Raw genomic sequence first — 70,636 nt, forward strand, 5'->3', positions numbered from 1 at the left:
AAAAAAAAAGTCAGGCAAAAGAGCAATGTCCTGAGTTCAAGCCCCTGTACCAACACACACACACACACACACACACACACACACACACACACACACACAAAGTTAGTATCTATCACTCTTCTTCCTCACCTGCCCCAAAGGACAGCAGAAGCTCTCAGTTGTCCAGTTCTGTGGCCACCAGCCACACATGACTGTTTAATTTACATTTAATTGAAACTAAAGGAAGTGAATATTCTTCAACCATTAAAGAAAGAATGCAAGACTTATACCATATGGAGGAACCTTGAAAACGTAATGGTAAGAGACAGAATCCAGCTACAAAAGGTCATATTGTGCAGGTAAAGATGTCCGATCATATGAATTGTCAGAACTGGTAAAGCCATCAAGACAGAATATTTCTGGTGAACAGAGGAAGGGGAGAAGCAACTGCTCTTTTCAGAAGCAGTGAGGCTTGAACTCATGGCCTCACATTTGGTAGGCAAGCACTCTATCACTTGAGTCACATCCCAGTCCAGGAAGCAAGTATCTAATGTGAGCAGGGCTTCTTTGGGGAGGGGGAGTGACACAAAAATGTTTTGGAACAAAACAGAAGTGACAATTGCACAATATTGTGAACATGCTAAAGACCACTGGATCACTCACTTTGAAATCATTGTTTTATGTGAACTTCACCTCACTAAAACACAATCACATTTAAAACTCAGCTCTACCTGGGGCTAGAGGCTGCTGAATTGAAAAGCACCGTAGGGAATACTTCTACCACTGCTTGAGAGAGCCTACTGTACAATGCTGCCAGACAAACTTGACCTCCAGCTAATCAAATGATTAGGTGATAAAACCTCTTCACAGACATGATCTCACCCAGCCCTTCACCTGGATGCATTATATTTTCCTTGGAGAAATGGGAAAGTGGAATCTAGAGAGGAGCAGTGCAATCCCAAAGTTGCACAGTAAGTGGCCATTCAGAGACTTACCATGGAACTTGGGACATCAAGGCCCAGATTCCTTCCTGCCTTCTTCAGGAACAGGCTTGTGCCTAGAACATCATCCGCTGCACCTAGTGTCTGCTCCCCTACCACACTTGCCACTTGGTCTGTCTGCTCCCAAAGACCCTACCACCAAATAGAAGCAAGAAAGGGTGTGAAAGTGTGTGGTCTGAAAGTAGAGGGTGCTCAGTTCCTGTTTGCAAAAACTGTGGGGTAAAGAACTTATTGCCAAGTGATTTGGAATTCTAACAAAAATTCCAGGAAGCCAGAGGCTGGGTGATGAGGGAAAGAATGCACCTTTCCCTGACCCTGAGTGCCTTGCCACAGAGCCAGGTCAACAGGGCACCAGCCTCTTGTCTCCAGTAGACCCTGAGCTGTCTTCATAGCCCTCCAAGGTGTACTGGGGAGGGGCCCATGGCAAGCCTTTCTAGCTTTCCTGGCTTTGGCCCACTTTGGATTCATGGGGCAATGCAAAGAGCACAAAAATAAAAGGCATTGAGGGCTTTGGAGAATTGTTCAGATCCAGCTCCATCATTCACTGCATGAATGACCTCAGTTAGCCAACCTCTCTGAGCCTCAGTTTCCTCCTCTGTAAATCAGACTGTTCATGCATGTCTCCTGGGATGTTGTAAGGCTGGAACAAGACCATAGTTAACTCCCAAACACCACATGAAGATGCATTATCCCTGGCCAAATGGGACAGTTCACACCTATAATCCCAGGTACACAATCCAAAACCATCAGGCAAAAGCACAAAACTGTATCTGAAAAGACAAACTAAAGCAAAAAGGATTGGGGACATAGCTTAAGTGGTAAAGCACCTGACAGGCAAGCAGTAAGCCCTGGAAAAACTCTAAACCCCATCATGAAAAACAGATGTGTTATCAGGACCACAGTGTTGTCAGCTGCTGTCCCCATGAGGATCTCTCCTGAAGCAGGAATTATGGGAAGTACTTAACACTACCATGCCACCCTAGCCCAGCTCACTGAAGATCAAGTATGAGCAAGGGCCAGTGCCTCTTTGCTGCACACAGTATGTGCGATCAGATCAAGTCACATACCTCTGGGGTCATCCCCACTATGTGACCTTGTCACCTCTGCCTTCCCAGTTGTACCCAGAGGAGGGTGATGATGACCCCTACCCCACAGAGTCATCTACAGGAGACAAGGGATCACTTAGCCCAGGGCCTGACACACAGGGCCCAGTGACACCATCATCCATCAGAGCTCTAAGCTGGGTCCTAGATAGAAAAGAGGTGTGAGCCCAATGAACCAACTCCAGCAGAGGGGACAGGGATGCAGGCAGAGAAGGCCGTTCTAGGTTACATAAAGCTTTCAGAAGGGAAAGGTCTTCATTTCTGCAGGAAGGAGGCCAACCAGCAAGGCACTGAAGCTGTAATCAGCAGGAAGGAGACCAGATACAACCCCTCCAAATCAGCCTCTCCAAGACCCATATTTCTCATCCTGGTCTCTAGTCTGCTGCATCCAAATCCCTGAGAACTTGGAATATATATATATATATATATTTTCCACAGCAATTGCTTTACAATATAAAATCTGTGTCCAAGCCAAACTGCCTGAGAACAATTCACAGCTGCAGAATGCTAATCTCCAAACCTGACCCACCCACCATCTCTCTTAGAATTTATTTGGTTTGGTTGAGATAGAGTCTGGTTATATATGACCAGAAACTTGTAATCCTCCAGCTTCAGCCTCTCCAGTGCTGGGATCACAGGCACATACTACCATAGCTAGTTTGTTCTTTTAGCATTAAAACCAAACCACTAGATGTATGCACAGGTAAGGAGTAGCAACTGGCATAGTCCAATAAGTCTCTGGCCAATTTCAGCCACTGTCCCATTCATCAGAATCAATACTGACCATTGAGAAGAGAGGTATGACCAATCAGAACACCCAGACCAACCAAGTAGGGTATGCCCAGAGTTCTGACCAAACTGAACAACCAAGTAGGGCAGCCCCAGCTGCAGAGAGAACCCAAATGTCAGTGGAAGGAGGCCCTGGGCAGGTCACGCAGAACAGGCTCATAGTTGGGTAGGGCTCCAGCTCAGTGCTGGTCCTAGCCACACTTGACCCCTTTCATTCATTTCACCTGTGAGTTCTTACATGACACATCCTGCCCTTGAAAGCTCTACTTGAAAAATAACAAAGAAGCCAGGTGCTAGTGGCTCACGCCTGTAATCCTAGCTACTCAGGAGGCTGAGATCTGAGGATCGCAATTCAAAGACAGCCTGGACAGGATAGTCCATGAGACTCCTGTCTCCAATAAACCACCAGAAAATAGGAAGTGATGCTGTAGCTCAAGTGGTAGAGCACTCGCCTTGAGCTGAAGAGCTGAGGGACAGTGCCCAGGCCCAGAGTTCAAGCCCCATGACCAACAAAAAATAAATAACAATGATAGAAGCATTGAGTTCTCCATGTTTTCCCACAGAACAGTCTGTATTTGGGGCAGGCCATATTGAGTACTTGTTGCTCTACTGTCACTTTCCAAGGGAAGCACTTGAGAGTCAGCAATCCAAGCCACTACCACAGACCAGCAGGAATGGGAATCTGCTTGCTGATTCCCTTTGCAAAATCTCCCTTGAAAAAGTGGGATGAGCCCAAAACCAATCTAAACAGGACTCAGATTTCCCAGAAGTCAGTAAATGGGAAGTGGGGATCCCTATGAGACAGCCTTATGGGAGCTTCCATATTCTAAACTACCAGCTGAAGAAGTAGGTCCAGGTAGCCACTTCCAGGGTGGCTCGTTGTCAACAACAAGCACAGAAGAGCCATTCTGAGCCACGCAATGCCAGGACCACCTCAGTGGGCAAGCATCTACCATTTCCAGGCCAAGGACCCAACTCCCCCTCAGAAAAGGACAATTGCTCCATTGGCTGGGGTCAGAGAGAAGAGAATCGGTCTACCATGTCCTCACCCCTAGCTGTGGCCATGCCCTGCTACTCCCCACCAACACCCTCTATTAATGGGGCCATTGTCTACCCAGGGTTCCCCCAACAGCTGGCCCTGGGATTCCACTCCATTGTCCTGCCCTGAGGGGTCCTCACAGGGCTTCCTACTTCTTCTCCTGCACCCAGAACACCAAGTCCCAGGAGGCCTTCTGACCTGCTGTCCCTTTGTTGAGCCACACACTCCCCCTCCCCTGTCTCTGTTTTTTATATTATTCTGAGCTCTGTGGGCTGCCTGTGGACTCCTTTCCATGTGAGAAGGCGCTCAGTCCTGAGAGTGCGCCATTCAGCCTGAAGCTCAGAAATCTGTTGTTTTATTTACTGGCAAATGAGCCATTCTGTGTTGATTTGGGGAAACATGGGGAATAGTTTGTAAGCCTTTCGTACTGCCCCCACAGCTCCTGGGTGGTCAGGACGGCTTTCAGCTGCAAGAGTTTATAAGTCTGGGGTCCCAGGGGCTGCTCATGCCATCAAGGCCAGGGTTAAGAGAGTGTCAGCCTGCATGGTCCCCCTTTGGAATGGCATAAAAACCTTTCTACACTGACCCTACAGCAGCTTTGCCTACTTCCAGTTAATTTCCCCAACAACTCCCAAGGAAATTTTTGCAGATGAGGAAACTGAGGCATGAAGAGTCAATCTTACCAGAATTCTCATTACCTACAAGCATAAAGAAGCTGTTAACTATGTGCCCAAGTTTTTACCACTTTGCACCCGGGGAACTCAGAAAGTTGCCTGGTTGTGATTAAAGATCTGGTTTTGGTTCTCTGCTGGCCTCCCTTCCAGACTGCAAGCTCCCTGAGGACAGATACCCCGCCAGCGTGGGTCAAACCTCTGCGGCTTAATGCCATCAAGGGTCTGCTCCCTCAGACCCTTCCCCTTCAAGGCAAGCTGGGTCTGTTCGGGATAATAGGGTGGTACAGCACCCCGGGCACTTCTCATAAACCACAGAACAAGCTCTGAGTTTGAGTTCTTTTTCTCAGCTATGTGACCCTAGGCTAAAGTTACTTACCCTCTTGGAGACTCAGTTTCCTCTTCTAAGAGGGAATAATTATCCATCCTTCTCAGGGCTGCTGGGATAATGAAATGAGACAATGTATAGAAATTACCAGTGATAATTCCAGACACTGGGCTGGGAAGGAGGCTCAGTGGTAGAGTGCTTGCCTTGCATGCATGAGGCACTGAGTTCAATTCCTCAGCACCACATAAGCAGAAAAGCTGGCGGTGGCACTGTGGCTCAAGTGGTAGAGTGCTAGCCTTAAGCTGAAGAGCTGAGGGACAGCACCTAGGCCCAGAGTTCAGGCCCCATGACTGGCAAAAAAAAAGAAAAAAATTAGATAATTCTAGGCACCTAGGAGACTCCAAACAAGTGTTTGAGAGAGAAATGGAAAAGAGAAGCCCGGCCAAGCTTAGAGATCTGTCCAGCATTCTCTAGCTCTCAGAAGTAAGCAACTGGGCTGGGAAGGTGGCTCAGTGGTAGAGCGCTTGCCTTGCATGTATGAGGCCCTGGGTTCAATTCCTTAGCACCACATAAGCAGAAAAAAAAAAAGCTGGAAGTGGCGCTGTGGCTCAAGTGGTAGAACACTAGCCTTGAGCTGAAGAGCTGAGGGACAGCGCCCAGGCCCAGAGTTCAGGCCCACAACTGGACCTCCCCCCCCAAAAAAAGAAGCAAGCAACTGACCTACCCATCCAACTAACCTCACCCATTTCCCCAACCGTCACCCTGCTACCCTTCTGAACTTTCCTGGGCTGCCCAAGAATTCCAGTAGAGCCCCCCAAAAAGTTGTAAGCCTCAGCCTGAGCCTGGTCCCAAAGACTCCTTTCTTCAACCAGTTCCTCCCACCAAGTCTTCATCCATCCATCCATCCAGTCATTCATTCATGCAACATTTACAGAGCAACTGCTCTGTGATTGACAGTGTCCTACAGCAAGAGCACTGAGGTAAACAAGACAAGGTCTTGCCCTTATGGAGCTGTTCCAGTGGGAAGCTTAAAAATTAAGCAAATAAACACAATTACATAACAACAAAGTGAAGAAAGCTGCTAAGGGAGCTTTGGGCTTCTATCGTGTGAGGAGACCTGGTCTGCTCAGAGCCTGGGTAAGAACTCTAGCCCAAGACAGTGAGAGCCACTGAGGGTCTTGAGCTGAAGGGGAAAGCCATCAAGTTTGCAGTGTGAAATGCTCACTTCAGCTCCTGTGAAGTGGAAAAGAATGACAGAACAGCCTGGGAGGAGGGCATGAGAAGAGAGGAGGGAGAAAGGAAGCATGTGAGTGGACAGCGGAGAAATTCAGGAGTTGCTACAGCATTTTATGATGGTCTCCACAGACCACTGTCATGCCAACATTCGCTGATACTATCAATTGTATAAACAGCTCTTACTGTGTGCACTGTTGTAAAAAAAAATGTTTTTAATTACCTATAATCTCCTCAATAATCCTATAAGGAACTATCATTACTAATATCTCATTTTAGGGCTAGGGTTGTGGCTAAAGTAATAGGGCACTGTCCTAGCCTGCATGAGACCCTGAATTCAAATCTCAATATTGAAAAAAGCTTAAGGCCTCATTTAATAGATGAGGAACCTGAAGCACAGAAAGGGAAAATAACTGGCCCAAAGTCAATCCAGCTTCAGAGTTGATGATCTTCACCAAAGTATTTGACTACTCAGATATGCTTCTAGCCAGCATTGTCTGCCAGCCACAGCCCATGGACTCCCGGTGTGCTGGGAATCCAGGGGGAGGAAGAGTATTATGTGGTCCATGGACTCCCGGTGTGCTGGGAATCCAGGGAGAGGAAGAGTATTATGTGGTCCATGGACTCCAGGGAATCCAGGGACAGGAAGAGTATTATGTGGTCCATGGACTCCAGGGAATCCAGGGACAGGAAGAGTATTATGTGGCCCATGGACTCCAGGTGTGCTGGGAATCCAGGGAAAGGAAGAGTATTATGTGGTCCATGGACTCCAGGGAATCCAGGGACAGGAAGAGTATTATGTAGCCCATGGACTCCAGGTGTGCTGGGAATCCAGGGGGAGGAAGAGTATTATGTGGTCCATGGACTCCAGTGTGCTGGGAATCCAGGGAAAGGAAGAGTATTATGTGGTCCATGGACTCCAGTGTGCTGGGAATCCAGGGGGAGGAAGAGTATTATGTAGCCCATGGACTCCAGGTGTGCTGGGAATCCAGGGAAAGGAAGAGTATTATGTGGTCCATGGACTCCAGGGAATCCAGGGGGAGGAAGAATATTATGTGGTCCTCTCCATCCTCAGCCCTGTCTAGAGCTTGTTTGCATAGCCACCCTCCTCTCACTTGCCCCTCCAATGGGCACATTTAGAGCTGGATCAATCTTCACACCCAAGATAAGGCCAGCCTCTATTTTATTCCCTAAGCTGTGTGAACTCTTAGACAGCCCAAAGAGGCTACTGCATTCAGTCATGGTAGACAAAACTCAGGCTTGCCTCCCTGGCTACTTCACTCAGTGACCAGGCCCCTCTCTGGCTGGCTCCCACTGCCACCAAGGTGCTCAGCGATCCCAAGCAGACCTGCCTAAACTGCTCTTCAGAACACAGGCTGCTCAGCAGAGGCCCTGTACCGCTGGGAGTCCCTGGGACAGATGTTGACTTTGCAACTGAGGAAGCTAAAAGGCTGGAAAGTAAAACAGCGCTAGAGGTGTGGTAAGAACACTAGACTGGCACTGGGAGTTTAGGTTTCCTCTTATAGAAAATGGCACAGCAGGAGAGCAAATGGATGACAACAGGTTCCTGCCAACATTAATAGTTCCATTAATCACAGAGACACTGACCTGGGCTTGCTGCTGAGCTTCAACTGCAGTTATACAGACAGTGGCCCAGCAGGGGTGCACTGAGGTTAAAAAGGCAGATGACTCCAGCCAACTGAAATACTGACACGATTTGCCTTTCCTCTCCCTGGCTGGGTTGGGCTAGGAGAACCTCCTCACAGCCAGCGGGGGTGGAGAGGTGACAGAGGCCTCACTCTTTTCCTCAGACCCTCCTGAGGCCAAGGATAATATTAGCCTTCATCCTCATGGTCATCCTGAGCCCCTTTCCTTTCATGATTTCATTTGATCCTCAAGATGATCCCATGGAGGATTCAAGACAAAGTGGTTGTCCAGTGGTACAACCCGGATGAGGCCACTGAAACTTGCAGAGGGGGGAAGGAGGAAGGGAGGGAGGGAGGGACTTGCTAGTAAATTAAAAATGCATTACTCCGATCTTATAAACACAAGCACTCCTGCTACTCCAGAATGCCTTCCATGGAGTCTTGTGAGAAAGCATGAACAGTGCAGATCTCCCGAGTCCTGGCTCTGTTACAGTACTGGTCACACACAGAACACTTATGGGTCAGGTTCTAGTTAAGGGTTGATTAATTGGATTACTATTCCCAAGACTTCAGCATTTTAAAAGGAACAAAGGTATGCCATATAGACTGAAGTGCAGTTCAACCGACAGACACAATTGTGAATCTTTGTGCTCCTAACAATGTAGCTTCAAAGCAAATAAAGTAAAGCTGATTACAAAAAAACAATATACAAGCAGACTAGTTTTAGTCACTCTCTCAAAAATGGATGGTTTAAGCAGACCAGCAGTTTTCTGTCTGTCTGTCTCTGTGTGACTTGCTGTCTCTGTATCTCTGTCTCTCCCACTCATGCGCTCACTTGCTTACCTCTAGGGTTTAAACTCAGAGCCTTGCACTTGCTAAGCTGACATTCTACAGTTGAGCCACTCCTCTAGCCCCAGAAGTAACTTAGATCTAAGAAGCATCTTAGTAGGTATTTATATAGAACCTTGTTCAAACCACAAAAACACATTCTTTTGAACCTATGGTCTTGTCCATCAGCTGGGGAAACAAGCACTTGGACAGACTGCAGACACTCCAGGATGGACAGCTGTTCCCATCCAGCTGCCTGGGCCCTAGATCAAGAAGGGGTACCACATCAGAGAGCAGCCTTGCCTAGCCATGGGCTAGGGAAAGGCCTGGCCACAGAAAGAGGCTCTCCTGACAACCACCCCAGGGCACAGCCCTGGCTCAGTCACTGCAAAGGGCATCCCTCCTGGCTCTCATCACCAGTCATGTCAGGGAGCCTTGGAGGTCCCCAGGTAACAGCTGCCAGGTAAAGATCACCCATCTGCCTCTTCCAGAAGGCTTTCCAGCCTGGCCCCACTGCCCTTTAGAAGCCCCAGGGGTTGCCAGGTCCAGACTCGCTCTGCTCTTGGGCTATATACTGATCTTACATAACTAGCAGCAGGAACAATGCCCAGCTCTGTCCAGGCCAGGCATTGGGATGCCAAGAATGGCCCAGTCAACCAGCTGCCCAAGGAGCCAGCACCTTGCACAACCACCATTGCACAGGGCCACACCTCTCCTGGAGGGCAGAAGCCTGCCAAGTTGAGGGAACGGTCAGGGGAACTGAAGTACAGGGAGCAGCACTACTGCTTACAGCCCACACCAGAACCAGGGCCACTGCGTTTGAGGGGTCTTTCAGAACACATACCACATTTTTGTCCCAAAGTCACACTTCCATGAAACTGATATTTCCAGGTGCCCTTTATATGCTGACATCGAGCAGGGGATTTTCTCTCCATTCATCTTATTCACAGTGATCACTGAACAAACAGGGAGATCCAGGATGAGACTATTAAAGCACTTGCCTAAGGTCACACAGGGGCTGTGATCTGAACCTGGCTCTTCTGTCTGCAGGGTCTGGCTCTCTCACAGTTACTAATACTATGCCCCCTAGCTCTGTGGAGGTGGTTCTTCCCCTTCTGAGTGGTCATCTGCAGAACCAATTACTACTAGAGAAGGAGAGAGGAAGAAAGGGAAGGAAAGGTCCCCAGTTTGCCCTTCCAGATCTAGCCAGGTCTTCTGGACATCCAAGACATCCCTTCCCACCCTGAATCCCCTCAACTCCTTCATCCTGCCTTAGGTCAGACGAGGCAGACACCCTTCTTTTGTAGTTGTGTCTGCATTCACACTCACTCCATATCCTACACACATCAGGATGACCATACATATTGGTCGATTAAGAGTAGTTCCTACCTCTCTCCACTGCCACTGTAAAAAGAGACCCACAGGAAAGCAGGAGCCCTAAAAATACTGGAGGGAATAAAGGGAAGGACATCTTGCCTCCAGTAGAGCCAACCCTCAGCTCCCCAAGGCCTAAGGTGAGACTCCTCCCAGGGCACCCTCTCTACCAAAGGCAGGGAGGTCAGAGGTCAGGCAAGTCTCACAAGAAAGCGTGAGACCTCTATTCCTACCAAGACTCTATTCCTAGATCTTCTCATAAGAAAGCTGGAAGGCAGGGCCCAGACAGAAGGGAAAGACACCATGCATGACATTCCTGAAAATCACCTCCTCTCTGATGGCTACTTGGATGCCCTCTTCAGAGGCAATGATACTTCCTTCCTTTTCTCACTTTATTTCCTAAATAGAGTTGGAATTTATCTTATAGCAGAGTTATCAGTGCTTAGGTTCAAGTCTAGGCTCCTTCAAATACGTGACAAGGGCCAATTACTTCACCTCTCTGAGCCCCTCTACAGCCATTAGGCCTACAGGCTCAGAATCCAGACTTCTTAGTTGTTTCTGACTCTACAACCAGCCTACCTAGGTACAAATGTTAGCTCTGATTCTTGCTAGACCTCTCTCAGCCTCAGTATCTTTATCTGTAAAGTGGAGCCAATAAATGGTGCTTATCTACCCTCTACCATCACTGCCACAGCACACGTGATTCATTCATGTGCTTGGAACAGTCCAGGCACTAGCTATCATTAGGAACAGATGCTCAGAAAGAAGGTTGTGCTGGGTCACATGATCCCTGACTCTAAAGAGCTCACTAAGCAGAGGCTGCCATTGCTTCCACCCAGATGGCAATCCCTGAGTGTTGGCCACGTCTGCTCCCCAGCAGTTCCATGGTGCTGGCACCAGATGGGTGCTTGGGAATCTGCAAGGTGAAGCATCCCCTGCCTGAACCAGGATGGTATGGACAAGCCAGGGGCCTCCCACCAGAGAGAAGAGGAGGAACACAAAAAAAACCAAGGTGTCTGGGAAGAGAAAGCAGAGCAGAAGGGGGAAAGGTCCAGGCAGAGAGATAAGCGAGTGAAGTGAGTGAGAAAAGGAACAGGAGAGGCCGTGGTGCAGAAAGATAAGGGGAAAGGATGGAGAAGCCAGGGGTGAGGAAAATGCGAAGGGAGGTGAGGGACACCAGGGGACCGGCACAAGCCCTGGCCAGGGCTGGGGCGAAGGAGCTAGTGACCCGAAGGGGCGCACAGCCTGCAGCGGGCGGGAGCGCAGGAGGGGCTCCACCCTGCCTCGCCCGGGGGCGGGACCAGGCCGCTGCAGATTGGCTGGGGCGATGGGCGGCTGGGGCTAGAGCCCCAAGGTGGGAGGCGCCAGGCAAGCAGAGGCTGCCACCCATTAGGACGACCTCGGAGGCGCTGTCGGGAGAGTCCGGAGGGGGCTGCACGCCGAGACACCTGGGGCGCTGCGCACGGAATTTGGGGGGCTGCGGGGCGCGCGCCGGGGTAGATGGTAGCCATGAGGGCGGCCGCGCTGGCACTGCTGCTGGGGGCGCTGCACGGGGCACCGGTGCGCAGCCAGGAGTACGACTACTACGGCTGGCAGGCCGAGCCTCTGCACGGTCGCTCCTACTCCAAGCCGCCACAGTGCCTTGACATCCCCGCCGACCTGCCGCTCTGCCACACGGTGGGCTACAAGCGCATGCGGCTGCCCAACCTGCTGGAGCACGAGAGCCTGGCCGAGGTGAAGCAGCAGGCGAGCAGCTGGCTGCCCCTGCTGGCCAAGCGCTGCCACTCGGATACGCAGGTCTTCCTGTGCTCGCTCTTCGCGCCCGTCTGCCTGGACCGGCCCATCTACCCGTGCCGCTCGCTGTGCGAGGCTGTGCGCGCGGGATGCGCGCCGCTCATGGAGGCCTACGGCTTCCCCTGGCCCGAGATGCTGCACTGCCACAAGTTCCCCCTGGACAACGACCTCTGCATCGCTGTGCAGTTCGGGCACCTGCCCGCCACCGCGCCTCCAGGTAGCACCACTGCCACCGCCCGACCACCCTGGATGCTCTAAGCTAGCTGCCCAACTCCCTCCCCCCCACCACCAAGGCTACCTCTCCCTCCTTCCAACTCTGCCGGCCCCCCCACCAGGTGCCAGCCCTACACACACACACACACACACACACACACACACACACACACACACACACGCACACCATTGTCTCCTGCCACCTTCCCGCCTGCCCTTTCTCATCCCATTGGTTCTCTTCTCCATTCTCACCTCCACCCAGCAGGGCCCTGGGGCTAGCTGAGCACCCCCTTCCAGCAAATTCCAGCGATTTCCCATGCCCTGTAGCATCCTGGTAAATGTCTGGCTGACTTGTTTAACTTCTCTATTAGTTTTTTTTGGGGGGGGTCCGGTCATGAGGCTTGAACTCTGGGCCTGGGCGCTGTCCCTCAGCTCTTTAGCTCAAGGCTAGCGCTCTACCACTTGAGCCACAGTGCTACTTCCAGCTTTTTTCCTTTTTGCTTATATGGTGCTGAGGAATCGAACCCAGGGCCTCATGCATGCAAGGCAAGTGCTCTACCACTGAGCCACCTTCCCAGCCCCTCCATTAGTTTAAAAAAAAAAATCCCAGGTAGAGGAGGTCTTAAACCCTTACTTCCCACTGTACCCCCAGTGTCATGACCCCCCAATTTCTGCTGGTCTCAACTTCCCTTTCAATGTGCTGATGTGCACAGCTCTCCCAGGGTTCTCCCCAGCAGGATAGCACTCTCTCCCCCTCTCTCCATGGTCTGCCTGACTGACCCCATGAAGGCAGGGACTAAGGGAAGTCAGCTGAGGTCAGGCCCTGGATAGAAGGCAGCCTAGAGAAGCATTTGTGTGGCCCAGAAATACAACTTGGAATATTTCATATGCAATTGAAAAGTCTGCTATTCCCTTGGGGGGGAGGGAGGGGAAAGGTCTGGCAGTGCTAAGCATCTGCCTTTGAGTTCACCACAGTCCCCAAGCCTCCTGGGTCCTATGAATGTCCTCACTCTAGCACTAGACTAGGAGTCATAAATCCTAAGGCAGGTTCTCATACATTTTGTAAACTTGGGTAACCACTCTGGTCCCAGAAATAGTATCATCCACTTCATAAGCTGAGGATTGATGGGGATCAACTTTAGGAGACATTTGCAGCTGCCTGGATCATGGAGCAGTAACTGCCCACCTCAGCAGTATTGTCCCTGCACAACCTCATCTCTTGTGACTGACACTCAGTGAGCTGGCAGCAGTATCACTCCTGATGAGAAAGTAGAGGTGGGGAATGGTCAGTGGGGGAACCTGCACAACTAAGTGGCTCTTTGGAACCCAAGTCCTTCACCCCCTCTTCCACCCCACCTGCCTTCTCTCTTCAGTGACCAAGATCTGCGCCCAGTGTGAGATGGAGCACAGCGCGGATGGCCTCATGGAGCAGATGTGTTCCAGTGACTTCGGTGAGTGTGGGGCCCACAGAGTCGCTGCCCTCCACAGCCTCTTGGACACACACCCACACGTCCTCACAGGAGAGCTGACAGCCTTTACATCCTGTTAGAACCTGGTGAGAGCTATCACACACACACACACACACACACACACACACACACACACAGAGTAGTGTACTCACAGCGGAACTGCTGTGGCAGCTCTTCCCAACTCCATGTCAAGTGAGAGGATCAGTCATAGTAGATATCAGCAAATGTTACAGAATAGGGTCCTCCTCTCCAGAACTGGATATTAGACATTTCCAGTCCACCACTGCTCTATCCACGCACCACACACACACACACACACACACACACACACACACTCTCTCTCTCTCTCTCTCTCTCCTGGTTGGTTATACACAGCTAGGAAACCATCCCCAGAGATGTTCAGCTTTCCTCCAATGCAAGGCTCCTCTCCAAGTGTTTGCCCCTAATCCAATATTCCCCTCCCTGGAGAGCCCTATACCCACTCCAGTCCCATCTAGATGTCTCTGCCTTGCATTTGGTGTCACAAAAAGGCTTTGGCTTTAGAGTAGGCCAGATTTGTGTCAATCTAGGCTCCATAATTGGGGCAAGACATACCCTCTCCACTGCATCTTATTTACATACACACATGTACTTTTTTTCCCTTTGGCAGTACTGAGGTTTGAATTCAGGGCCTTGCACATACAAGGTAGATGCTCTACTATTTAAGTCATGCCCTGAGCCCTTTTTGCTTTAGGTATTTTTTCAAATAGTCATGTTTTTGCCCAAAACCTCAATCCTCCTAATCACATTATCTTTCTATGTACACTTCCCATATAGCTGGGATAGCAGGTACACATCACCATGCCCAGCCTTTTGTTCATCAAAATGGGGTCTTGCTGTATGTAGCTCACACTTGTAATCTCAGCTACTCTAAGGCTGAGATCTGAGGATCAAGGTTCAAAGCCAGCCCAGGCAAGAAAGTCCATAAGACTCATCACCAATTAACCACCAAAAAGCCATGAGGAGCTATGACTCAAATGGTAGAGCAGTGACCTTGAGCAAAAAAAGTTCAATAATAGTCCTTAGGCCCTGAATTCAAGCTCAGTACAGGCACACACACAAAAAATAATAATAATTGAAAAATTTTAAATGGGTTCTTGCTTTTTGCCTAGGTTGGCCTAGAACCATGATCTGCCCAATCTCTACATGCTAGTAGCTAGGATTATAGGGACAAGCCATTTTACCCAGCCTCCCTCCAGTACTTTGAAGATGAAATTCCATAATGTCCAGCTTCTGATAAGAACTTCAAAAGTATTCAAATCTAGCATGTAAGCCCACTCCTCCAATCCCACAACTCATCAGGTTCCCTGAGCCTGAATGCCCAGAATCTATCATCATCAGCCTAAGGATACCACCGTCCTCAGCAGCCCTGACCTGTCTCAGCCCACCCCCCGTCCTCCTTCCTACAGTGGTCAAGATGCGCATCAAGGAGATCAAAAGAGAGAATGGCGACCGGAAATTAATTGGAGCCCAGAAGAAGAAAAAGCTGCTGAAGCCAGGCCCCCTGAAGCGCAAGGACACCAAGAGGCTGGTCCTGCACATGAAAAACGGAGCAAGCTGTCCCTGCCCGCAGCTGGACAGCTTGACGGGTAGCTTCCTAGTCATGGGCCGCAAAGTAGATGGACAGCTGCTGCTCATGGCTGTCTATCGCTGGGATAAGAAGAATAAGGAGATGAAGTTTGCTGTCAAATTCATGTTCTCCTACCCCTGCTCCCTCTATTACCCCTTTTTCTATGGGGCTGCAGAATCCCACTGAAGGGCCCTCCTCTAGCCTCTCCAAGCTGTGCCTTGCCCTCTGTCCCTGCCCACCTAGCCTTGCCCCACACTCCCAGGCTCACCCAGCCCCCCCCACCCCCTGGTGGCAGGTGGCTTCAAGCTGTTGCTACATTGCACACGCTCCAAGGGATGCACACAAGCTTAGAGTTGGCTTCCTTGTCCAAGGAGCCCTGGATCCCTGGGGACCTAGGCATCCTCTCTCAGAAGGGCTTCTCTTCTGAGGAAAACCCCAGGGTCTTAGAAAGTGGGCAGAGGGAGGCAAGAGGCTCGGCAGTCTGAGGGGTATGTAGAGTGGACAGTGGTGTCAGCTCCCCTCAGCTGGTGGTGGGGCCTTGCCTTGTAGGGAAATGTCTCCTTGGAGAGGGTCTGTGTTAGGCTGAGTTGTATGGGGACCGTTTTCCTTTCTGGATCCTCATTACAGCCTTCCAAGGAATAGGAGATGGGGTTCCAATGCCTTCCAGCCATGCCGCTCTTTCCTCTCCAGCACAATTCTCTATCTCAGACCTCATGCCTCCTGGATTGGAAAGGAGGCCCAGCCCAGCCTCCACAGACTCCCTTCCCAGGGCTCATTCCTCAGCCTTGGCTCTCCCTCTGACCTTGACCATAACTTATTGCTCCTGTTGTGAGGCCATTGGTTCTAGACAACAGATACAGGCAGGATTTTGTTGCTATTTTTTTTAAGTTTTTAATTAAATCAAAGAAAACTACAGTTGGTTTGGATGAGTTGATTTCTTTAACTGCTAGTTCTGAAGAGGATGGCAGCTAGGGAGGTTTAGACACTTTCAGGAGACGCGGGCTCTACCCCACAACCTGTCCACACAGACTTCAGCAGAAAAGCCGTGCCTGTGTGGCTCCCCAAGGGCACATGACAAGGGTCTCACCCTTGCATCCCAACCAGTGAGGGATGACTGACCTCAAGGAACATTGCAGGACAGCCTGAAGCACGGGGCATGTCACTCTCCTGCACACTGGTTTTGACCTGTTGGTAACAGATGCTATACAGTAGGACTACTTGAAGCTCCCTTGGCCAACTATAGCCACATCACTTGGGAGTTGGTTAGGAATGCAGAATGCCAGAACCTGTCATATAGGACTGTGTTGCAACACAGAAAAATACTATCATCTACCAAGCTTTCACAAAACACAGCACCCACACCAATGCATCCACAGCACTGAAACAGGTCTTAGGTGCCACCTAGGTAATGTGCTGCTGGGTTAAGAAGTCTCATCTAGACCAGGTAACACTTGATGTGGGGAGAGGGCAAGAGGCTGGGGCCTTGAGCAGCTACTGAGATGGATGGCACAGAGAGGAGAAGCAGCTGCCACACAGGTGGCCAGCATTTGAAGGTGTAGTGCCAGGAAAGAGCTCCCTGTGGGGCTTTGGTAGAGTCTGCCCTCGATGTCAAGAGATGCAGGACAGATGCAGGGGCCAGAGCACCCCCTGAGGGCCTTTCCTGGCCAGTTGGGTGGAACTGGGATGCCAACTCCAGCCAAGGCCTATTGCTACTCCAAAACAAAGTAGCTAACCTGACACTGCTCTTCACTTTGGAGAAAATGGGGAGAAGAAAAGGGGAGAGAGCTGGGAATGTGGCCTAGTGATAGAGTGCTTGCCTAGCATGCATGAAGCCCCAGATTCGATTTGTTGGTACCACATACACAGAAAATGCTGGAAGTGGCGCTGTGGTGCAAATGGTAGAGTGCTAGCCTTGAGCTGAAGAGCTGAGGGACAGTGCCCAGGCCCAGAGTTCAGGCCCCATGACCTAAAAGAAAGAACAAAAGAAAGAACGAAAGAAAGAAAGAACGAAAGAAAGAACGAAAGAAAGAAAGAAAGAAAGGAAGGAAGGAAGGAAGGAAGGAAGGAAGGAAGGAAGGAAGGAAGGAAGGAAGGAAGGAAGGAAGGGGAAGAAAAAAGGGGAAAAAGAAAAGGGGAGAAAGCGGGGGTTCGGGGGGAGATGGGAAGGGATGGAAAGGGGAAACAAAGGAGGAGGCAACAATGCTTGATAAGAAATGTACTTATTACGTTGCCCGTGTAACTGTAACCCCTCTGTACAGTATTTTCACAATAAAAAGAAAGAAAAGGGGGAAATGGTATCTCTAGAAAGGCTGGAAACTGGGCAGTCTCCAAAGTCTCCCTAACAGGTGGACTGAACCTGCCCATAAACCACCCTGGCAGGCAGGTGGCCTAGCTCAGGCCACTGGGAGGCAGCAAGACCTATTTGTCTCTCCTTCCCCTAACAAAGCCGCTACCACCCATGCTGCCCAAACTCTGCCCAGATTGCCTTGCTCCTTGAATCTGCCCCTTGTCTCTCAGCCTCCTGCCCTGACCAAATATTTATGGACACTTCTATGGTCAACCAGGATTATTTTTCCATCAAGCATGCAGGCCTTGGCCGCTTTTGGCTGAAGTACAATGCTGACCTCTGTCAGGTGCTGGCAGGAGAAAGGCAGGGGAGGGAAAGTCTCCCTCAAATACCCTGTGAATTCATCAGGCAGCACCCACGTGAGGCCAGGGGCCTGCTCTACATCTGCTGCTCCTCAGTTCTGCTGCCAGGCCCCCAAGAATCTCCTCTGTGGGACAAAGAGGTAGCTCCTCCCAGAGGCCCTGCCAGACTGGAACTCCACCCTTCCCTCACTTCAGTACCTGCATGTGGTGCTGCCATGCTGTCCTCCCTACCAGCCACACAGAACCACAGTCACCAAGAGTACCTAGACGCTGGGCACCACTGAGGGACAGTCTGTGACCACACAGGAGAGAGAGGCCTCACCACACACAAGTCCAGACGCGGACAGGTGAGAAGCTGACATACCACAATCCTGTCTTCCTGCTCTGGGGAGGTAGTCTTGTGGTTACCGCTTCTTCCTCATTTCTCAGCCACATTGCAAGCCATGAGACAGCGAAGGGAAAGGAGCACAACCCTCATGTCAGCTGCTTCAAGCTTTGGATCAGGGAAACAGGCTGCCCACCTGGTAGATTTCCACTTCCAGCTCTCTGGCTAGAACTGAGTAATATGGCCACTCCTATTGCAAGGAGAAGTCAAGTTTTTCAGCAGGGCAGAAACCAGAGTTTAATATAAAACAAGAATTTGAGGTAGATGGCTGAAAATCCCAGGATTGGGGTGAGAGGAGGTGTAACCTGGCTCTGGTCTCTAATCCTGCAACTTAGTAGCTGTGTGACACTGAGACCACTGCCAGTTGTAAAATAGAGTGAAATGCTTACTTCCATTGTGGCCAAATGTGAAATGTCAATGCAATGGCCGTATCTAGAAATAATGCACAGCATGTAGATGTCCACTAGTATACATTTGTATTCTTATGAGCCAAAAATTGTGACTTAACAGTGCCTACAGACTAGGTATTCCATAGAATTGCTGAGTCCTTAATCAACTAAGAAACATGACTGACTGGCAGGAAAGCAGGAGAAAGGCAGGAACCTTTTATCTATGAGTTAGAATTATAGAATCCATCCCAAGGTGGTAGATAACTAACATTGGAATCGGTGTAGGATTATACCTGTAATCCCAGCTACTCAGAAAGGGCGTGCAGAAAGATCTCTAGTTTGAGGCTAACTAGAGAAAAAGTTTACAAGACTCTAGCTCAAAAACAAAATGGCTGGACTGGGAATGGGGCTTAGTGGTAAAGTGCTTGTCTAGCATGCATGAAGCCCTGGGTTCCATTCCTCAGTAGTACATAAACAGAAAAAACTAGAAGTGGCACTGTGCCTCAAGTGGTAGAGGGACAGTACCCAGGCCTTGAGTTCAAGCCCCAGGACTGGGGCAAAAAGAAAAGAGCTGGGACACAGCCCAAATGGTAGAGTGCTTGCCTAACAATTGCTATACCTTCAGTTCAAGTTCCCACACATGCACAGAGAGAGAGAGAGAGAGAGAGACAGACAGACAGACAGACAGACAGACAATAAAAGCTGATACTAAGAAGCCAGGTGCCATGGCTCACGCCTCGCTACTCAGGAGGCTGAGATCTGAGGATCGTGGTTCAAAGCCAGCCCAGGCAGGAAAGTCTGTGAGGAGCTGAGGGACAGCAGCAGCCAAGCCCAGAGTTCAAGCCCCACGACTGACCAAAAAAAAAAAAAAAAGCTGATACAAAGAAAATAATGCCAGGTACCTGTGGCTCACACCTATAATCTTAGCTACTCTGGAGGCTGAGATCTGAGGATCAAGGTTCCAAGCCAGCCTAGGCAGGAAAATCCTCCAATTAACCACCAAAAAGCCAGAAGTGGGGCTGTGGTTCAAGTGGTAGAGCACTATCCTTGAGCAAATAAAGCTCAGAGACAGCACCCTAACTATGAGTTCAAGCCCCAGGACTGGCAAAAAAAAAAAAAAAAAAAATAGAGATACTTGATACTAGTAATTGATAGACTATCAAGGCTATGAAGGGTAGTTCACACTGTTCAAAACATTTTCACATTCCAATTTAAAACTCCTGACAGCCCTCTGATAGTGGTTGATGAAGGTAACACAATGTGGTTAAGGTACTGTTAGGGGTAATAGTGAATCTGGTGATGCTAGAACTTGACCTCAAGCTCTGTAACCTCTATACTACTGTCAAAAGAGGTAAAAAAAATAAAAAAATAAAAAGGACAGGAAGTTCAAGTACCCATGCTCTGAGGAAGATTCCTGGGGGCTCTGTCCAATCACACTGCAAGAGCCCTGATATGCAGAAGAGCCATTGGCTCTCCAGATTCCCAAAGATGGCTGGCCCCACACACTGCTCTCCTCTCACCCCTGCCAGCATCCAGGCTCAGCCCTCCACAAAGGAAGCTCACATCCCACTACTGTTTAGTAGGCTGAAATCCTGGCTGCAGTTCACTCTTTGGGAAGGCCGATGTGGGGGGTGGCTGCTGCTGGAATGTGTGTGGCTGGGACACTGGGTCCCAGCCCAGACAGCAGGCTCTGCTGGGGCTGTAAAGAAGGAAGGCAGCCAAGGGAACCCGGAATCCCTAAGCCCCAACTGAGCCAAGAGAATGGAATGTGCTGCTCTGGGTGCTGCAGGCCAGAGGTGGGGTGGCTGGGCACTGGGGAAGGTGGGGGCGCCCACAAGGCGCTCTCTGTTTCACTAGGGCTGGAGAGTAGAAGCGTAGGGGCCTCCTGTTAGCTCAGTGGCTAGCTCCTAAGCAAGTGTGCACCAGGCAGAGTGCCTTTCTGGCCTCTAGGTACACATGGGCAACAATTCACATCCCAGCCCATGCCTCCCCAATTCTGCAGCCTGGGGCAGGTCACTTAACCTCCCCATGCCTCTATTTACTCCCTGTCAGAAGCAGGTAATACTGAATCTGTGGAGACAGTGGGGCACACTCAGTCAAGGGCTTGTGCTTGTGCCTCCCTTATCCCAAGGCTACCAACTGTGGGACAGAAGTGGGCCTGACTCCTGAGACAGTGCCTCCAAGGTACCAGATACAAAGCAATGAAGATAGAGCTTCATCTGTCTTCTGCTCCAAGGGCCACACATCCTGAAGACCCCAAAAGATCTGCAGAGCTCTTAGAAGGTGCTCAACATAAGCACACCATAAAACATCAATAGAACCAAGGCCAATAGGCTAGGGCTGGGGACCCAGGCCTGACTAGCACATGCAAAGGAGGTAGCAGAACCCAGCTGCCCAACTGCCCCGTACCCCCCCCCCCCCCCGTACCTGAAAATGGATAGCTGTCTTTTAAACCAGGCATTCAATTCCAGAGGCCAGTCTGTCTCCAAGGCCATCCCCAGCCAGCTCCTCTGGACGCTGTGGACCCCAGCTGCTGTAAGTACTCCATCCTGTCCCATCCCTCTGTGACTTTGTCTTCCCAGGAGACTGTAGTTTAATAAAGATGTCTCTTGCCTGCTCTCAAGGAGACAAGAAGGTGGCCTTGGCTTCACCATTCAAGGACACTGACCCAGGGTGGGGGGACACCGGCATTTCTTCTATCAGTGAGCCATGTTCCATGACCATCCTTCCTGGCCTCCATCTGTTAATAGTTCACCAGCAATAGACACTGTTTACACTCCCTGATACTCTCTCTGAAAATAATCTAAAATCATTCTCTGGCTTAAAAAAAAAAATCAGTGTCATAAGCCTTACAGGCTGTGAGGATCCAGTCTGTCCTGTGAGCACTTACCACATGCCAGGCGCATGCTCCATGCAGCACAGCACAGCAGCCTCGAGAGGCCGATGTTGCTCTTAAACCCATTTTATAAATGGGGGGGAAGAAGAAAGACCAGGGCAACTGGTTCCAGCCCGCATCCGGTAGAGTAACCTGCGACACTGAGCACAGTGCCCTTCATCCAGCAAACTCTGAGCCCACCCCAGCTGTCAGAACTGCTTGGACCTCTAACCTCACAGCCCGTCTCTTTTCTGCCAGCTCTCAGCCTCCAAGCACTGACCCTTCTTAGCTTTCTCACAGGGATTAGCTGGGCTCTTTCCATTCTAATGCATGCATTATTTCTCATTTACAAAGTTCTGATCCCCACCCCAACCCTAGCCCAGGGTCCTCAATCTTATCCTAAGATGGAGAGCCCAAGTCACCACATCCAGACTGTGCTGTGCCCCTCGTGTGTTTGAGGCAGCAGTTCTCATACCCCAGCCACTCAGGGTTCGTAGAGCCCCACCCCCAGCAGGGGTGCAGGCCAAGCAAGGCCAGCAAGCTCAGGCAGTGCAGAGTGGTCTGATCCTCCAGGCCAGGGAGAACATGAGACAAGAACAGGACAAAGCAGAAGCTTGAGGCCGTTTATTGACAATCCTCCACATACACAGATCCTTTCCACTGTTCTCCAATGTAAACAAGCACAGAGCACTTAACTCTCATCTCCCACCAGGACAAAGGGGATGCTAAGCCTGCCTGGCTCCCCACAGAATGGCACCTGGTTGCCAGGCCGCACTTCACCTCATGTGTGGCTTGGCAGGAAGCTGGACTGAGAGGGACCCTGTCTGCCAACCTTCCCTCCCTCTCCACTGTGGATGTGGGCCACTGTGGATGTGGGCCCCAGGCAGGCCATGATGCACAAGAGAGTTCCAGGCAGGAGAAGTCCTCTTCCTCCCCACCCCGCGCCTTGTGCTGCATGTTCCCAGGAACCATAAAATAAATAAATAAATACATTGAAAAGGCAGGGCAGCTGGGGGCAGGGGAGAGAGGGCAGAGCCAGCTAAAGGGCTTAGGCTGAGATAATGGACCCCACAGAACAACGGGAACAGAAAACTGGCCAAGAGGCCCTATCCCATAACTGAGCCTGCCCTCCAGCAAATGGCCTAGGAATCGAAGGCCCAGCTCAGCAAGATCCCACACTTTCCAAGACCTCAAAAGTCAAGGGTTTCAGGACCTCCGCTCGGCTCACCAGGCCTCACATTCCATGGGACAAGGGCTGGGAAAGGGATATGTGGTGCTAGGCCAGGGAAAGGGTGCCCCAGCCTCAGGGCAGGAGAACAGGAGTGATCCAAATACCCTACAGCCACTCCAGCAGGGCTGAGGACATCTCAGCATTAAGTAAGCTGAGATTTATAAGCTAAGGTCTCTGCCTTATGGGGCTTTGTGATACTGTTCTCACCTTACACTGAAGGTCTGGACCAGCCCCCTGAACACAACTCCTCTAGGGAATCTGGAAACTTCAGCCCTGCTAGAATGCTACTGGTCTTGTTAGGCCTGTCCACACTAATGGGAAACTAGTCACATGCTGGTACCTGGAGGAAGAACATTCAAACCACAGAGCTGGGGTGTAGTGCTGCAAGCACTTGTACAGGCTCCCTGAGGTGGAGGGACCAGCCCAATACCCCCAGGAAAGAACTTTCCCCAATTTCAGGTCTCATGGAATCCCCAAGCCTAGTCAGACTAGCCCTGACCATAGAAGCCTAGCTGAGAGCAGTCCTAGCTCTCTGCTGCCCTCTAGTGGACACTCCCTGGCTGTCCCTGAACCCATGTGGCCCTGGACAGGGCAGGGCAAACAGCCAGGGCTCCCTGGGATTTGAGCACAGCATTGCTCCAGCAAAGCTGGAGACAGCAGGAGACAGACAGGGAATCCTACCTAGCACTCAGGCCACACTCGCCCAGCACACGCCACAGGGGCCAGGGGTGGAGAGAGTGGGGATCTACTGGGGCCCCAGGACTGCTGCCTCTTGGAGCCTGGCCTCTTGTGTCACTTGCTCAAGGTCTGGTTGCATGAGGCACACACAAACACAGTCTCTCTCTGGGCTTCAGGGGCTGGAAAGGAAGAAGAACTTGGTGAGACACTTCTTTGTCCCCTTTCAAGTACTAGAACCTCCCCCGCAAAGCCCCAGACGGACCACCCACCGCCCAGCCCAAACCCTCCCTGACCCAGCTTGCTGCTAGCCTCAGACACACCTCCTTCCTGGGGATCTGGGAACTCGAGTGATGCCAACACTAGGCGTCTCCAGGTGTTCTGAGCATTAAAAAATCTTTTGGCACCAACTAAACACTTAAAAATGTCTTCACAATAAAATACCAGAGAAAATTTTCCTAAAACGTTTTAACAGAGGTTATCTCTGGGTGGTAAGATTACAGGATTATTTTTCCCTTCCTTCTTCTGTATACTTTCTAAATTTTATAGTTAATGAGTAAGGGGGGGGGGGGGGGAGGGAAGTTAGTCTAACACTAACATACCACAAGGTAGTAAGCAAAACATCACATTTTTCAAAAATGTGTGTCAGAGGTGCTGGTACTTCAGCACCTGTTATCCTAGCTATTTGGAGAATAAGATTAGGAGGATTGAGGTTACAGCTAGGGCAGAAAAGTCCATGAGATACATGGGGCCATGATAGGTTATACAGATCTCTAGGCATTCACATACAGTGAGAAAAAAGGAGGATGTTTCATTTACAACACATTTGTACAGTTTTCATAAAAGAAAATGGTTTTTATTCAGTTAGAAATGGTACCATGGTGGCTGTCTCTGCCAAAGGTAGAGGGGAGCCTGAGAGGGGTGCTACTGTTACGTGTTGTTTCCTATGGAAGCTGTCACAGGTGTTCATTCTGCTACCTTGTGTCACAATTCCCAGGTTCATTATATCTACTCTTCGCATGAATTAAATGTCTCCAGGTTTTGATTAAGTGGGATGGATGAGATGTTCCCACAGATGTTGGACAAGGATGTCTTCACTCCTTTCCGACAATGCGGCCTCCCCTTCAGGGGCAGAAAGCTAGTATCAGCTCCCTACCCTGACCCACCCCTGCACCACTCACCTGTGGCCCCCATGGAGGACTTGGGCACCTTGAAGGAGCAGCATCGAGAGCAAAAGCTGTTCCCGCAGTTACTGCAGCTCCGCTGCAGACAAGAACCAAAGTCAGTGCCAGATGGAGCTGCCATTCTCAGGCACCTGGAACTTCAAGCACTTCCCTTCACCAACAATCCTCCCCAAGGAGACAGATTGGGGAAGTGCCCCAGTGAGGCACAAGGGAGACTGGACTGACTGAACGCCGCACAGGAAGGCTGGTGAAAGCAAACGTCAGACACCAGGCCTCTGAGACCCAAGCAGTCAGACTTCTTCAATAATCCCCTCAACTCCCACAGAACCCATCACAAGCACACAGCTCCCAGAAAACCACCTGAAACTTACCCTCTTCTTCAACACTGAGAAGGTGGCAGAGCAGCCTGTACAGTTCCCTGAGAAACAGAGACAACAGCTCAGTTTTGAGCCAGCCCCAAGCACTCACCTCTCTGCTCCTGATTCTCATACATGGACACTCAGGACACCAGCCCACCCCAGCCCATTCCCTGGCTGGGAACATGGGAGCATGATGGCCCCTGCGAACCACTGTCTCTAGGCCAGTACAGCTCTGGTCTTTGCATCCTCCCAGAGGCAAGCAGCCCCACTCATAGGCACAAGAGAAATGAAAGAACAGCTTGAGAATCTGCTCCAGGAATCCAGCCAAGCTGGCAAGGATCTAACCTCCAAATTCCCGGCGAAGCCTGCCTGACATGACCCCTTTGAGTTCTCCTTACATACACTGCCTGTAGAGAGGGATAGAAGTGCCTCCTGAAAACACACATACCTGCTCTCTGCCACTAGGAAATTCAAAATGAGAAGCTTAGAACAGGGCACTTTCCAAAGAGGCAAAGAGAAGACTGCTCATGCACTGTGAGTAGCACCATCAATGACAAGATGACAAAGCTTCGGGCAGTAGGCCATGGCAGCTTAGGAAATGGCTTAGGGAGGCGAGAGAGGTATAAGGAAGAGATGAAGGATAGGGAAGAAGGTTTCTGGGCCATGGGGTCCAAGACCTGCTGTGATCTGCTCAGATCACAGGTTGGCCAGGAATAGAAAACAGGCCTCTCTTTTTCACACAATGACCCCAATCTGTATTAACATCTCCATGCAGTGCCTCCGTCTGTCTGGAAGAAGGAACTGGAGCTCTTGCTAAAGGAGTTTTCCTGGGATCAAGGAAAGGAAGACTACCTAGAGCCAGAAGGTACTAGAAGTACTCGAGTATTGAGGCTAGGTACTAGTAGTAAGAGTGCTTTTGACCAGCTTGTGGTTCAGGTAGAGGAAATAGAGAAGAGCTAAGCCCATGCATGCTGGTGGTACAGGAAACTGTCTGCTCCACTGAGAACTGAGGAAGGCAGCCTATCTCTGCCTCCCAGAGCAAGAGGACAGGGCAACAGGTCAAGGAAAGAAGCAAGACTGATACTAGGGCTTACGTCCAAGAGTTCCTCCAAACTGGATGGAAAGCCAGAACCAAGCACCCAACAGCAGCCAGTACCCTCACACAGGCCTGGGCTCCAGGAGGGCTCTAGGGGCTGACACCAGTTCAGACAGGCAATTGGGGAGAGCAGCCCTGCTCCTAACTCCTACGTGCTCTTTCTGCCAGGATTCTCAGCAAAGGCCTAGACTCTCCCATCCTGACTCCCCTGTGATGAGGCCACAAAGACAGCAAAAGAAGCTACGGGCCCCATGAGGCCTGCCTGGGCAACCATCATTTGGCCCCCAAGACAAAGTAGGGCCCTCCCCACTAGGAGTCTAGAGAGAAGCTCTGGAATGCAATAGCCTTGTTATGGTTCCACCAAGGTTCATGTTTTAAAAATCTTAACCACAGCCAGATGCCAGTGGCTCACGTCTGTAATCCTAACTACTCAGGAGGCTGAGATGTGAGGATCATGGTTCAAAGCCAGCCTGGGCAGGAAAGTCTGTGAGACTCTTATCTCCAATTAACCACCAGAAAACCAGAAGTGGAGCTGTGGCTCAAAGTGATTGAGCAAAAGAGCTCAGGGACAGCTCTCAGGCTGTGAGTTCAAGCCCCACTACTGACAAAAAAAAATCCTAACCCCCAAATGATGCGGAGCTCACAGAGGCTGAGGACATTCAGCAGGGTGCAGGCAATCTAGAATGAAAAGGGAAGATGCAAGGACCAGAGCCACACATGGCCTGGACACAGTGGCTCCCAGATGCCATCAGGCCAACTTCCTGAGAGCTAGTGTTCAAGAAGAGGAGAAGGACAAGAAACCCACACAAGTGTCTTCAGTAGTTCCACTAGACACATGCTAACATTCCAAGATCCCATGGACACTTGCTCTAGTCACAATTAGAATTCATAATTCCAACACTCTGACCCTGTGTATAGCCAACATCCCCTCCGCCCCAGCCTCCACATTCCTTCCTGGCCACCCTAACCCACTCCATACCGAAGTTGTTGGTAGGGTAACGCTTGCGGAGCCGCTCTGTGAGCCGGGACACCTTGCTGCGCAGTACCTCGTTCTTACTCAGGAACCCATTGTCTTGCAGGGACAGCTCATCCTCTGCTGGGCAGGGGGCACCCTCATCATCCTCCTGTGGGAACAGCTCCTTCCAGTCCCCCACCTCTTGACAAGGCCCAGGGGCCTTCAGGCAGAGGCACCTGGACACAGCCAACCCCATCAGCATAGCCAGATCCGCCACCCTCCCCCAGCCCAGCCCAGCCCTACTTACCAGTGCTCCTACTTACCAGAACCACCAAGTGGGTCTCCTGCCTCCCAAGGTGCAGAGAAGAGAGAAAACAGAGACAGAGATAGCAGAGCAAGGAGGACCAAAAGGGGGACCTCCAAGCTACTCCTGAGTTCTGAGCACCTCCTACACACAGAGCGAGGTTAACAGATGCTCTCCCCTGACTGAGTCAGCACTGAAGAAGCTTGAAATAAGCTGTGAACTACGCTTTTCACATGGGGCATTCTAACAGAAAGAACATAGCCTTTACAGTGTCTTCGGGACACTTGTCTAACCTACTTCGCAAACATAAATGTGAGCTGCATCAAGATGCAAAAGGTATTCCTTGAAAGGTACTGCTTGAAAATCATGCTCTGTATCTCCATCCTCCCCAGGTCCATACTTCTAATCATTACCAAGACTTGGAGAAAATCTTACAGCAGTCAAAATTGAAATGTCAGCAGAGACTGGGCTGATTAGAGAGTGAAGGATTGGTGAAAATTCCAGAGACCCCCACTGCTTATATCTCAATGTCCAGTTTATAAAGAGACATAAAGACAGGGAAAAAACAGAGGAGGAGGAATAATGCTCGATAGGAAATGTACTCATTACCTTACTCATGTAACTGTAACCCCTCTCTACACTATTTCTAAATAAAAAGTATTTTTAAAGAAGTTGAAAAACTAAAAAAAAAAGAGAGAGAGACATAAAGAGAAATTATTTCCTACTCTAAGAAAAACAATAATCTGGTCAAGAAGAGGTGAAATGCTCACATCTATAATCACAGATATTCAGAAAGTAGAGATCAGGAGGATCACAGTTTGAAGATAGCCTAGGCAAAAAAGTTAGCAAAAAGCCAGGCACCAGTGGCTCACGCCTATAATCTAGCTACTAAGGAGGCTGAGATCTGAGGATCACAGTTCAAAGCCCAGTTCAAAGCCAGCCCAGGCAGGAAAGTCCATGAAACTCTTATCTCCAATAAACCACCAGAAAACCGGAAGTGGCACTGTTTGCACAAGTGGTAGAGTGCTCACCTTGAGCTGAGGGACAGCGCCCAGGGCCAGTGTTCAAGCCCCACAACTGACAAAAAAAGAAGTTAGCAAAAAGGCAGGCAGAATGCCAGTTACAAGGGAGGCATAAGTAGGAAGATCATATGACAAAAAAGCATAGGATCCTATCTGAAAAAGTAACAAAATCAAAAAGGGCTGGGGGCATGGCTCAAGCAGTAGAACACCTGCCAAGCAAGCCAAGTCCCTAAGTTCAAATGCCAGCACTGCCTCCCCTACAAAAAAGCAAAGATGACAATAAATAGCAATGGCCACTAACTGTAATACAGGGTTTGTCTAAAGGAGACAGTGGCCTCAGGGCTACTCCTAGAGTTCTAAATAAAATCCCATCATTTTTAAACACCAGCTCAAAACACAATTTTAAAAGTTTTTAAGCCAAATAAGACACGTATGCAAAACACTAGTTCAAACCACTGTCCTAAAACCAAGACAACTGTTGAACTTCCCCTGACCTCAAATTTAACCATGCAAACACTTTCTCCAACCTCTGAAAAGAACAGTGAGGAATTCACTCTGCAGAACCCAGAGTAGCAGAGGCACAGAGAAGCCCTCCTCCAACCTGCCCTCCCGACACCAAGTCTACTATTGCCACCAGAGAGAAATTACAAGCCCCCAGTGGAGTTCTACAACACCTGAAAAGCCACCCCTGCCCTAGGAACCCAAAACAGATGACTAGATGGGCCACAGAGCAGGGATCAAGGGGTCAGTAGCCCCATTTCAACCTATAAGCTCTCGCTCAGATAGGTTTTGGCTTCTCATGTGAATATTGAAAAATAAAACCCTCAGCTCCAGGAACACCAGGTCATACAGCATGCTGGGGAAGGGCCACACACCTCTATTGCATCTTTGAACTCCTCATCTGGTTCAGCCTCCTCAGCTTCCTCCACACTGCCTGGTGTGAGGTCCTAGAAAGAGAGTCTCAGTCACATACAAGAAGGCTGATGGCTGTACAGTAGAGGGCCATCTTCCCTGAGCCAGCATTCAGGTTCCTACCCCAGAGGAAATGGCACCATTTCAAAAAGTAGTGAGTCATGGGAAAGAAAACAACCTCTAACCCTTCAGGGCAGGAAGATGGGCACAAGATCACAGCTGGTCCTCAGTGGCTGAGAGTATAGCTCTGAACCATAGGGCCTGGACTAAGACCCAGTGGCACCACTCACTAGCAATGATGCCTTAGGCAACCACTCTGTGGCTCAGCCTTTTCTTCTGCTACTCTCAGACACAACTTACCTTCCTTGCAGGAATATCTATAAGGCACTTAGAACAGAATCTGACACAGTAGGTACTCAATAAAGTGCAGGGCAGTTATTTTTATTATGCTTATTATTAAGCACACCAGAGATCAGGCCCAGGAAGGAGCAGGAATCACATCAGAGGCCAGTCCTGGAACTATGTACTATATAAGCAAGCTGCTAGAAGGAGGACCCCCATCTGCTCTCAGCAGCTCTTGTGATGACCAGGAGTACTCACCTCCGTGGGAGTGGGGGCAGGCGTGCTATCCAGAAGAGTACCTTTCCCCCCAACATCTGGCAGTAGTGGGCTCTCAAAGACTCGTTGTTGCTGCTTGGGGTTCATCCGCCGCCGCAGAGATGTCCTATACTCAGACACCACTACCCAGAGCAAGGAGAACAGGGTAGGAGGTAGATACAAGACAGAGTAAGTAGTACTCTGGGGGCGGCAACTTCCACCAAGTGCCCCACCCACTGCTACTGAAAGAGCTGCCTTCCTAACTGGGCAAGTCACCCAACCTAAGCCTCATGAGCAACACAGGCATCACCACTTAACCCAGACCACTAAAGATTCAGTGTGGAAGGTGTGCCCTAAGTTGCAGCTTCTGTGATTATTACCCCAGCAGAGGGTGGAAAACAAATGTAACAGTCATTCAAGTAACAAGACTGTCTCAGCACTTTAGAAGCCAGACAGCAGACTGTAATCACACAGAGATGTAGCAGCAACTCCAGGTGGCTGCTACCCAGGGGACAGGCAGAATTTTGGGAAAACACTGCTCCATCTCCCAGAAGCCACCAATCTCAGGAAGCAATGATTCATCTGCTTTAGAAAGAAAGAGGACTGCACATGGCAGCCTCCCTGGTGAGATGTCATCCTCAGGGATCTAGGGTCCTCCAGAGCACCCCAGTGTGGTGCTGCCCCCTTGTGGAAAGGACAGTAACAGGCAAAGAACTACAGAGATGAAGCAGAGGGCCTAAACAGCTGCTGGCCAGTCTGTGCCCCAAATGTCAGGCTCTCTAGGGCTTACCTCGGAAGAACTCCACATTCCCCAGAAACAGTGTACTGTTTAAAAGGGCAAGGACCCAGCAGAGAGGCAGCAGATACAGCATACAAATTGTGCCCAGAAGAGCCCCATAGAACCTGGAAGATCAAAAGAAATTCACAAAATCAGAAGGAAACAGGTTTAGACTAAGCACACTCACATAGGGATATAGGTGAGAAACAGATTTTTTTTTTTTTTTTTTTTTTTTTTTGGCTGTGGGGCTTGAACTCTGGGCTTGGGCACTGAGCCACAGTGACACTTCTGGATTTCTGGTGGTTAATCAGAGACTCATGGACTTTCGTGCCCGGACTGTCTTTGAACCATGATCCTCATATCTCAGCCTCCTGAGTAGCTAGGATTACAGGCATGAACCACCAGCACCTGGCTAAATTTTTTTTTTTTTATCAGTCATGGGCCTTGAACTCTGGGCTTGGGCACTGTCCCGAGTGCTCTACTGCTTGAGCCACAGCGTCATTTCTGGTTATCTAGTGGTTTATTGGAGATAAGAGTCTCACAGAGTTTCCTGCCCGGGCTGGCTTTGAACCACGATCCTCAGATCTCAGCCTCCTGAGTAGCCAGTATTATAGGTGTGAGCCACCGGCGCCCAGCTTTAAACTTTTTTTTTTATACTGCTTTTTTATACTTTTTTATATGCAAACTTTTTTTTTAACTATACATCAAACCAGTATAAAAATCATGATGAGAAAGGACTTCGAAGTATCAACAAGTCACTGGTTTCTGACAACTGACTGGTGAGACTATGCTGATGTCTGAGGCTAGGGCACATGAATGGATCAACTGTTATCACACTCAGGAACTAGACTCTGATGTCTACAGACAGCCTGGAATGTGAGTCTAGCTCTGCTATTTCTCTTTGCACACATCCTGCACTCTGAGTATTACTTAACTTCCTTCACCCATAAAAGGGGGATTACAACAGCATCTACCTCATAGGATTACTATGAAGACTAAGATACAGTATCTGACACAAAGTGAGGACTGAATAAATTAATTATAGTTATTATTCCTATGTAGAGCTTCAAACATATTCATTCCAGTGGAAGGGAGAAAATGAGGGAGAAGTCTCAAAACACTATGAAGCTATGCATCTATAAAGTATATACCTATGACCAACTATAGAAGAAAGCTGAACATGAGATGAACTGCTATATTCAAAGTGGTAGATTACATGGTGAGTGATTTGTGTATTATTAAAGTACTTTTGCTACACTTTTTTTAAAGCATCTAAACAATAGCAACAAATTAGAGCTCAACAGTACCCCTGCAGATCTATACACGTAGCATAGGACGCTCTTCCCCCGAGGTAGGAGGGAACCTACCTTTCAAGCCATTTCAAGATAGCTGCCATTGCTTGGCAGGGGAGGGCTTCAAGCTGCCAATTCCAACAGGGGAGCGGAGGTGGGGAAGGGGAGGGGCCACTCACCGAGACGATACCACAGGGTTTTCCCAGTGCAGCACACGGTAGGCAGCTTCACAGGTGCAGCACAGGCGAGTCAAGAAGGCCTCCAGCTGGATCAAGCTGCAGACACAGGGGCTCCTATGAGTGGGCAGGCTTTGCCCCGCCCACTCACTGGGCAGGATGAAAGTCTGTGGAGGCAGAGCCTGGGACCACAGGCAGAAATAGGTATTCCACCTTCTTGAATGCACTGCCTGAATCTCAAGAGTGGGGGGTAAGAGGGTCTTGCCAAGCTGGCCCAGGTATTGCTCCATCCCATTCTTGATCCTCTCCTATGGGAGAACCAGTTCAGAGCTTCTGTTCTTGCTAACTATGGATGTCAGCCAAGCTACCTAAGTGTCCCACTGCTGAAGTTCCCTCATATGTCAAGTGAGTAACCGAAGACCCACCCCACAGGTACACAGCACCGTGGGTACATGGCACCAGGAGGATAAATGGCAGATCAATGTCTGCTCACCTAAAATGTAAGGTCGACCACCTGGGGAGTTCTGTTAACAGAGATAAACCCCAGAAGCACGAGCACATCTGGCACCCAGATCCAGACTATCTATCTATCCAGGGTCCTTGGAAAAATGTCTGCTTCAGAGCTGAAGCAGGGGAGGTAAAAGATGAACGCAAACATCCTGTTGTACCATAACAGAAGCACTGGGAAATGATGGAGACACAAAAAGCAACTCTAAAGTGGTCCCACTAGCCAAATCTAGAACAATTTGAGATGAAAACAATTGAGATGAAAACAAATGAAGGCAATAGATTACAACCCACAGAATCAAATAAAAATCTAAGAGTTCATACTGATAATATGGGCTCATACTAATATAGACAGAATGGTAATCAGAAAATCATCTCTCCAACCATCACAGTAATAAAGTGATTAAGGAAAGACCATGAGTGGTTTTAAACAGTGGGTGTATGTTTGATGCGCCTCACAGTATCTCCCTTCAGATTACTAACAATGAAAGGAGAGGATGATGCACAGTGGGAAGCTGTACACAAATGGACAGAGTTAACATTTCCTGACATTATGGGCTACCAACATGAAAGTCCACATTCCTTGCCATAGTCCTGTCGAAGATGCATAATCTGAGTCTAACCAAGAGGAGCCAACTTATCCAAACTGAGGGGGCTCCTATAAAAGAAAAAGCTGGTAGTATTTAAGTACACAAAATCAAGAGGCACAAAGACTGAGGCTCTAAGTTACAGGAGACAAGCAGAAAAGCGGAATGTGAGGTCTGTGCAGCTCCATAATAGAACATTTGCCCCACATGCAAAGCTTTGGATTTGATCCCCATCAGCACACACACAAAAAAAACTTCAATGTAAGCCTGGTGCTGGTGGCTTACACCTGTAATCCTAGCTACTCAGGAGACTGAGATCTGAGGATCGAGGTTCAAAGCCACCAGGGCAGGAAAGTCTGTGAGACTCTTACCTCCAATTAACCACCAAATAGGCAGGAGTGAAGCTGTGGTGGTTCAAGTAGTGGAGCTCCAGCCTTGAGTGAAAAAGCTCAGGGACAATGTCTAGGCCCTGAATTCAAGTCCCAGAACCAGCACCACAAAAACAAAAACACAAAAAACAAAACCCCTCAACATAATGTAATATATGATGGGTAACAGAAATTGGTAGGAAGACGTTTACTAACGGAACTGGCAAATTATGTTTATAATCCATATAGCAGATGATTCATGCTAATGTTGTATTAAATTTCCTTTCTGGCTGGGCACCAGTGTAGCTCACGCCTATAATCCTAGCTACGCAGGATGCTGAGACCTAAGGACTGAAGTTCAAAGCCAGCCAGGGCAGGAAAGTCTGTGAGACTCTCCAATTAACCACCAAATAGGCAGAAGTGAAGTTATGGTTCAAGTGGTAGAGCTCCAGCCTTGAGTGAAAAATCTCAGGAACAATGTATAGGCCATGAATTTAAGCCCCAGAACCAGTACATACATATAACACACACACACACACACACACACACACACACACACACACAAAACCTCAATATAACGTATGATCTTAGATTGTATCCTGGATCAGGGGAAAATGATAGGAAGTTTACTAAAACAACTGGCAAATTATGGTTATGATTCATATAGTAGATGACTCATGGTAATGTTGCAGTATTGAATTTCCTTTCTAGTTACAGTGCTACAGATATGTAAGAGGAAGTCCTATTCTTACAAATACAGGTTGAAATATTTGGGATAAACATACATGATATTTACAACTTTCTTTCTTTCCCCCCCACCTCCGGTCATAGGGCCTAAACCCTGGGCATGGGCACTGTCCCTCAGCTCTTCAGCTCAAGGCTAACACTCTACCACTTGGGCCACCGTGCCACTTCCAGCTTTTTCTGCTTCTGTGGTGCTAGGAATAGAACCCAAGCACTCTACCACTGAGCCACCTTCCCAGCCTCTATTTTTGCAACTTACTTTCAAACAGTTTGGGGGTAAGGGGGGGAAATGCAGTGAGATCTCAGGAACCATTGCGGTAAAAGTTAACAATAGTCCCAGCTGAGTAAAGGACCTATGGGGCCTGTTTGTGTCATTTATGTACCTCTTCTCTAGGTTTAAAATTATTTCACAGTAAAAAAGAAACAAACACTGGAGCCAGTGGCGGTTCTTTGACTGTAATCGTAGCTACTCAAGAGGCTAAGATCTGAAGATCATGGTTCAAAGCCAGCCTATGAGATTCTTATCTCAAATTAAATCACAAAAAAGGCCAGAGTGGCACTATGGCTCAAGTGGCAGAATGCTAGCCTTGAGCAAAAGTTGCTTAGGGACAGTGCCAGGCCAGAAAGAAAGAAAGAAAGAGAGGGGGGGAGTGAGGGAGGGAGGGAGGGAGGGAGAGAGGGAGGGAGGGAGGGAGGGAGGGAAGGAAAGAAAGAAAGAAAGGAAGGAAGGAAGGAAGGAAGGAAGGAAGGAAGGAAAGAAAGAAAAAAGAGAAAGAAAGAAAGAAAGAGGGCTGAGAAGGTGGCTCAGTGGTAGAGTGCTTGCCTTGCATGAAAGAGACCCTGGGTTCAATTCCTCAGCACCACATAAGCAGGAAAAAAAAAAGCCGGAAGTGGTGCTATGGCTCAAATGCTAGCCTTGAGCTGAAGAGCTGAGGGACAGGGCCCAGGCCCAGAGTTCAGGCTCCAAGACCAGACCAAAGAAAGAGAGAGAGAGAGAAAGAGAGAGAGAGAAAGAGAGAGAGGAAGGAAGGAAGGAAGGAAAGAAGAAAGGAAGGAAGGAAGGAAGGAAGGAGGGAAGGAAGGAGGGAAGGAAGGAAGAAGCAACAACAACAGATACCTGGCCCCATTGCTGGGCAGGCCCAGCAATACATTTATTTCTAACTTGTGCCACTCTTGTGGTATATCAAAATCCTACACAGAAAAGTCCAGCTGCCACCTAAGTTGGAACAATTAATTTTGTTCAGCTTCCTTCAGCTGCTTCCTCAAAGTATCAGCTCTGTCATGTTTAGGAATTTCTCCATAGTACATCTAAACATAATACATACTAAACACATTCTGCAGACCTAACACTGGAGTAATCTTCACCCTCTGAGTAAGCCCTATCATCCTAGTTGACAGACGTGGGACCTGAGTCACAGAGGAGCAAAGCAACTTACCCAATGTTACAAAGTAAGTGGAAGAGCTGCGATTTGAACCCATGTAGTGACATGTGGAGGCACAGTGCTTAGTGAAGATGTTAGTGTTTCTAGGGGAAAGAGCAAGCTGTGAAGTTGGCTGAACCTGGAGGCTCATCCAGCTCACTTGCCAGCTGTAAGTGGGGATAATAGCAACCACCACCCAGAACTGTTCAGAAGATTAAATGGAGTAGCATCTGTGGTTTACCCAATATGAAGTCTGGCACATGCAAATGCACTATGCAGCAGCTGCTGTCATTTCTAGTCTCCCCATCTCCCAGGCCTCTCTTTGATACTCACAAGCTCTTCACCTCAGCCACGGCCTCGGGTCGAGAAAGACGAACTTTCTGCAGGTCCTCTTGTCTTACACTGTGATACTTCCTCCGCATCAGTTCAGATTCGGGCAGCTGTGCCCGGCAAACCTCCTGAAGGTAGCCCAGCAAGGCAGGCACAGAAATCAATAGGGCACCCACCGAGTACCAGGCACCTAAGAAATTAAGAACACTGCAAGTAATATAGTTTAGTAAGGCCCAGGAACTGCCCACCTACATGCTCACTCCTCACCTCCACCAGGGCCCTCCCTAGGAGGTCTTTCCTGTTCACCCTACAGGGAAGACAAGAGTACTTCATCCACCCACCAGGCTCCTGAAGCCAGTTTTGTTTTTCCTCATAGATTTTTATCACCACACTATAGACTATGGGTGTGTTCACTTTTGGCTAATGGAAGCTGTTAAGAGCTGGCACTTTGTCCATGTGATCACTGATGGGAGTTCCAGCTTCATCTCTAAAACATTAAAAAAATGCTGCCAGCATGTAGTAGGTAACTCCTGCCTGCACCCTGGCCATTAAGGCAGACTGGAAGCCTTTCCTTTGGCTCTTAGGTGCCTTCTGACACAGGCCTCAGAAATACTGAGGCTGAGATGAAATTCAAAAAGGGAATGTCTCCCGTATCACTTCGTATCCCAACAGGAAGCTAAGAGAGCAGCGGGCTACTAATAAATGTGTGTTAAATTTCTGTCACAAAAACTGACATACTTCAGAAATATATTCAAAGAAACCTATCATGCTGGCAAATTTTGATCAAAGAAGAGATTAAGAAAAAGATGAACCAGGCACCAGTGGCTCATGCCTGTAATCCTAGCTTCTCAGGAAGCTGAGATTTGAGGATCATGGTTTGAACCTAGCCCAGGCAGCAAAATCTATAAGACTCTTTTTTTTTTTTTTTTTTTAATGGTTGTGGGCTTGAATTCTGGGCCTGGGCACAGTTCCAGAGCTATTCAGCTCAAGGCTAGCACTCTACCACTTGAGCCTAGAGCCACTTCCAGTTTTCTGAGTGGTTTATTGGAGATCAGAGTCTCACACACTTACCTACCCCAGCTGGCTTTAAACCGTGATCCTCAGATATCAGCCTCCAGAGTAGCTAGGATTATAGGCATGAACCACCAACATCCAGCTCTATGAGACTCTTATCTCCAATTAATCAACAAAAAGCTGGAAGTGGCCGGGCGCTGGTGGCTCACGCCTGTAATCCTAGCTACTCAGGAGACTGAGATCTGAGGATCGAGGTTCAAAGCCAGCCCGGGCAGGAGAGACGTAAGACTCCTATCTCCAATAAACCACCAGAAAACCGAAAGTGGCGCTGTAGCTCAAGTGGTAGAGCACTCGCCTTGAGCTGAAGAGCTGAGGGACAGCGCCCAGGCCCAGAGTTCAAGCCCCACGACAGACAAAAAAAAAAAAAACTGGAAGTGGAGCTTGTGGCTCAAGTGGTAGAGCAAAAGAAGCTAAGGGATAATGCGTAGGCCCCAAGTTCAGGCTTCAGGCCCAGCATACACACACAAAAAAAGATGAAATCTTGCACAAACTGGGTTTATTTTTAACCAATTAAAACACTACCTCCACCAGAAACAAAGGAGTCACAAAAATAGAACACAAAGTAAGAAAAAACATAAAGACTAGCCCCTTAGAGCATTCTATCCCAGACCCTTCCCTCATTTCTCCTAGGGCTAATTCTATAACCAGCTGCGGTTCCAACCCAAGCAAGGGTTGAGTCACAGAAAATACTATCAATAGATCCAGGAGAGATCACCATCCGGGCCACTATGTTTACCCACCCGTCCACACCTTCCTCTAGGCTTTGTGCCTCTCCTCACTGCTGGTGGCTGCCCAGCCGGCCCCCCTAGACTCACTTGCAGAACCAGAGAAAAGAATGCATATGGCAAGAAGTCCCTCCTCAGCCCAACTTCCTACGACCCTTATCCCACGGGATGGCCCCAAGGACCCCCGAATCAGTTAGAAAAGCAAACAAAAAGGTCATCGGTCATCAGCCATCAGTCAAGAAGGGGAGAACAGTAACAGTAACAGCCGCTATGAAGCTATGTGGTATGCATTCTCATTCCTCACAAATAAATACCCTGTGAGGAAAGCACTAGTGATATCCCCCTTAGACAAAAGGACACTTAGGTCTCAACAGTGCGTTAAATAACTTGTCCAAAGTCAAACAACCTGGATCATCCCTCTGGAGCCTCTGTTCTGATACCAAGCAGAGGGAAACTCACTCAGAGAGAGGTCCCCTCACACACTGCCACATTTCAGTATTCCTCCACTTCATTCTCAAAAAGACACAAAACACTGACCCCTTGGAAGCCGTTCTTACCTTCATTCAAAGTGAGGAACAAGATGTTGAGGCCCAGGCAGGTCAGCAAGGAGCACACAGGTGTCTGCCACCTGAAACACAGAGATCCGGATCACCAGCCACTCCTCCAGCTGGGAGGGGAGCCCAGGCAGCACAGATAGGAAAGCCATACTGGAGACAAGGAGGCCTGGGCACAGAGGACCAAGGGAAAATGAAAAGAGGGCCTGTCTCTCAGCTAGATGACTAGGAGAGAAGCCAACCGGTCACATTAGCCCTGGGGTGACAAAACTTTCTGCCAGAAGAAAGAATTTATAAAACACCTATTAAGAAACCCATTTAATACTGCTTCACTAGTGTCTTTGTAAGCGTCTCTTCTCTTTGACAGGGGAAGCTGACAGATACTTTTCTTCAATATTTTCCTTTATTCTTTTTCACAATTCGGTAAGATTATATCAACACTACCCAATAATTCATTTAACACAGAAACCAATAAAGAACAAATAGTAGACCAGGCATACTGCTGGCAAGCAATGCAGAATATAAATGCATTTTCTTGTATTCTCATTGGAGAAATTCTTATTACTAAATGAGGTTAACTAGCTCATGTGAGGCTTTCAACCCAATAACCTCTATCTTGCTCCTGAAGTTCAACACACTCCACCAGTACCACTCTAACTGAGCCACAGAACACTTGGCGACTGCTACCAGAGTAAAAGCAAATTAAAATCTAAGTCTAAAGGCAGTCCTAGTTGAGAAAAAAACATCACACTACCTCTGAACATCATTTCTTTCCAAGGCCCCTCCCCTCTACCTCATTTCTTCCCACAATTTGGTGCTGGGAGACCCACAAAAAAATAAAGTAGGGCTGGAAATGTGGTAGAGTGCTTGCCTAGCATGCATGAAGCCCTGGGTTTGATTCCTCAGTATCACATACATAGAAAAAGCTGCAAGTGGCGCTGTGGCTTAAGTAGTAGAGTGCTAGCCTTGAGCAAAAGCAGCTCTGAGACTGTACCCAAGCCCTGAGTTCACAAGCCCCAGGACAGGCAATAAATAAATAAATACAGTAGCTGATCATAGAAGAGAGTCTTAAATTTTTTTTACTGCAGCTCCAGGCTTCAGATCTAATAGCCAAGGCACTAGCTAAGGTCCTTCTTCAAAGTCAAATCCTCTTTACTAAGAAAAGAACAATCAAAAGCACAAGCTAATCTGACAGCCACTTTCATGGACCAGTGCGCCTTCTGCCAGCATCCAAGAACACAGGCTAGAGGAAGGGGGCTTTGAAGAGCCCAGTTCTGACTCACTCCACCCATCTGATCTCTCAGTCCATGAAATAGAAATCTCTTGACTTGACTGAGGCTGCTGTCGGCACTACCAACCAGCAGAGGAAAAGAAGGGTATGATATATTTAACTTCTGTACTTTGCCTCAAAAGGACAAAGTATGTGTCAGAGAGCACAGCCCATCTCTCTGGAACCCTTCCCATACCCTGAGGAAAATGAAAGTTTGTTAGCTAGCTGGTGCTGCTGGGATTATAAAATAAGACAAGAGTCCCTCCTCCTACCTACCCCTTGCCCCAAAGGCAAGAGAAGAAACATGGCTCTAAACACTGACTACTTCATCTCTAGGGTTACTGTCATAAATTAAAGGACTAAAAGAAAAAAGTCAGGGTGTTGGTCAGTTAATAATAAATGGCCCAAAACTCAAAGGCAGTCCAGGCTTCATAACTCAACCTGTCTCCAGAAGGGAGGAAAAAATAAAAAGGCCCAGTATTTCCAGTCTGAGGCAAGAACCCAAACTCAGTGGTACCCTTTGAGCTAACTGAATTCCAGTCATTCTGCCTACTAGTCTTCTCAAGCATTTTAGGGTTGGATCAATTAAAACTAAAAGCTTTTTCCTATAAATAAAATATGAATGAACACAAAGACTTACATGCAGTTTCGTGGAATTCATTGACCCCTAAAGCCCTCCTAAATAAGCTCAAAGTTTAGGTTGTCCTACTCTTTAGGACAATACTCTTTAATATTGTGTAACACAATATCAACCTTTGCCAATAATAATAATAATAATAGCCTTTAATTTTTCTTCTAGAGTTTGAACCCAGAGCTTGCTCATTCATTCACTCAAGTTGTTTGCTCAGAGCTAGTGCTTGAGCCATGAGTCCAGCTAGTTAATTGGAGATCAAGTGACAAGGACTTTTCTGCCTGGGCTGGCTTGTTGAGCAACTAGATTACAAGGCCTGAGCCACCTCAGGCTAAAAATTTCATCTTCAACTTGTAGCCCAGCCTTTAAATCTAACTTCTTACTTAAATCTAAGTAAGAACTCTCAGTCTTCAGCCTGCCACTATCAAGAAACAAAACTAGGGCTGGGAAGCTGGCTCAGTGGTAGAGTGCTTGCCTTGCATGCCTGAGGCCCTGGGTTTGATTCCTCAGCACCACATAAGCAAAAAGAAAAAAGCCAGAAGTGGTGCTGTGGCTCAAGTGGTAGAGCACTAGCCTTGAGCTGAAGAGCTGAGGGACAGTGCCCAGGCCCAGAGTTCAGTCCCCAAGACTGGACCCAAAAAAAAAAAACTAGTTTAGACTCAAATAGACTTAAAGGACAAAACCACCCAGGCTGCATGGCACTAGATTAGAACTTGATTTGATCAAAACAATTCATGATATCTTGAGAAAACTGAGCTAATCTGATTATGAACTGGCTATACAGAAAGACATCAAGAAATTGTTTATTAATAATTATTTATTAATAATTGTTGGGCACAATTTGATGATGAAAGAAAAGGTCATTCATTATTCAGAGGCACCAAATGATGTATTTAGAGAGTAGGATGCCATATATCTGTATTTTCAAAGGCTTTTAATTTTTTTTTAAGAAATAAAGCAGGCTGAATGAAAAGAGAAAATTATGGAGGATGAAAGCTACAGAAAAATAGAAAAAAAAAACTGCGATTCATAACCCCAAATGACTAATGAAAATAGTACCATCTCATTCATAATTTTTGTTGGTCATGGGGCTTGAAATCTCTGCCTGAGTGCTGTGCTCAGCTCTCCAGCCCAAGGCTAGTGCTCTACCACTTGAGCTACAGCACCACTTCTGGCTTTTTTTCTGTTTACGTGGTACTAAGGAATCAAACCCAGGGGCTAATGCATGTGAAGCAAATACCCTCCACTAAGCCACCTTCCCAGCCCTCATAATTATTTTGCATTTGACTTTTGCTCAAAATTGTACTCTAACTTTAGTATTATACTAGTGTCGGAAAAGAAGGAGAAAAAATTAAGCCTGTTATGTGCTGTAGAAAGCCAATGTTCAAGCCTAACAGTCCAGAGACAGGAAGTTATCTTGTCACAAAGAAGAATCTTGATCAAAGACCAGGCGGTGTCCAGTTCTTGCCTCTCCTGGATTAGGGCTAGGACACAGGGCAGACCTGGATAAATCTAGATGTCAAATAGACCCACCAGAACAGGCCATAGCTAGGGTGAGAACAGACTGCACAACCACTGCTTAGATGACTAGCAACTATGGAGCAGGGAGCTAGATGGCCCAGCAGACGAGGAGTACTCCAGAAAGACTGTACCTGAGCAAATATCGAACACCATCACCTGCATCCTTCAGAGGTTCCAAGTAGATCTCCAGCCTCTTGTACGACAGGACCAAGTTGAAAAGATCAAAGGCTGCTGCAGTCTTGGTAGGGGGAGGTGGAGATTCTGGGAGAGCCTCAGTCATCACGCTGGGACTCACCTCTGGCCCACTCCCCTCTCGCTCTGATGTCTGCATCCTGTAACCATAATAATTCCTGATATTTGCACTGTACTTCCAGTCCCCTACACATTCCCCCTTGAATTACTGCATGTGGCACTAACAGTGAGGTGAACAGGGTTCCTACATCTGGAAAATTCATTTCACAGGGTTCTGCTGCAGTTCAACAGGGTAAAGTGAATTATTCAAATACACACCTCTAATCCTAGTTATTCAGGAGGCTGAGATCTGAGGACTGCAGTTCAAAACTAGCTGGAGTAGGAAAGTTCCTGAAACTGTATCTCCAATTAACCACCCAAAAGCTGGAAGTGGAGCTGTGGTTCAAGTGGTAGAGCAACAGCCTTTAGTGGAAAAGCTAAGGGACAGCACCCAGGCTCTGAGTTCAAGTTCTAGTACACACCTACGTGTGTGTGCACATGTGCACGCACCCATGCGCACACACACACACACACAAATCCTGTTTTTCAGGCTCCCATCTAATCAATGCTTGTTTCCATCAAGACTTTAAAGTCATAATGTGCAGGCACATTTAGTTGCTGGAAGGAGGCAGCCAACAATCTCAAGGGAAATGATGTCCTAGAATATTTCTCTCCAGATCTTTCATTCCTACTCCTCCTGCAGGTGTCACCTTAAACCTCACTCTCTTGCTCTGAGAAATCTCTGGCAACCTCCCCAGTCTGGACTGGGAGTTCCCAGTGCTTCAGAAGTTTTATGCACTCTTCCTAATGACCCTTATCATATCTCCAAAATACAACTCCTCGCTTTCTTCGGGTCTTTTAACTTTGGCGGGCTTCCATTCATTACTGTTAATGTACACCGTTTGTGCTTAGTAGTAACTGCTTGTTGAATAAGAAACTACATCTCTCGGGGACTACTACTGTCTCCTGCCCTGCTCAGCCTCTAACCCACTCCAGTTCCTTCAGCGCCCAGCAACTTCGTGGGCCCCTGAGGGCCACCACCACCTTCCTTCCCGAAGTCTCATTCCCACCTCCCTTAGAGCACCTTTATTAACGTAGTCCTGGGAACCTTTATTAAGTTCTTTTCTTGACTTCAAAGTCCTTCTCTGAGCGCTAAGTGGCTACTGGGGGGGAAGGGGAGGTGAACAGAACCTGAGCAAACGGCCACGTAAACCAGTCCTAGGCAAAGAACCTAAGGAGGGAGGCGATAAAGAGGTCACCGGGCACCCCAAGCCCCAGGGACCGACCCAGGGTGAAAGGACCCGGACATGCCAGAGCGAGAGGGTCGGGTCAGCACTGGCAAAGGCCTCCACGGCTAAGGAGGCCCAGAGAGGCTACCCCCAAGATCGGCCTCCACGGGGGACGGGGGCGTGGCGGCCCCACCTACCTGGACACTGGCTCGGAAAGAGGAGGGGCAGGGACGGCCAGAGGGCACCGGAAGGACCCCTGCACCCCAGAGCGTCTCCCCGGGCCCGCCCCGCCCCGCCCCGACGCGGCGCCTCCTCCCAGGGCTATCCGGAATCTGCAGGTCCCAGAGCCCCCTTCGCCTCCGCCTCCGCCTCCGCCGCTTCCGGGACGCCAGCCGTTCGGCGGCGACGTGCTCTGACGTCATCGCGTTCTCCTCGCCCCGCCTCCACTCCGGGTTAGTCTCCGCCCTCCCGCCCGGCCTAGGTGAGCGCTCTTGGTTGTCAGCGCGGTGCCCCTGCGCCTTTCTGCCCTCACGGGCGGTGTTCGCTCGCTTCCGGCCGACAGCGCCTGCGCGGGCCCGAGACCCTGCGTCGCTCCGCCCCGCCGGACCCCGAGCCCGGCTGGGTGGCTCAGGGATGTGATTACCCCAGCATTTAGGGATTACAGCCTGAGGAAGGAAGGAAGGAAGGAGGGAGGGAGGGAGGGGGAGGGAGGAGGGAAGGACGAGAAGAAGAGGAGGAGGGAGGGGAGGAGAGGAGGGGAGGAGGGAAGAACCAGAAGAAGCGGGGGAGGGAGGGGAGGGAGGGAGGGGGAGGTCAGGGAGAAGGAAAGCGAGGGAAGGAAGAAAGGAAGAAGAGGAACCGAGGCGCGTCTCTGCGCCCCTCCGCGCTCACGCACGCACGCACACTTGGGCTCTTACCTGACTGTCGCCCCCAGGGGCTGAGAGCCCTGGAAGGGCGGGAACTGTGCCCTGTGTGCCAGGTACCTAGCAGAGAATGTCTTCCATTGTTTCCTGGGTAGCTACACGGTTCTGGATCAGCCCGTCTGCAGCTTAATCCTCTTCACTCCGGGTGACCGGGTTAATCTCCTTTAAAACACACATCAGATGGCTTTTGCATTAGTGCTAGATAACACCTGTTTACTGAGCTCCCCAGCAGCCAGGCACCCGGCTGAGCTCGGTGACTAAGCTCTCGGTAGACATCATCTTATCCCGTCCACCTCCCACGGCCCGTTTGCTTACTTAGTTATCATTCCACTGGTGAGGAATTGAGACATGGCAAGAAATACCTTTGATGGCACATCAAATAAGCCAGCCACTGGGAGCTGGGATTTAAACTTCATGCATCATCTGACCTACCCAACCATACCCACCAGCGCCTCTAACCACTTTGGTCTGCTTGCACTGGTCTCCTCAGCCCTCCTGTTCCCCCTCAGGTGCCTCAACCCTGGCCAGCCAAACCCCTTACCCTCCAAGGCCCTGGCCCTCCTGCCTCTGGCTATTGCTTGGAATGCTCTTCCCCCATCCTTGTTTAGGTCCAAATCCAATCCACTCTCCTCAGAGGGAATCAGATGTCTTCCAGACTTCCCTGCTTGAGGCAACTGGATACCATCCCTTCCCTCTCAACAGCCAGAGTTTCATCAACATCTCTTCCAGTTAGTATCTCCTTTCAGAAAGACTGGCACCAGGGCTGGGAAGGTGGCTCAGTGGTAGAGCACTTGCTTTGCATGCCTGAGGCCCTGGGTTCGATTCTTCAGCACCACATAAGCAAAAAGAAAAAAGCCGGAAGTGGCGCTGTGGCTCTGGTGGTAGAGTGCTAGCCTTGAGCTGAAGAGCTGAGGGACAGTGCCCAGGCCCAGAGTTCGGGCCCCACAACCGGACCAAAAAAAAAAGAAAGAAAGAAAAGAAAGACCAGCAGGAGCTCCTTCAGCCAGCATGGGCTGGGCTGGAAATTCCAACTCTCCCCACTTCCTGCTCTATCCAAGGGGCCCTGTAATCCTAGCCCTCACTGACCTTTTACCTCTGGTCCTAGAGACAAGATCCATTGAAAAATTCTCCTTCACCCCCTCTCGCCCTCTCTAATCAAGGAGACTGGCGACTGTCCACCTCTCCTTCCTCACCCAACTCACCTTTTACCACACTGCAGCCCTGAGTTTCCTGACTGCTCACCTGTGAATCCATCCTTCCCCACACCTTAGCCTCCATGATATCACCATCTATTTGTCCTTCCACTTCAAGCTTTTCTTAGAACTTTTATCCTATTCTCCAAATGCTGTCTGTGTGCCACCCTCCTTCCTCTGCTCCCTGAGAATCTCATTTGCTCCCCTGGCTCCTGTTCACTAATTGTTTCCATATCTGTGTCTCCAGCAGCCAGGGCAGCAGCTGACACATAATAGGCATTCTGCAAAAGAAGACTGCAAGGTGTTAACCTTGGAGGATAGTATGTGGATCTCTGTGTTATTTCTCTTTGTTTTGTTTTTTTTTTTTGGGGGTCCAGTCGTGGGGCCTGAACTCTGGGCCTGGCGCTGTCCCTCAGCTCTTCAGCTCAAGGCTAGCGCTCTTACCACCTGAGCCACAGTGCCACTTCCGGCTTCTTTTCTTTTTGCTTATGTGGTGCTGAGGAATCGAACCCAGGGCCTCATGCATGCAAGGCAAACTCTACCATTGAGCCACCTTCCCATCCCTCTGTGTTATTTCTTATAAACTGTTACTTCAAAATAAATGCTTATAAGCTGGGCACTGGTGGTTCGCACCTGTAATCCTAGCTACTCAGGAATCTGAGATGTGAGGGTCACGGTTCAAAGCCAGCCCTGGCAGAAAAGTCCATGAGACTTATCTCCAATAAAACTACTCAGAAAAAGCCAGAACTGGCACTGTGGCTCAAGTGGTAGAGCACTAGTGTTGAACTGAGGAGCTGAGGGACGGCACCCAGGCCCAAAGTTCATGCCCCACGACTGCCAAAAAAGAAAGAAAGAAAAGAAATGGCCAGTCAAGGATATGTTAACTTGGTATTTTTCAGAGGTCAGTGCATCTATAAGCAAGTTTGTCTTGGCCCACATAATGAAAGCATAATACTTAATAGGCCTCATGCAGAGCATAGGTGGCTCACGCCTGTAATCCTAACGACACAGGAGGCTGAGATCTGAAGGAAAGTCCAGGAGACTCTCATCTCCAATTAATCCCATAAAAAGCCAGAAGTGGAGCTGTGGCTTAAGTGGCAGAGCGCCAGCCTTGTAGTCTTGAGCATAAAAGCTCAGCATCCAGACCTAGAATTCAAGCCCCAGGACCGACTGGCAAAACAAAAACAAAAACAGCCTGGCACCAGTGGCTCACAGCTGTAATCCTAGCTACTCAGAAGGCTGAGATCTGAGGATCACAATTCAAAGCCAGCCCCAGCAGGAAAAGTCCGAGAGACTCTTCTCTCCAATAAAAATCCACCAGAAAACCAGAAGTGGCACTGTAACTCAAGTGGCTAGAGCACTCACCTTGAGCTGAAGAGCTGAGGGATTCCCAGGCCCAGAGTTCAAGCCCCACAACCGGAAAAAAGAACAACAACAACAACAATAACAACAACAACAAAACACTTTACTATGCCCCTTGGAAGAATACCAGCCCGAAATAATGGGTAGAAGAACACAACAAGTAATTGGTAGAACATGAGTAGGGAAGAGAAGGAAATGGCTAAGCCAACATTCTACCACCAGATGGCGCCATCATCCACTCTTCTGTAGAATCTTGGGACTCAAGGCATCTGAATTTGGAAGTTCCTGGTAACCATTCCTCCACCCATCCATGAATATTTTGCCACTTCCACAATAAACCCTGTCTTTTCTTTTCTTTTTTTGTTGGTCGTAGGTCCTGAACTCTGGGCCTGGGCACTGTCCCTTAGCTCTTCAGCTCAAGGCTAGCACTCTACCACTTGAGCCACAGAGCCATTTCAGGCTTTTTTCTGCTTATGTGGTGCTGAGGAATTGAACCCAGGGCCTCACGCATGCAAGGCAAGCGCTCTACCACTGAGCCACCTTCCCAGCCCTCTTTTCATACTTTTATTGCATGAAAACATATTTCTTACTTTAAAAAAAAAAAAAGCATGCATTATCTCACCCTGCTCTCAAATTTTGAGTGGTTTGAGTTAAGAAGAATGGGCTCAGCCAGGCGCTGGTGGCTCACACCTGTAATCCTAGCTACTCAGGAGGCTGAGATCTGAGGATCGCGGTTCAAAGCCAGCCCGGGCAGGAAAGACCGTGAGACTCTTATCTCCAATAAACCACCAGAAAACCGGAAGTGGCGCTGTAGCTCAAGTGGTAGAGCGCTCGCCTTGAGCTGAAGAACTGAGGGACAGCGCTCAGGCCCAGAGTTCAAGCCCCATGACCGACAAAAAAAAAAAAAGAAGAATGGGCTCAAGCTGGGAAGGTGGCTCAGTGGTAGAATGCTTGCCTTGCATGCATGAGGCCCTGGGTTTGATTCCTTAGCACCACATAAGCAGAAAAAGCTGGAAGTTGGGCTGGGAAGGTGACTCAGTGGTAGAGTGCTTGCCTTGCATGCATGAGGCCCTGGGTTTGATTCCTTAGCACCATATAAGCAACAAGAAAAAAGCCAGAAATGGCGCTGTGGCTCAAGTGGTAGAGCGCTAGCTAGCCTTGAGCTGAAGAGCTGAGGGACAGCGCCCAGGCACAGAGTTCAGGCCCCACAACCGGACCCAAAAAAAAAAAAAATGGGCTCAAGAGCTTTAGTGAGACTACAGGCAGATGTTGGCTTAGGGCTGCATGGTCTGAAGGCTGGATGGGTCTGGAGTGTTGGACTTTGTGAGTTGGCCACATGGATGACAAGTTGCTACTGGCACAAGCACGCTATCAAAATGTAACTGGGGCAGAAGAATTGAGAAATACAGGAAATTCCATGCTGGGAATGAAACTGGCCCACCCCAAGAACCCTGAGCCCTGAAGTTTGGAGAAAGACATCTCCAGTTCCCTTAACTGAGGCCCACAGCTAAATATATCTCCCTATGCATATTTCCTGGTTTGCTGTTTCTTTTCTATGAGTTGGGACACTGCTGTGAAGAAAGTAGATACTGATTTAGAATTTGTCTCCAGCATTGGTCAAAACTGTAAGTAAGTCAGCACTGGTGACTCATACCTGTAATCCTAGCTACTCAGGAGGCTGAGATCTGAGGATCACAATTCAAAGCCAGCCCAGGCAGGAAAGTCCCTGAGACTCTTATCTCCAATTAACCACCAGAAAACCAGAAGTGGCACTGTGACTCAAAATGGTACAGTGCTAGTCTTCAACACAGGGACAGCACCCAGGCCCTGAGTTCAAACCCCATGACAGACCAAAACATAAAACAAAAACCTGGGCTGAGAATGTGGCTTAGTGGTAGAGTGCTTAACTAGCATGCATGAAGCCCTGGGTTCTATTTCTCAGTACCACATACACAGAAAAAGCTAGAAGTTATGATGTGGCTAAAAGTGGTAGAGCACTAGCCTTAAGTGAAAGAGCTCAGGGACAGTGCTCAGTCCCTGAATTCAAGCCCCATGACTGACAAAAAAAAAAAAAGGATGTTGTATCACAGGTGAACCTAGAGGACATTATAATAAGTGAGCCAATCATAAAAGGACAAATATTGCTTGATTCCATTCATATGAGGTATCTAACATAGTTGACTTCACAGAGGAAGTAGAACAGAGGGAGGAGGAAAGGAGACATTGTTTATTTGGGTTTTTTTTTTGTTTCTTTTTGCTTTATGTGGTGCTGAGGAATTGAACCCAGGGCTTCATGCATCCAAGGCAAGAACTCTACCACTGAGCCACCTTCCCTGCCCCAAGACTTGTTGTTTAATGGATCCATTTTACTTTGGAAGCCAAGAAATGGTGGGATCATGGCCCCAAAATGAGAATGGCCGCAGAACCTTTGAACTGTGCACTTACAAATGAGTAAGACATTAAGTTTTAGGTTGTATAATCACCACAATTTAAATTGATTTATTTGTTTGCTTTATTTTGTCAATACAGGGTTGTTTTTGTTGTTGTTGTTGTTGTTGTTGTTTTGTCGGTCATGGGGCCTGAACTCTGGGCCTGGGCGCTGTCCCTCAACTCTTCAGCTCAAGGTGAGCATTCTACCACATGAGCCACAGCACCACTTCTGGTTTTCTGGTGGTTCATTGGAGATAAGAGTCTCAGAAACTTTCCTGCCTGGGATTGCTTTGAATCACGATCCTCAGATCTCGGCCTCCTGAGTAGCTAGAATTACAGGCGTGAGCCATGAGTGCCCAGCTCAATACAGGGTTTGGACTCAAAGCCTCATACTTCCTCAGCTAGTACTCTATCATTTGAGCTATGCTTCCAGCTTGGCTTTTTTTTGTTGTTGTTATTTTGTTTCTTTTTTGTTTTATTTATTATTTTATTATCTTTAACTAACAATAAAAAGGAGTTTCAGTTCAACAATTCAGATGATGAGTTCAACGCATCGACATCATTGTCACCTTCCATCTTTCCTCCCGCCTCTCTCAACCCACTCATCCCTTTACGTTACCTGGTACCATTGCACGTGTATACATTGAATATTAACTGTTTTCATCATCCCTTCCTCTCTCCATTCATTGTTAGTTCTTTTGAAGATGGAGTCTAGCAGACTTCTCTGCCCAGTCTAGCTTCTAACCTCAGTCCACCAGGTCTCAACTTCCTGAGTAGCTAGGCTTCAGGCATGAACCACCTCACTCAGCTAAAATTTCTTAAATGCATAAATGATGGATAAAGAAAATATAGTCTATATCTTCAAAGATATATTATTGATCCTAAAAAGAAATAAGGCCCCGCCAGGAACCAATGGCTCACACCTGTGATCTTAGCTATTCCAAAGGCTGAGATCTAAGGATCATGGTTGGATCATGGTTCACAGCCAGCCCAGGCAGGAAAGTTTGTAAGACTTATTTCCAATTACTCACAAAAAGCCAGAAGTAGAACTGTGGCTCAGTGGTAAGTGATAACCTTGAGCACAAAAGCTCAGGGAGAACACCTGAGCCCTGAGTTGAAGAGACAGAAATAGCAAAAAAAGAAAAAGAAAAGTGAAAAGAAAGAAAGAAAGCCCCCATACATGCCACATTATAAACAAACTTTAAAAGCACTATTCTCTTGAAGGGAAAAGCCAAGCAGGACAAACCCACTATTGACATGCACTCCACTGTTGGGACACATGCGCACACACACACACACACACACACACACACACACAAAGTGAAAAGCCAGCCATAAATGGCCACATTTTGTATGTGACTATTCACATTCAAGTGTGAAATTTTTCACATGTATATGAAAATGCAAAACAGGCAAATCCACCGAGACAAAGCGGATTCATGGTTGGCAGAGACTGGGAGGATGGGAATGAGGGTACAGTGGTCCCGTCAGGAATGACACAGTTATTCTGGAATGGAGACTGACGATGGCTGCACAACATTGTGAATAGTTCAAAAGACAATCTCAGTGAACTACACACTTGGACATGGTAATTGTTAGATGAAATTCAGTGTCACATGGTTTATGTATCAATTTTTAAAGCAAAGGAATCAGTGAAAGATATATCTGGTGTGTGTCTTTAGATTCTTTTTATTATTTGGATTTTCTGTAAATTTTTTTTTTTTTTTTTTTTTTTTGCTGGTCGTGGGGCCTGAACTCTGGGCCTGGGTGCTGTCCCTCAGCTCTTCAGCTCAAGGCAAGTGCTCTACCACTTGAGCCACAGTGCCACTTCCAGATTTTCTGTAATATTTAAGGTTCGTATTTGACCAGTGTATATTTTTGGAGTCTCAGTTTGCTTCTGTTGCCCTTGAATAGAGTTCAATAAATACATCTTTATGTTCTTGTACCTGGGAAAGAAGTACTCATGAGTAATGAGTTTTCCAGCTGTGAGACAGTGAGTTGTTGGACAAATACAGCAAGGAAATGAATGTCTGCAGTTACATTCTTACTCAGCTGCTCTTGGCAGCCATGAAAACAACCATTCATCAAACACTGGCCCACACAAAAAAAATCCCACAGTGCAAAGCAATAAAGCCTTGTGCCTCCCATGAAAGACACAGTTAACTGTCCACCGAAAGACCTGTCACCTTCCACACCTCCTGGACCCCAATACACCATGTACACACAGTGGTGGACTTCATTTCCCATCCTAGGTCAAGTCATGTGACTCACCAGGAAGTAAGTGGAAGTGTTGGGTGTTACTGACAAACACAATTAAAACTCAGGAGCATGCTCCAGCCTCTCTTCCTCTGTCTGCCAGCCCAATGGAGAAGGGATGATGGAGTCACAAGGTGACAGGAGTTTGAGTCTCTAAATGGACTGATTGGAAAGTTGTCTACCATCCAGGACCACCCACAGAGGGCAGTTATGGAAGGGAGCAATAGATGTGCGTGGGAATAACCAATCCATTTTTATTACATCAAGCTACTGAAATGTTAGGGTATATTTGTTACAGCAGCTAGACACCAGCATTCATTCACTTAAGGCTAGCACTCTACCACTTTGAGCTACAGCTCTACTTCTGGTCTTCTGGTGGCTAATAGGAGCTAAGAGTCTCACAGACTTAACTGCCTGGACTGGCTTTAAACTGTTATCCAAAGATCTCAGCCTCCAGAATAGCTAGGATTACAGGTGTGAGCCACTGGTGCCCAGCCCCTCTTCCTCCTTTTTTTAAGTGAACATGAGAATAACGTTTATTAGGAAAGGAATACATTCTCAGTAGACTGAAATAGGATCATCTCTACAACGAGAATAACTTTTTAATATAGCGTCTCACTGTGGCATCCCCGCCATCTTCCTGTGAAGACAGAGAGTTCAAGGCCAGTCTGGATGACAGTTAGACTGTGTCTCAAAAAGACAAAAAATTTGGGGGGGGACAGTGGCTCCTTCCTATCATTCTAGCTACTCAGGAAGCTGAGATCTGAGAGGACTGAGGCTCAAAGTCAGCTCAGGCAGAAAAATCCGTGAAACTTTATCTCCAATTAGGCAACAAAAAGCCACAAGTGTTGCTGTGGCTTATGTGGTAGAGCACTAGCTTTGAGTGAAAAAGCTGAGTCAGTACCTGGGCCTTGAATTCAAGCCCAGCATGCATGTACATGCGCATATGCACGCACGCGCGCACACACACAGACAGACAAAAACAAAAATCTAAGCAACTACTTCACCTCTCTAAGACTCATTTACAAAATGCAGTTATTATCTTCATTCTTTACCTGTTGATTAGAGGATGAGATAACATAATATATGTAAAAAAAATTGTAATCTGTGAATGCAAAAGTACAGAGAACTAAACTTTATTACTATTAATGCCATTATCAAGAATAATGTCACTATCATCATTGTCACAATCACTACAAAATTACTCCATCATCTTGGTCTTCAGATGCCCTGTTCTAGAACAATAGCTAAAGGTGCCGCAAGATAAGAAAGGAAGCCAGGTGTTGGTGGCTCACGCCTGTAATCCTAACTGCTCAGGAGGCTGAGGTCTGAGGATTGAGGTTCGAAGCCAGCCTGGGCAGGAAAGTCCTTGAGTCTCTTATCTCCAGTTAATCATAGGAAGAGCTGGAAATGGTACTGTAGCTCAGGTGGTAGAGTACTAGCCTTGAGCAAAAAGGAGCTCAGAGACAGCCCCCAAACCCAGAATTCAAGCTCCAGGACCGGCAAAAAAAGAAAAAAGAGAGGAGACAGATGTAGGATTACAGGGTGTCATTTATTGGGGACTTACTGACAGAGTGTGGTTTGGGGAGCAGAGACCAGTGAGTTCCCACAATTTGTGTCAGGAAGTTGGGTATATTTACAGATTAGAACAAAAGTGATGTCATCCTGGCTGGAATGCATCTAGTTTATATTAAGATAATATCAAAGATTCGGGCACATCCCTGAGGCCAGGATCTGATTGCCAGATTTCATGTGTGACACTAAAGGTTTTATCTACTTTCAGTTTTCAGAAAAACTGTCTGGGTTTACTCAGGGGCAATCCTGGCAGTGACCGCTCATGATGGCTGCTGCCAGGTCAAGCTGAATCTGCATTCATCCTATGCTAAGGTTTCTGAAGCAGTTCATGCCTTTAACTTGGACATAACAAACTCAGCAACTCACTAGCTCCTAGGGCTGGCTGGAAGGAGATAGGGACAAGCTGATCTATAAAGCCAAGTTTACTAAAGAAGGAAAGCCGTGTTGTGAAATGCTCACGTGTACACCAGCTAGGGAATCCAAGTGACAGGGAAATATCTCCTTTACCTGGATAAATTTTGGCTGGGACACAATTGAGGGAGACCCGGCAAACACAGCGAAGGGTGTTTGTGAGCCTTCCACTGAAATCAGAGCAGCTCACCCTTGCAGACAGATTGGAACCCCAGAATGGATGCGTCCTCTTTCCTGGCTAAAAGAAAGGCTGAAGGGGTCGCTGCTGGAGCACAGCGGCAGAGTGGGGGCACTGCGAAAGTGAAGAGAAAACAGGGCAGACAAGGACCTGGACCACAAGAAAGCAAGTAGACACCATGAGAAAGGAAGGCATCTCTCTATGGCTGGTGAGAGACTGTCATTTCCAGGGAGAGAAGAGAGCTATGGTAGAGTTGGGTAGAAGAGAATTCACATTCACATTTGTGGTCACAATGACTATGAAGCTGGGGGCTCTCTACTCAGCATTTCACTCACATATCTTAAGAAATCCTCCCCAAGATGTCATATTGCTGGGGGAAAACTATTGCTAGACACACTGCATCGTGGACAGCATCTCATTCTACCCTTTTCCCAGTGACAGAGGCACTGATCTCATAGCCATGGACTGAGTGATCTCTGACACCAAAAGTTTTTGTCAATTGCCTAAGACCAGACACTAAGAAGAGATGAGGCTCGCCTTTAACAACATCACAGGCTGAGCACACCTGCAGATCTCAGCCAGTCATGCTGGCTGCCTGGGAGCCACAAAAGGAGACAGATTGGAGCACCGCGGAGGTGAGTCAGAATCCTAAAAGGATCAGGCCAGGTCTTCAGACCTATGGCCTAGGTCATGGGAGATGGATGGGAACCATCTAACTTCATCCTCAGCTGATGTAATTCGGAGTTGTAATTGTGTAACTTTCTTTTCAGTCTTTCCTTCCTGCCTTGGCTCAAGATGTAAATGTTTCAGAATCCAGACTAGCTTTGGATGGAGAGAAAAACTGTCTAGTGAAATCCTTGAAACAGCATGAAGTGGCAGCACAGAGTTCGTTGCTGGCAGTGAGGAACCGAGCCAGTCAGTTTATTCCTATCAGCCTGTTTCCGTGACATTTCATACTTGAATAGAACTGAGAAGTGGTATAAACCATCTGTCATGTTCTTGGCTCAGAGGAGGCACTCCAGAAAGCCAGTTCTTCCTCTTTCCCGCTGGACTCAGAACTGCTTTACAACTAGGGACCAGAGCGCCCCTTTAGGACTCTTGGAGAACACAGCAAGGAGGCCAGGCCTCCCACCAGAGAGGCTTGCTTGCAGGTATGAAGCCTCTGGCAGGGGAAGAAATAGCACAACTTTGGTACCCACGAGATCCCAAATAATCACCTAGTTTAAAAGAAATGGAGTCACCTGGCATAATGGCATATGCCCATAATCGCAGCACTCAGGAGGCTGAGGCATGAGGATCACCAGTTTGAGGGCCAGCATGGGCTACCTGGTGAGATATTGTCTTTTAAAAAAAATGGTATCATAGAATAGAGAGGGCAAGGAAGTGGCACTGTGGCTTCAGTGGTAAAGGGTGTACCTTGGGCTGAAGAGCTCAAAGACAGTGATCAGGTCCAGAGTTCAAGCCCCACAACCGACAAAAAAAAAAAAAAAGAATAGAGATGGCAAGAGGGCTTATATTAGAAGCCAGACTTAGCCAGGCACTGGTGACTTACACCTATAATCCTAGCTACTTAGGAGGCTGAGATCTGAGGATCACAGTTCAAAGCCAGCCCAGGCAGGAAAGTCTGTGAGACACTTCTCTCCAATGAATCACAAGGAAAAAAAAAATGGAAAAGCAGAGCTGTAGCTCAAGTGGTAGACTAGCCTCAAGCTGAAAAAGCTCAGGGACAACACCCAGGCCCAGAGCTCAAGCCAAAGACAGAAAGAAGAAAGAAGTCACCACCAGACTGGAACTTCTTCCGTAGGCAGAAGTTGGTGGGTGAGTCTCTCAGACAAATGTTCCTCTTGGGCTTTGGCCACCTTCCTCCACTCCCAGTACACCTTGCCCCACAGAGTCCAGACAGTCTCGAGCCCCTTTGCCATGTTTCAACTGCCCCTGTTAGGTCCAATTCCTGGGATTCTCCTTCCTAAGGCTAACTATGGGATGGGATATGGCTGTCCAGGGCTCTCTCCCCTCTTTGCCACCCTTGGCAGGATAGGGGTAGAAAGGACACAGACCTGAGCGAACTATTTCACCATGACCTCATTACTACAAGAGGACGAATTCCCCTTCTGTGTGTTTAGGGGCAGGGGTGCTGTGCTGTGCTGTGCATGCCAGTCCGTGCTAGTCCTAGGCTTGAACTCAAGACCTGGGCACTAGTTCTGAGATTTTTTATTTTTTTTTTATTTTGTTATTTTTGCTGAAAGCTAGAGCACAACCATTTCAGCTCGACTTCTGGCTTTTTGGTGGTTAATTGGAGATAAGACTCTCAGGGACTTTTCTGCATTAGCTGGCTTCAAACCAAGATGCTCAGATCTTACCCTCTCAAATAGCTAGAATTACAGGCCTGAGAATCCCTCTTTTAAGGGTGTTCCTCAGATCTCTACAGGAAGCAGCCAAGACAGCCACAAATTTCCCACTGAAAGCATGTTAAAGGTTCCAAACAAAGCACTAAGTTCTGACTACTGCTGACGTAGACATACAGAGCCAGAACTCTAGTATTGTCAAATTGAGACAACAAACTGTAGAAAATCTAAATGTGTGTTTGTGTTATGCATCCATACATGCACTTGACTCAGAAGTGTTTTATAACCTTTGATTAGTTTTTTTTTTTTTTTTTTTTTTTTTTTTTAAATGAGAGCCAGGCACGGGTGGCTCATACCTGTAATCCTAGCTACTCGGGAGGCAGAGATCTGAGGATAGTGGTTCAAAGCCAGCCAGGGCAGGAAAATCCCTGAGACTCTTATATCCAATTAACCACCAGAAAACTGGAAGTTGTGCTGTGGCTCAAAGTGATAGAGCACTAGCCTTGAGCTGAAGAGCTCAGGGACAGCGCCCAGGACCTGAGTTCAAGCCCCACAGCCACAAAAAAAAAAAAAAAAAAAGGAAAGAAATTTAATGGCTGACTAGTCTTATCTCTATGACATAAGATTAGGATGACTGAATCCCTTTTTTTAAATTTTGTACACAAGTTTTAATGTTTTAAGTTATGTCTTGCTGTTACCTTTTAACAGATACACTGTATCATACTATTTGACTTTACAAATAACTATGGTAACAAATGAGATACAAATACATAAATAAATCATGCTAATCAGACTTTTCACTCATCACTTTGCTCTTCATTTTATATTAGTTTACTAATTTGCCCCTAGAAAACCAGGAAAAGGGTCTGGGAAGGTGGCTCACTGGTAGAGCGCTTGCCTTGTATATGCCTGAGGCCCTGGGTTCGATTCCTCAGCACCACATAAGCAGAAAGAAAAAAGCCGGAAGTGGAGCTGTGGCTCAAGTGGTAGAGCACTAGCCTTGAGCTGAAGAGCGCAGGGACAGCGCCCAAGCCCAGAGTTCAAGCCCTATGACCAACAAAAAAAAAAAAAAAAGAAAACAGAACCTACTGAAAACATTTTAAGAAGGTGGAGTGGGATGAAGGAGGGCAATAGTGATGGAGGTTGATCAGGATACATTGTTTATATGTATGGCAATGTCACAATGAAACCGCCCTTGTATAACTAACGTGCTAATTTTAAAAAAACAAATAGGAAAATCAATAGATATGTGAACAAAAATCCCAGACTCAAAGGGGCTCATTATGTCCCTGAGAAAGCAGTGTTCATGTCAAAGTGCCATCCCTACACACACACACACACATACACACATAGCAGGAAATTCCAGATTTGTCTATCCCTGAACCCCTCAACACTTGGTCTCCAGGAGGGAAAACTTGAGAACTTGTTTCCTTGGTCCTGCCAAGGACCACAAGGGCTTAAGAAAACATCTGCCTTGGCCGGGTGCCAGTGGCTCACGCCTGTAATCCTAGCTACTCAGGAGGCTGAGATCTGAGGATCGCGGTTCAAAGCCAACCCGGGCAGGAGAGACCGTGAGACTCCTATCTCCAATAAACCAACAGAAAACCGGAAGTGGCGCTGTAGTTCAAGTGGTAGAGTGCTCGCCTTGAGCTGAAGAGCTGAGGGACAGTGCCCAGGCCCAGAGTTCAAGCCCCACGGCCGACCAAAAAAAAAAGAAAGAAAAGAAAACATCTGCCTTCTAGTACTTGTCCTGCCACTAGCCAGCTATGTGATGGACTAGGCCCTTTCCTTCTCTGATACTCTGTTGGAGTAGGGGATGGCTGTACCAACCTCTAAGAAGATCAATTAATGAGACAGTTAAAACAACAACAACAACAACAAACTCATTTTCTGGGCTGGCAAGGTGGCTCAGTGGTAGAGTGCTTGTCTCACATGCTATGAGGTCCTGGGTTCCATTCCTCAGCACCACCTAAGCAGAAAAAGCCGGAAGTGGTGCTGTGACTCAAGTGGTAGAGTGCTAGCCTTGAGCTGAAGAGCTAAGGGACAGCACCCAGGCCCAGAGTTCAAGCCCCATGACCAGCAAAAAACAGAAAACAAAACACATTTTCTTTCTTTCTGTAGGTACTGGGACTAGAACTCAGGATCTTGTACTTGCTAAGCAGGCATTCTACTACTTCTGCCATACCCCAAACCCTTATTATTTCTCAGGTAGGGTCTAGTGCTTTTCCCAGCTGGCCTTGGACACTGATCCTTCTACTTCCAACTCCCTTATAGCTTGGATCTGGCTTGGACCACATCTGGCTTAATAAAAGCACATTTTCAATGGCAAAATATTGCACCAAGCTAAGTAAAGCTGAGCAGGGCTTCCCTGCCTTTGCATAACGCTGTGCCATTTTTTTACTTTGTGAGAGACATCTAAAGAGAGAGAAGAGAGGACTAAAGGAGGGAACTCAGCAGCCAATGGCCTTTCCCTTCACCCTGGAAATGCTAAACCAAAACCCAGAGGAAGATGGACGTGGGCACATGTTGGGCAGGGGGCGGTGGGGGTGGAGGGGTCCTTCGGAAGAGTGGGTAACATGCACAAACAAAACTGTTCCCAGTGAGTTTGAGCTCTTCCAGGAGGATCCCATTCCCCAGCTGCAGATACCAGACCCAGGGCCTAGGAAGAAGCCAGCCAGGAAGTCTCTCCTCTGCCCCATGCCCATCCATTCCAGGGCATCTCAGTCCAGTCCAGCAGCCAACAGCTGGCTGGGTCAACAATCTGTGGGCAATCTGGGCCACAGAACAGGCACAGGAGGACAAACACAAGAGCCGGGGCTCTACCGACTCTGTGTCTAATCACTATAAGGCATTTGACAAGTTGTCACAGCGCACTGGAATGTTTTTTCCTCTCTGTATGATGATGGGGTTGGACTAGAACAGAACCCTGCTGGCACCACAGTAACCCCCATTTCTGGTAACAGGCAATGGGGTTTCCAAACAGAGGCCTATTGAAAGCCATTCCCTGCAACCTCAGCCAGGAATACCGAACTTTTCCCTCTGGTTCCGGCCCTCAGGCAACCCTGTCCCCTGCTCCTCACCACAGTGGAAATCTGTGAACTCATTTTCCTTCCCTCCCTGAAGCAAAGGGAAGGCAGGGAGGTGGAGAGGAGCCAGCCGCAGGGCAGCATGGGAGGAGGACATGAAGGAGGGCTGGAAGACTCAGCACAGAGGGTTGCTACAGAGGACCAGGATAAAAGACACAAACACCAAGATCAAACAAACCAAGCTTTATTCAGAAAAGCATACTGGTAACCACCACTAAACTACTACACGAGGCATACCCACCCCTCTCCCTCATCCCCTCACTCCTCCTGTACCAACCCTCTCTTGGCCTTCAGAGACACTGAAAAAAATCACCAGGTCCACAAGTGGCTCCCAGACTTTGTGACTGGGAAGCTACTAAGGTAGTCTTAAGATGGCCCGACTCCTGGAGTCAGGTCTACAAGACAAGCCCCAGTATCCAAGTGCTCTGGACCTGATAGGTGGTCAGACCCTTGGCACAGGCCCTGGAGGGTAAGGGAGGTGATGGCAGTTTTATCTGTCCTTCTCACATCTGGCAGAACCAAAGGCCTGCCAAACTGCTGGAAGCCAATCAGGAAGGCACTTATGGAAGAGCCAGTGAGCTCTGGAATGCTACAGGTACATCTTTGTAGATGAGGCACTGGGAAGATCAAGATGCATGCTCCTGAGTAAAGTTGCCTGGACACAGACAGATCATCAGGACCAGGGACCAAGAAAGAGACCTGAGCTGAGGGTATAGTTCAGATGGTGATCTTTAAAAAAAAAAAAAAAAGGAGAAGGAGGAGGAGGAGGAAGAAGAGGAGGAGGAGGAGGAGGAAGGAGGAGAAGGAGGAGGAGGAGGAGGAGGAGGAAGAGGAGGAGGAGGAGGAGGAGGAGGAGGAGGAGGAGGAGGAGGAGGAGGAGGAGGAGGAGGAGGAGGAGGAGACAACAACAACCACGACTATGACAAAAGGAAAAGGAATAAAAGCTGGAACTAAAACGCATTATTTAGGAAATAGGGCACAGATCTCAGGTCCAGGTGTCCGGAATCTTTTGTCCAAATCATAAGAGAATCAGGAAGGCAGAGTCAGTCTTCCTTGGCACCACTCTTCTGTTGGATGATGTGGGCAGGAGGCTGTGGATGGAGGACCTCCTCTCTTCCACCTGTCCCACTGAAGTGAAGATTCCAAAACCTGCTGTTAGGCTCGAGCCAGAAAGGTGTTGCCAGCCAGGGTGGCAGGTCCCAGGACAGAGCGGCTTGATAGGCTCTGGGAATCTCTACCACCTCAGCAACATGGAAACCTACAACAGAAAGAAGTCCTGGACTGACAAGCTACCCAGATTTCCTAGCAAAGCCCACTCCAGGGCTGGCTGGCACTGTCCCTCGTTGGAAATAAGAGCCAGTCAACTCTCCCTAGAGCAGGGCTGTGAGACCCAGCCTACACCTATGGGAAAAAATGTTCTGGGATTTCCCAGAGAGAGAGAAAAAAACATGAAAAACATTTTTAGTGGGTAGAATTTCAGTTCTGCAAGATGAAAATAGTTCTGGAAATTGCTGGTGTGCCAGTGGCTCATGCCTGTTATGCTAGCTACTCAGGAAGCTAAGATCCAGAGGATTATTGTTCCAGGTTATCCTAGGCAGAAAAGTTCACTAGATTCCATCTCCAAAATAACCAGTCAAAAAGCAAGGCTAGGGCTGGGAAGGTGGCTCAGGAGTAGAGTGCTTGCCTTGTATACATGAGGCCCTGAGTTCCATTCCTCAGCACCACATAAGCAGAAAAGGCCAGAAGTGGCTTTGTGGCTCAAGTGGTAGAGCGCTAACCTTGAGCTGAAAAGCTGAAGGACAGCGCCCAGGCCCAGAGTTCAGCCCCCATAACCCCTCCTTCCCCCCCCCAAAAAAAGGCAAGGCTAGAGATGTGGCTCAAGTGACAGAGTGCCAGCCTAGCAAGCACAAGGCCCTGAGTCCCCCCCCCAAAAAAAAGCAAAGTGCTCATAGGGGGTGGGGTATGGCCAACTGGTAGGGAGTTGAGAGCATGGTCAGCACACATGAAGCCTTGGGTCCCATCCCCATGTAGTGTCTTATAGTCTGGTTTCTAATACAGAGAAGGCTCTTCTTCAAAGCACAGACCTTCAAAGGATTTAGTAAAAAGGTTGAATTTTCACAACTTTGATTACTGTCACCCCTCCAACTTGCTCTGAATGAAAACCCTTTCATTTTGGGGAAAGGAAGCGATGTGCTTTTTTTGGGAGGGCGGGGTCTTTTCTTTTTTGGTACTGGGAATCAAAGCCAAAAGACATTGCACTTGCTAGGTAAGTGCTTTGCCGCTGAGCTACATCCCGGCCCTTGTGCTATGCTTTTTGTTCAAAATCTTATCACTCCTTCCAGAAAACCAAGAAATGTCTTACCTTAGAGATGAAGCCAGCTGTTCACCTGACTCCAGAGACTTTTCTTCCCTTTGGTGGGCGCTGCCCAGGCTGCCAACTGATCACTCAATGCCAGGATGTCAAACAGCTGACTGTTACTACGTAGGTAACTTGGGTTCCATTTTCTTCAACAATATAAGGGAATGTTCAAGTTCACTTGTTCCCAGGTCTCTGGCCGGTGAGGAACCAGCTAGTTCCTTCCTTTCTGGGGAATGTCCTCAGTTAAGAGAACTTCCTTGGGTCAGAAGAGCTTCCCAGATGTTCAGTAGGTTGGACTGTGGGCTGACATCTGAAGGTAGATAACACTGGCCCAGGCCTAGATGCAGTTCATGCAGCCAACTCAACCTCTGTGCTTGGGCTTCTTGGACTGTAGGCATCCTGAGTCCTTGCTATGCTAAGGAATATCAGTCTCCAAAAAAGGAGAGAGTATACCATTGTCAAGTGCAGCTGGCTTCCGAACCCTCTCGCTGCTGGCTCCTCAGCCAAGTTTCCTGGACCAACAGTGCTGAAGAGCACAGACACCTGATTATCTTAGGCTGGCTGTTCCCCAAAACAGGCTCCGGGTAACCAACTGTATAAAGACAAAGCTGGGGTGGGCCTCACCCCAACATTCGTGTTGATGGTGTGGAATCCCTAATGCACAGATCTGGAGGGGTGAGGTGGAGCGGAGGCTGGTGAATGAGATCTGAACAGACCACCTGTGCCATTTGGAGGCCAGGAAACTTAAGTGTGTTTGGGCTTGGCCTGCATGAACAAAGCCAGAGGAGGCAGAGGCAAGCGAAGACCCCACAGGCCTTCCTCATCCATCCCCCACCTCGGAAGACTGGCCCCACCCCAAGTCACCAAAGCACCCAAGGATGGGCAAGGAGGGCCTGCAAGATGTCTGCACAATACCCAAATAAAACCCAACTTGGCAGAACTCATGGCACATGCCTTGCCAGCGCAGGCCTGTCCCCAGCCCCACCCGTGGCTACCAGCCGGCCATTTACAGCACCTGAAGCTAGGACAGGGACCAGGGGCTGGGGAAAGGAGTGGCCTTCCGAAGGCCGGAGGAGACGGGAAGCAGGGGGCGGGGGTGCAGCTCTAAGACTGTTTCCAATTTGTGAGCTTCTCCGGATCTACGCGGCTGCGTCTGTCCACGTCTCGCTCTCAGTAGGGAAGGGGGAAAGGAGTTGCAAGGCTTCTCTTGGAGCTGCCAGGGGGGAAGCGAAGATTGGGGAGGTGTCTGGACCCCCCCGGGGGCGCTCTGAGGGTGCACGGAGACAGACGGCCGGCGGCGCTGACATCCCGCTGGAAGTGCACGTCGGGGGTCCTGGATACAGGCGGCAGCGGAAATGCAAGGCAGCGGGGAGGGTGCCGGGGCGCGCGGGGGGGGGGGGGGGCGGCGACGGCGGGACGAAGTCCGAGGGTTCCCCCGCGCCGATCGGAGCCTCGGGCGACCTCACACTACCTCCTGCTTGCCCTGGTAGCGACGGCAGCAGCCGTAGAGCGCAGAGAGCAGGTAGAGGCCGAGGCACAGGCCGCCGCAGACGGCGGCCGCCAGGAAGGCATGGTAGGCGCAAGGCAGTGGGTAATTCTTGAGGTTGCAATAGCTGTGGCGCTGGGTCTGGTCGATCATGACGCCCGTGGCGGCCCCGTAGAGGGCGGCCGCCAGCAGGTCGTGTGCCACGTTGACGACGAGCCAGCGCGAGCCCAGCACGGGCACCAGCTCGTACTTGCCCAGCAACGTGAGGAAGTAGAGGCCCAGGGTGAGCAGCCAGAAGAGCACCGACACGAAGAGCGCGAAGTGCACGGGGCCCTGGTACTTGCTGGTGGCGATGGTGACCCAGAAGGCGGCTCCGGCCAGCAGCTGCAGCAGCCGCAGCACGCCCAGCGGGCCGCGCAGGAAGGCCCGCTGCAGGCGCACGGCGCCCCGGGCGGTGCGCGCCGGGGGCGGCGGCTGGCGCGGCGGCGGCGGGGGCATGGCTCCCCGGCGCGGGGGCGGCGGCGGCGGCGCCCCGAGCAGCGGAATGGCGGCGCCTTGTTGGCGGGGACGGCCCGGCGCGACTGCCCCGAGTGCCCGCTGCGCCCGACTCCCCTGCCGGTTCTTCTCCCAGCCTCTCCCTTTCCCCCTACCCCGCCTCCCCTCTCTCCTCTCTTTCTCTCTTTCCCTCTCTCCACCCCTCCACCCCTCTTGCCCGCCCTTTTCCCTTCCCCTCCACGGTCTCCACCCCTGCTCGCTCCTCCCGGCTTCCTGCCATCCCTCTTTCCGTCTCCATCTCCACCCTGGCGCCCCCCCCCCCCCTCGCCTCACTCCCTGCTCTGATTCCTCGGTCTGCAGGCCAGGGTGGAGCGCGCCCGCACCCTCACCCCCCTAGCTTGCCACGGGCCTGCCCACCGCTGCCGCCCTCGCCGCTGGGCCCAGTTTGCTACATCTGGGGCTGCCCCTACCCGGCCTGTTTCCTGGGCTCAGGCCCAGCTTCAGGGGGGAAGCCAGCTTCGCCAGTGTTCGCCCAGCCTCCGGTCAGGACCCGTTTTTTTCCTTCTTTGTCCAGTCATTTTTCTACTCCTTGGCTTCTTGGCCCAGCTCGGGCTCCAGGGGCTGGGGCAGGGCAGGAGGGTGGATGGGAGCAGGGCTGGTGCTAGACTGAACTTTCTCACCTGGACTTTTGCAATATCCTGCCCTGAGCCCACTGCATGCTCATCCTGTGCGAAGCTGGCTGGGCTCAGGCGTTCTCACCTTGGAGTTCTAGAGCGAGCATACTTTAATATACCACAGGTCCCAACTGTCTCTCCAATGGACACAAACCACAGTGACTGACCCCAGTCTTGTGTAACAGCCCCTCCAGGCCACCTTTACATCTTGCCTAGATTTAAAAGATGCCCTAATCTGGAATCACAGGAAAACCAGCTCCAGAAGATAACACAGCCCACGTGTTTACCCAGCCAAACAGCCAGCTGAAGGGTAATGAAGCCAATGATGTGTTGCATTATTGTTATTACTGTCCCAGTGCTCTGTGTGCATCCTCATTTAAGCTCAAAACAACCTAAAAGATACAAACGACTATTGTCCTGGTTTTCCTAAATAGGAAAGCTAAGTCTGGAGCAGATCGGAACAGGATACATATTTAAAATTCATCTCTCTTCTCCTTCCATCAGATCCAACCTTGCTGCACTTGAGCCATTTTCTAAAACAGACCTGTTTGCTCCTTACACACTGTCACACCAAATACAGCGTGGAGGTCTGTCTCTTCCATGTGGCATATTTCACAATCTATCCCCAGCCAACTTTCAACTTACTGGTTTTCCACTTCCTTCCCTTACCCAAGTACCCACCCAGAATGCTCTTGATTTCCAAACAAACTCAAAATGTTCTTCATTTCTAGACCTCCTACTTAGCCTTCATTGCCCAGTTTAAATACTGCTGAGTTTTGTTCCTTCCTCCCATACTGTTAATTACTTGCTCTTCTAAGCCTCTGCTGGGACCATTCCTCTGAGATACTTCTACTTCTGCTGCATCATAGCCATTGGTTACCATGCCTGTCATTGCCTGGGCCTGGCACTGGAAACCCTCAGTAATGTGGGTGGAATTGATGTCTGAGTGGCACAGGAATGACAATAGAACTGAGAGAACTCCTCTGGTCAGGGAAACCATGTCTGCATCAGTTGTGCAGCAGACTGTATTGTAAAGCTAATCCTGCATCCCCTGAGAAGCATCCACTGCTTTGGGGGGAACCAGTCTTCTATGGCTCCTCAGGAAGCTAATACTTGTTTGCTGCCTCCTCAGCCCACATAGTGTTTTGCGAAAGCTCTGAATGCATATAAAAATGAACAAACGGTAAGGCATAACCTCTATATCACCTCTTTGTGCCTCATCTGTAAAATAATTTTACCCAGCAAGTAAATGTCAAGCACTTACTTAGTGTTGGGCATGGTTTTAGGGGCTAGGGAGGCAGATGTGTGGTTTTATAAACTGAATGCTTACTTCATGCTAAGTACTTTATATTCATTTTTCTACTTAATCCTTACACCAACCTATGAAATGACTCTTCGTAGCTGATTGGTCACTGAGGGGGAAAACAGAGTTTAAAGGGATTAAGTTGACTGCATTCACAGAGCTGGTAGGGACAGTTTAAGCAGAAGTCCAGGTGGAACTGTCTCCACATCCACATTCCAAGTGCTTTTATGTCCTTCCCATGTTTTGTCCTCAGCTACTCTCACGAGAACCCAGGAAGGGTAAGTGACTTGCCTCGGGAAACACAACTTGCAAGTGGCACTGATGGAATTAAAACTCCTGATGCCAATCTTGGAATTTTTCCCTCAGCATCCTTTAGGAGTTGACATCCTCCATGTCCTCTGAATGCTGCTCTTTACTAAGGCTGAGGCTTGGACTGGCAGCTAGTGGCCGAATCTGGGGATACTGGACTGGATAATGGAATCTTTGTGAGCAGGGATACTAAGTGATACAAAGAAGAGAATCCTCTTCTAAAAAGGGGATCAGAATATGTTGGTTATGGTGCCACCTGGTGGTGGACCAAGCTTCAGCTACAGGAGACATGCCTAGCTCCTTACAAGGAAACATTCTACAGTGGCTTTGGGACCATGGTATTTTTAGCCTCTGGAATCCTGAAAACATTCCAAGGGGTGATGGAACACATTCTCTGGAAAAGCATAGCCATGTAGGAAAAAAAAATCTTGATTCCATCCAACTCAATAGATCTGGTCTAAGCACCTGTTAGATACAAACACCTAGCTGTGGTCCTGCACTCAAATGTTGGCACTCTGCTGGAAGTGGAAGAATGCTTATGGACATCAAAGAGGTAGAAAGGAGGGTTATAAAGAAAATTCAAAGGGGAAGAACTGGAGAGTCTCTAAGAGCACAGTGTTATTGAAGGATGAATAAAATTTGGATAAGCAGACATAGCAGACATAGGATGTTATCTTTGGGTATGCCAAGAATACAAGATTATAGTTGCTCTTTAGCCAGCCATTCCTCCAGGTTGTGTTTGCAGCCAGAAACTTTGAGAGATGAAGGAACATCTTTTCCCAAAGAGGAGGCTTGTTTACCATAGGAATGGAGGTGGCAGGTACTTCAAGTTCATTGCTGCTCAACAAGGCCTCAGTCCATGTATATGCATCTAGGACTCTCCATACTGTCCCCATACATGCTGAGGTGAAGGAGAATAGACCTAACTATGATGCTCATGCTGCCTTGTTTCCGACTCAGGAATCCATCCAGATAGGATGGTTTAGCATCTATCTGTGAGACAATCACTGAAAGGTAAATCACTGAAAGGACTCTGATCTAATCAGTGGATTCATCCACCATCAGAATTATAATTTGATAGCATTAGTGGGAGGTGATGGAAACTTTCAGAAGTGGGAGTTAATTGGAGGAAATATGTCACTAGAGGTATGTCCTGGAGAGATAGGCCCTGGCTCCTGTCTGTCTGTCTCTCTGTTTCTGTCTCTGTGTCTCTGTCTCTCTCATACACACCACACACACACACACACACACACATCACTCATTCTTCCTGGCTGCCATAAAGGGAGCAGCCCTGCTACTGCCATGTGCTCCCCGCTATGCCTTGTTTCAGGCCCCAGCTGACCATAGACAGAAACCTCTGAAACAGAGAGAACTGAAATAAGTAATTCCTCCTTTTAACTGTCTCTCTCAGGTATTAGTCACAGTGACTGACCCTCCTAATATATGTAGTAGGCAGAGGGAAACATGCAAGCCAAAACAGGGCCCAGGCTGCTCAGAGAACAAAATAGTATGTTTGCTTGGTTGATTCTCTGAGCTCCAGGGCAGTGATTCTGGGTGTGTCCAGAAGCTGAGACAAGGAAGAAGGTGTTGCGCACCTTGAAATCCCATGATTGGCACTGGCTGTACAGAGTTTCTATTCTGTCTTCAGCCTCTGCTACGATTGAAGTACTGACTTCATGGACTCAGTCACATTTGTCTAATACCTTTTTATGTGTTAGGATCTTGACTGGCACTTGACACAAATCAGGTAACAGCAAAATGCATAGCAAGAAAACAGATGAAGCCAGGCACTGATGGCTCATGCCTGTAATCCTAACTACTCAGGAGGTTGAGATCTGAGGCTTGCTGTTCAAAGCCAGCCCTGGCAGGAAAATCTGTGAGACTTTTATCTCCACTTAACCACCAGAAAACTGGAAGTGGCAGGGTGGTTCAAGTGGTAGAGCACTTGCCTTGAGGTGAAAAGCTCAGGGACAGTGCCCAGGCTGAGTTGAAGCCCCATGACCGACCAAAAAAAAAAAAAAGAAAAGAAAAGAAAATGGATGAATATCAGGACCTAAGAATCTTGTCCTGAATTAAGTTACTAGACAAACATGGGGACAATTTTACCATAGACTTGGCATCATGCTGCAGTTGTATGTGTGCACTAGAAGAATCCTAAAAGACCATTTGTTCCAGGTTTCTCATGTTGTTAGAACCAGGCTAAATTAAACAAATAGAGTACCAAAGAAAAATGAATTTTCCCAGGTAACCTGAGACACATAAGTACAGACTCTAGGAATGGAACAAACTGTGGCCTGGCATTTACTTAAATTTACAAAGTGAGGAAGTATAGGACCAAACTTGAAAGGCAGGATCTCTCTATAGAGAAAAAAACAAACTCCAGGCTAGTCATAAAAAGGAAAATTCCAAAGATAAAAGTTTGAAGTAAATTATTGAATTAAACAGTTACTGGAATTCAGTGAATAACAGTGAAACTCAGAAAGAGACAGAAAAACCTGGAAAGTGGTTTGATTTTGGATGTGATAAGTAAGAAGTTTGGAATGTGGTTTTTGCTTCAAGGACTTAGTACTTTTTTAAAGTTTTTTATTGTGAAACTACTGTACAGAGGGGTTACAGTTACATGAGCAAGGTTATTACTTTTCTTACAGAGACTGTAATTGCTATTTCACTAACTTGCTTCTTTGATGGGAAGATTTGGGATAAGGACTTTGCCTTGTGACTTATGGCCTTGGTTATTGGAATGACTGGAATTATAATCGCCATTTTGTAATCACTAATGCTAGCTCTGCTTCTGTAACTTGCTTCTTTGCCAGTCTCGAAACTACCACTGGCCACCTGTGAGTGGCGCGCTACTCCCCCATGGATCTTGCCTTTAAATACCCTGATCTATTTGACTTTATTGCTGTTCTTCACTGTCTTGGTATAGTAATAATAATAATAATAATAGCCGTGGTGGCTGTTAAACAAGTCCTAGTCCTATTGACTGAGTGTTGGTGATTCCTTTTGCCGATCATGGTTTGAGTTCCACTAGCCCCAGGAAGGGGGGATACTTAAATGTTACAGAAAAGTAGCCAAGACCTAGAAAGGGGAAGTGGCTGGCCCCAGATCACACAGCTGGTGAGTTATAGGAGTGCTAAGTCTAGAACTTAGATTTCCTGACACACACTCCTGTGCTCACTGGGTGGCATCATTGGAGCGGCGCCCATACAGAAGTTCCCTGACACTATAGGCAGGGCGTCTGTATGAGAGCCAGGCCTGGACTACACACATCTAAAATCTTCCATGCCTGTTCCCACTGTGACTTCCACTAGGTTGTAAGAACAGAGGCTATCCAGGGGACACTTCTAGGAAGGGACCTGGTGGCTCTTTAGTTTGTTCATCTGTTCCTAAGGAGTCCCTGGGCTTTTTCCTGAGTCACAAAGCAGCCTAGATTTTAGGCAATTTGGGGGGCCACAGGCCAAGCCTGGGAAAGTGGTGAAAGATATTTGTCTTGAAAACTCAGTTTCCATTCCTCAGATGATGCTAGTCAAGGCCTGACCAGGACCTATAGATGCCAGGTAAGCTTACTTTTTTTTTTTTTTTTTTGCCAGTCCTGAGGCTTGAACTCAGGGGCTGGGCACTGACCTTGAGCTCCTCTGTGTTCAAGGCAAGTGCTCTACCACTCTGAGCCACAGTGCCACTTCCGACTTTTTCTATGTGGTGCTGAGGAATCAAACCCAGGGTTTCATGCACTCTAGGCAAGCACTGTACCACTAAGCCACATTCCCAGACTAAGCTTACTTTTATCCTAAAACCAGGTCATCAGAAGAAGGACTAGACTGAGCATAGTGGCACATAATTACAGCTATTCAAGAGGTGGAGATAAGAAGGCTGTAGTCCAAGACAAACCTTGGAAAAGCTGGAGATGCTATCTAAAAATAAGCTAAAGCAAAAGGGGCTGGGGACATGGCTCAAGTGGTAGAGTTTACCTGCTTAGCAAGCATCAGGACTTGAGTTCAAACTCCAGTACCACCACCAAAGAAACAGAAACAGAAGCTAGGAAAGCAAAGGAGTCTCGAAGTTAATAGATATATCATGCTGTTATGTTGTATAAAACTCTGTTTTGTGGTTAGTCTTTTTAAAAATTTTATTGTCAAGGTGATATACAGAGGGGTTAAAGTTATGTAAAATGAGTATTCTTCTTCCTCCTCCTCCTCCTCCTCCTCCTCCTCCTCCTCCTCCTCCTCCTCCTCCTCCTCCTCCTCCTCCTCCTCACCCTGCCCCCTCCTCCTCCTCCTCCTCCTTTTTGTCATGAGGCTTGAACTCTGGGCCTGGGTGCTGTCCCTCAGCTTTTTAGCTCAAGGCTACCATTCTACCATTTGAGCCACAGCACCACTTCCAGTTATCTTAGTGGTTTATTGGTGATAAGAGTCTCACAGACTTTCCTGCCCAGGCTGGCTTTGAACCACGATCCTCAGATCTCAGCCTCCTGAATAGCTAGGATTACAGGCATAAGCCACTGGTGCCCGGCTACATTTCTTTTTGAACAGTGTTAATCCCCCTTTATTTTCTCCAACTTCTCCTCCTTTGTGAGTAATCTTGTTCTAGGAACTCTGCTTGCTGTCTTAAAGTAAGTGGCTATTTAGGAAAGTCCATGTGCTAGAGGACAGGCTGTGGGAAGCCTCCTGTTGCTGAGAACAGCTACCCGCTAGCAAAAAAACAGTTATCCCTCAGCCTCACAACTGCGAGGAACTAGATTCTGCCAACACCTTGAATAAGAATGAATTAGAATTTTACCCTCATTAAGCCTCTACTATCCAAGGCATAGTGTGGGCTACATCTTGCTGGCAGTATTGTGAGGCCTAATCAAACAACCCAGTTAAGGTCTGCCCTGTCTCCTGACCCACAGAAACTGTACCGATAAATATGAATTTTAAAAGTTGGTAGTAATTTCCTATTTCGAAATATTAAAAGAATGAATGTATCCAAGTATTCAGTAGCAACCAATCCCACCATCACCAACAAGTTGGATCCAACACTTAATCTAGTTTCTACTGTTTTTTTTTTTGTTTATGTCAGTAATATGGACCATTAAAATTCAGTCCCACTTTCCAATTCAATGCAA

General features: G+C 48.4%; 3 protein-coding genes across 3 annotated transcripts; 1 reads left to right on the forward strand and 2 right to left on the reverse strand.

Moving 5' to 3' along the window:
- Positions 1-11,395: 11,395 nt before the first annotated feature.
- Positions 11,396-15,941, forward strand: Sfrp5 (secreted frizzled related protein 5). The gene is made up of 3 exons (XM_042689452.1): positions 11,396-12,002; positions 13,372-13,449; positions 14,916-15,941. The coding sequence occupies exons 1-3, from the start codon at positions 11,492-11,494 to the stop codon at positions 15,260-15,262; spliced, it is 936 nt and encodes a 311-aa protein (XP_042545386.1). The 5' UTR covers positions 11,396-11,491; the 3' UTR covers positions 15,263-15,941.
- A 6,042-nt stretch (positions 15,942-21,983) lies between these two features.
- On the reverse strand, positions 21,984-43,459 carry Zfyve27 (zinc finger FYVE-type containing 27). The gene is made up of 12 exons (XM_042689483.1): positions 43,345-43,459; positions 41,819-42,019; positions 38,269-38,339; positions 35,916-36,102; positions 31,959-32,054; positions 30,500-30,612; positions 29,713-29,852; positions 29,076-29,147; positions 26,899-27,043; positions 24,836-24,882; positions 24,462-24,543; positions 21,984-23,462 (listed from the first exon to the last, which is right to left on the reverse strand). The coding sequence occupies exons 2-12, from the start codon at positions 42,016-42,018 to the stop codon at positions 23,398-23,400; spliced, it is 1,218 nt and encodes a 405-aa protein (XP_042545417.1). The 5' UTR covers position 42,019; positions 43,345-43,459; the 3' UTR covers positions 21,984-23,397.
- Positions 43,460-62,643: 19,184 nt separating this feature from the next.
- Marveld1 (MARVEL domain containing 1) lies at positions 62,644-63,249 on the reverse strand. The gene has a single exon (XM_042689392.1). It carries the CDS (start codon positions 63,247-63,249, stop codon positions 62,728-62,730), a length of 522 nt encoding a protein of 173 aa, XP_042545326.1. The 3' UTR covers positions 62,644-62,727.
- Between the last annotated feature and the right edge of the window lie 7,387 nt (positions 63,250-70,636).

This window comes from Dipodomys spectabilis, unplaced genomic scaffold, assembly GCF_019054845.1.
Source record: "Dipodomys spectabilis isolate Male_0828 unplaced genomic scaffold, ASM1905484v1 ptg000125l, whole genome shotgun sequence".
Classification (NCBI taxonomy): Eukaryota; Metazoa; Chordata; class Mammalia; order Rodentia; family Heteromyidae; genus Dipodomys; species Dipodomys spectabilis.

Coding starts and splice junctions, on each gene's coding strand:
- Sfrp5 (XM_042689452.1), top strand. CDS start 11,492: ATGGTAGCCATGAGGGCGGCCGCGCTGGCACTGCTGCTGGGGGCGCTG. Junction 12,003..13,371: donor GCCCGCCACCGCGCCTCCAG/GTAGCACCACTG, acceptor TTCTCTCTTCAG/TGACCAAGATCTGCGCCCAG. Junction 13,450..14,915: donor GATGTGTTCCAGTGACTTCG/GTGAGTGTGGGG, acceptor TCCTTCCTACAG/TGGTCAAGATGCGCATCAAG.
- Zfyve27 (XM_042689483.1), bottom strand. CDS start 42,018: ATGCAGACATCAGAGCGAGAGGGGAGTGGGCCAGAGGTGAGTCCCAGC. Junction 30,613..31,958: donor AACCCTGTGGTATCGTCTCG/GTGAGTGGCCCC, acceptor TTGATCTTCCAG/GTTCTATGGGGCTCTTCTGG. Junction 24,883..26,898: donor TTACCCTACCAACAACTTCG/GTATGGAGTGGG, acceptor TCTGTTTCTCAG/GGAACTGTACAGGCTGCTCT.
- Marveld1 (XM_042689392.1), bottom strand. CDS start 63,249: ATGCCCCCGCCGCCGCCGCGCCAGCCGCCGCCCCCGGCGCGCACCGCC.